The sequence below is a fragment of the Trifolium pratense genome, linkage group LG3 (assembly GCF_020283565.1).
Source record: "Trifolium pratense cultivar HEN17-A07 linkage group LG3, ARS_RC_1.1, whole genome shotgun sequence".
NCBI lineage: Eukaryota > Viridiplantae > Streptophyta > Magnoliopsida > Fabales > Fabaceae > Trifolium > Trifolium pratense.
The window spans coordinates 35,597,961-35,670,049 of NC_060061.1; the positions used below are offsets into that span (position 1 = coordinate 35,597,961).

Here is a 72,089-nt window from a genome sequence, read left to right on the forward strand (position 1 = left end):
CTCAAAAATGAGTAGCTCCATTGTGAATGCTATTAAGGGCACAAGTTTATGGATTATATGCAAAAGAGTTGCAAATTTATTTTCGGTGTTCCATGAGCCAAACATGAGTTCTACTAAATTACTTTTAATTTAACTAATGATATAACCATAAGGTCATAAACTGCAAAATGAAGTTAATTAAATGTCAAGTTTAATTATTATTATTTTTTACATTTTTTACACCCTTCGTCTCCATAGATAGATGCTAGTTAATTTATTAATAGAGTATTAGATAAAGAAAGAGGCTAGTTTATATATATAAAAACTTACTATTTGAGGTCTTAAAGAGTGCTCCAAGAGCACTAGTTAGCATTTGTCTTTATATATATATATATATATACCCAAAGTTTTTTTTTTTTTTTGAGGTACCCATATAGCCAAGAATGAGCTCTACTAAATTGCTTGTTTTTTAAATAAGATAGTTGTTGAAATATGCCTTGAAATCTCAGTTACAATAAGTCAGGAAAAATCTGGTGTGAATCTGTCTGCTGCGCGATGCGCAGGAAAGCTGCGCGAGGCGCAGACTTGTTTTGTTTTCAGGATTTTGGTTTCTGCCTCCTGCGCGAGGCGCAGCGCGTGACCAGAATTTTGCATCTTTGCAAATTTTGTGAAAAAATATATTTTCTTGGAGGACATTCTGACTTGGATTTGTTTTATTTTAAAACAGATTTGTTACTAATTTTTTGGCATATATTTTTCTATAAATAAGGAGTGCTTTATTCATAGAAAAATTGAGAAAGAGAGCAACTTAAGGGAGCAACAATGTAGGGTTTTCAATTAGGATTTGCCGCCGACACAAGGCTAGGGTTTTAGAGAGAAACAAGAGGGGTTGTCTCTTGGTATAACTCTAGGGTTGGGCAAAGGGGATTGATTACACTTTGGGAAACACTTATCAAATTGAGTCTCTTGGCCACGGGAAGAGATTCGGGTTTTGGGTAGAATTAGGATTAATTCTTGTAACTCAATTGAGAATTTCTTTGTAAAGTTACTCTTTAATATAGTGGAACGGAGGGGCTGCTCTCTCCCCCAGACTAGGTCATTATTGGACCGAACTGGGTAAACAAATTATCGTGTTCTTTCTTCTCATTTATCTTGTTTATCGGTTATTATTATTATTGCTTATTCCACTTAATTCATTGGTTGTCGTTCTATTGCTCCACACATCAAGTTCTTTTATTGGTGTGATTTTATAGACGAATTCACAACAATAGGATTACTAAATTTCTTGTTAATAATGGGATAATCGAAGGAACATTAATTGCAAAATGAAGTTAAACGCCAATTTTTCAAAAACAAAAAGTTTGTTACACTCCCCACATCTATAAAATATAAGTAAACAACTTAATGCGAGTTATTAGTTTATTCAGAAGCTAAGTGATAAATCTAGGTGAAGATTGTAGCAATTGTTAATGATGAACAAGGCACACTTCCATCTTTTCTTCATTTTGCTTATTCTCCTTGCTTCTGGTAAGTCTTATATACATTTGGCATTAAAACATATAACAATAATTGGTGCATACAATCATAATTATAAGTGCATAGTTGTAAAATGAAAATAATAATAATAATAACAATAATAATAATAATAATAATAATAATAATAATAATAAAAATAAAGTGATGTACTTATCACTTCCTTCAACCTATATATTTTCAACCTTATATGTTGATCCTTCGTCAACCAATTTTTTTATCTTTGAAACCAAACTATTTCCCAAAGTAGCAAGAATCTTATCACACTGGATGATCAAAGTAAAAAAAAGGGAAAAAGTCAATAAAAAAAAAACATCGATAGAGATTTTGTGAAAATGTGAGAAGTATATCAAGATAGTACATCACATTTTCATCAACAAACAACATATTCATAGACGTAACCTCAGTTTGGTTTGTATTTGTCTGTTACATTACACACATGAACAATTCGAACTTTCAACTTTAGATTTGCTTTTTCAGCTACTATAGCAGACACGTGAGGGTAGATATGAGCTATGGTTTGAAAGAGTAATTTGTTTTAACTAAAAATTAAACTCAATAGAAATGTAATTAAGTCAATAATGTATACACTCTTCGTATTTTTTTGTGTGACTAAATTATAAACTCTTTATTGTTTCTATGAAAACGGTTGACATTTAAATGAGATAAATGTTGAAAGAGAATCCAACTATGTTCATCTTCATTGTCATTAAGGAATGTTATAGTAATATAGAAAAGTGTAACATCTTGTGACATCAATTTTTTGGATAATTGGAGAGGTATAATTCAATAATAATGTAGAAAATTGTAACATCTTGTGACATCAATTTTTGGATAATTGGAGAAGCATAATTCTTTATTATTTATTATGAGATTGATATAATATAAAAAAAAATAGAGATGAGAATGATATAATATAAGGAAGTGATGTGGCATTATTGTGTGATTTAATTGGATGTAAGTGGATGATGTGGATTAGGGTTAAGATGGATAGTAGGAGAACTATCTAGGAATTATATATATAGATAAGTGCATAGTTGTACATAGAAATAATTAATATGTAAATAAGATTTTTCTTTTTTTTTTGACAAAATGTAAATAATATTTTTCTACTAAATGTAAATAATGAAATTTGTTCAATTAAATTGTGTTGGTTAAAATATTTGTTCAATCAATTAATGCAGAGATGGTGGTACAAACCGAGGAATCAGATTGTGATAATTTTGATTGTAATTTCAATTGTATTGCTGTTGGATGGAATTCTGGATCGTGCGAGGGATTTCCCATTAAAAGTTGCTTATGCTTGTCAGTGAGAATTCAATAGCTCCGCTCATTATGAGTGCTTGAGTAGAGAACCTTTTCATTTTTCAAAAGAAATTGAGGTCTCAATTACTATAATTTTGACGTATAAATGTTTGATTATGTCACAATTATTGAAATGGGTGCATAAATTTTTTTGTTTTCACTCCAAAAGTATAGGAATGAAGATCTCAATGTTTTTTTGGGGGATGAAGATTATATTAATGAAAATGAAAATAATGATATTGAAATGAAAAGAATTGTTTCAACGTGAGATACTTGTATTGCTTGCTTTTGTGTGATACACTATTAGTACAATTTATAAGCATAAGCCAACGGTACTATTATATATAAATAAGGGAATATCATAAGTGTGGCTTTATGACTATTATTTGGCTAAGTATAAAACCAACTGTACTAATATATATACCCTTATAATCATTTGTGTGTCATGTTTTATTATGTTTAATCTAAAATTTCTTTAAGTGGCATCAGTTTATGTCTAGTTGCTTAGGCATTTTAGAATGGTTTGAGCCAGCTAGCGGCAATTATAATTATAATGATATTTTTGTTCTGCATTCGTGATGTATTTTCAATTAAAAAAAATAGTGAAATTGCACCATTTTTGTTTTAGATTATATATTTAACTACATTTATTATTCTTTTCACTAAAAGATATTCTAAATTGTTGATTGAAAATGAACTACAATCACATAAAACAAAGTAAATCGAATTAAGGCAGGCTTGGGTGTGTGCCGTGGTATTTTCAGGGATATATAGTTATGTGGTTATTTTTTGTTGTTTTTGTTAAGAATCTTAGTGTTACTTATGCTTTTGAGGTTGAAATTGTTGGGGTGATGTTGGCTATAGATTGCTAATAGGAAAGGGTGGAATTTACTTTGCATTGAGACAAATTCTATTTTGGTTCCTGATGCTTTTAGAAATCCTTGTATGATTTCTTGGATCCATCATAGTCGTTGGTTAAATTATGTTGAGCTCGTAAAGCATATGTTTTTTTTCATTACCTTGCATATTTATAGGAAGGCAATCGGTGCGTTGATACGTATTGTTAGTTTGTTACATTTTATTTTATCTAATCTAATCTATATAAGAAATATAATTGTTCTGGATAAGTCTACATTACCCTTGCTTAAGGTGCTGCCATGTGTCCAAAATGAGGGTAATCGAGTCCAAAAATTTGATGATTGAACAAGAAGTACACTTCTTTTCAAATGAAACTAAGCCATATAAGCCATTTGGAGCATTTGTGAGTGAAAAAGTGTTTTATGTAACCGGATTTTACATTGTAACTAAGCCGTATAAGCCATGGACATTGTATAATCAAAAAGGACGGTTTTGAATTTACAAAGGAAAAGGTCACTTTTGTCATATTCCCAAACAACTCAAATCACAACTTCAGATCTTTATCTCACTTCACACTCCAACACTGACAATTTCACCTCTTTCTCTCTTTTTCTCAACAACTTCACCTCTTTCTCTCTTTTTTTGCTTGGAAAGATTTTGGTTTATGTCCCCCTTCTCTTTTTATTCCGCGCCCTTTTGCTTAAAAAAAAAATACAAGTTTGTTGAGCACCGCAAGCAAACAGGTTATACTATGTTCCACAAACCAATTAGATAGTAGACCAACAGTAATACCAGACCTGGAGCGAGAACAAGCCACTTGCGGACCAACTACACGCCACAATGGGATCTCTCACCAATGCCGGTAACGACTCAATGGCGCGAGAAACAAAACTAGTTATAGTCATAGACCCGAGACAACCGGACAAAGCATCATGAGATGCAACCACGAATGCGATAATGGCAAGAAAACAGCACACCCAACATATAATCAATCCTATAGCAATTCTTGCAATCCAAATACTGTCATAAATGTGCACGCCAGCTGCCATCTATATAGACGCGTCATTATTTAGAGGTCAAGGTACCCGCTTCACAACTTCCGCGCTTTAAAACAAAAACAACGTTGCAAATCTAACAAAAAGATTTTAATGTTTTGCTTAAAAATTAATAAAGTGGGTGTAAATTATTAGCAACTTGGATGTACATATCATTTAATGAAACTTATACTATCCTTCAACTTACATATTTTAAATAATTAATATTATTTATTTTTAGTCCAATTAAAAAAGGAGCACATTTTAGAACCAAAAAAAAAAAAGAGCACATTTCATTATAAAAAAAAAAAAAGAGCACATTTCATTATCAAAAAAAAAAGTGCACATTCCTATTTACACCTATATATTTTTAGGTGAATATATAAATAAACAACCATATATATTTATGGACCAATTAATATTTAGAGAAAGAGTGACACTTCAGCAAGCTATGATTATATGCAAAACGGTGCAAAAGAGTTGCAAATTTATTTTGGGCGGGTGTTCCATGAGCCAAACATGAGTTCTAGTACTAATTACGTTTAACTAGTGCTATAGCCATAAGGACATACTGTAAACTGCAAAATGAAGTTAATTAAATGCTAGTTAATTTATTAATACAGTGTTATATATATATATATATATATATATATATATATATATATATATATGAGTTCCATATAGCAAAGATTTTTTTTTTTTGAGGTACCCATATAGCCAAAAATGAGCTCTACTAAAAAAATAGTGAAATTGCATCATTTTTTAATATATTTAACTAAATTTATTATTCTTTTCACTAAAATATATTCTAAATTGTTGATTGAAAATGAACTACGATCACATAAAATAAAGTAAACCGAATTAAGGCAGACTTGGCTGCGTGCCGTGGTATATTCTGAATACTTCAATATAGTCGTATTCAAATTTATAGGAATATACAATTTGTCTAATTAATTGATATATAGTTCATCATTATCGCCTTCGTGGTTGTTTTCTTGACGTTATATCGCCTTCGTGGTTGTATCTCATAATGCAAGCTTTCCATTGGATACATTCTAGCTTTCCACTAGAAACATTCTAGACTAAATAATTGGACGAAAAATTAGTTTCGAGACCTTTTAGAATGTTTTAATATTTAGAGACCTAACTATTTATTACGTAATTCTTATTATATACTTGGAAGTTAGAGTATTCATGTAGAAGAGTTGCTTATATTTCGGGTATTCCATGAGCCAAACAGCTCAACTAAATTGCTTTATTTACTAATGCCATAACCAAAGAAACACAAACTCCAAAATGAATTTAAACGCCAATTTTTCAAAAAATAAATTAAATGATTTTTTATATCCTCCACATCTATAAATAGATAACTCGATGCGAGTTATTTAATTAAGATTGTAATAGATTTAGCTTCTTAAAAAAAGAAGAAGATTATAATAGATTTAGGTGAAGATTGTTGTAAGTGGTAATTATGAATAAGGCACGTTTTGGATTGTTCTTCATTTTGTTTATTCTCCTTGCTTGTCGTAAGTCTTATATATTTTGCATACTACAATAGTTATTTTTGACATAAAGGCATTACAACATATAATAATCATTGGTGCATACAATCATATTTATTACTATTTTATAAATAGTAATAATAAATTTTATTAATTAAAAGATATGGTCCACTATATTTATTAATTATTTAAATGAATTTGAAAAACATATTATGATACTCTTGTCAAAGATCATGATGATAAACGCGTTGGTCAATTTTTTTTTGGTACGTAGTACAAAGCTTCTTTGAATTGCTTTTCAATGAATTTTACACCTCAATTTTACACGTTGGAAATTTTACTGATTTTGTAGATGGTATACAAACTTTGATTTTGAAGATGATTTAGAAGATGATTATGTATACCATCTTAAAGTCAGCATCATGTTTTTGTGCAAAAAATAAAAGGCCTAATTGTTAACAAATGAAAAATAATTTGGATGCATATAATTTTTTTTATTAAGGATACATATAATTAGTCAGGCGCGTGCATCATCATGATCTTTGGTAAGAGTATCATAATTTGTATTTCAAATTCATTTAAATAATTAATAAACATAGTGGATCATATCTTTTAATCACAAAAGTTGATTATTACTATTTTTGAAATACATTAAGTGGAATACTAGTTAATTAAATGCACCTTAAAATGTGCCCTTAGGACACAAGTTAGTGGAGCCCAAAAACATATATAACAATAATTGGTGCATACAATCATAACTATAAGTGCATAACATAGAAATAATTAATATGTAAATTTTTTTTTTTACTAAATAATGAAATTTGTTCAATTAAGTTGTGTTGGTTAAATTATTTGTTCAATCAATTATTGCAGAGATGATGGTACAAACTGATGGATCGGTCTGTGATCATCAGGATTGTTTTTTCAACTGTGTTGCTGATGGATGGTTTTTTGGATTGTGCAAAGGAATTCCCAAAAGTTGCCACTGCATGGTGGTGAGAATTAAATAGCTCCGCTCATTTGCATATGAGTGTTTAAGTAGAGATCCTCTGCATTTTCCAAAAGAAATAATGGTCTCAATTACTATAAATTTGACGTATAAATGTTCGATTATGTCATAATTATTGAAATGTGTGCATAACTTTTCTTTATTCACTCCAAAAGTATAGTAATGAAGATCTCAATGTTTTTGCAGTTTCACTACACTTTAGCTACTATATACTCCTTGGGTTCAGTTTCTCTGATTCAGGAGTATATACCCCTTATAATCATTTGTGTGTCATGTTTTATTTTATTTTAATCTAAAATTTCTTCAAGTGGCATTAATTTATGTCTAGTTGCTTAGGTGTTTTAAATTGGTTTGAGCTAGCTAGCGCCAATTATTATTATACTTTTGTTCGGCATTTGTGATGTATTTTCAATATAAAAAATTGGTTCCTAGGAGAAAGAGGCCCTAGTAGTCCAGAGTTCGGGACGAGTTCTGGCATCAAGTGATTTCAGTTCTTTCCCAAATGTAGTTGCGGGGGATCGGATCCATCGTAATTTTTGGTTAAATTATGTTGAGCTTGCAAAGCCTATGTTTTTTCCTTACCATGCATATTCATAGGGAATGCAATTAGTGTATTGATGGTATTGCTATTTTTAGATTGCAAATTCAAGACTCTCATTGGTGTGACATTATTCCTAAACAGGGATTGCGATTTGCTGCAGTAAATAAGTTCGCAGTTTTAAATCTTGGCCGTTAATTATTAATTGGAAGAGTGCTCGCGGTTCGATTTGGATCGGTTTTGAGACAAAAAGTCATCCGATCTAAAGTTAAAATTACAAGCGGTTTGGTTCAGTTTTAAATGACTAATTAAAAAAAAACAATTGATCCAATTTTGTGCGGTTTGATTTTGATCAGTTTTTGGATATCCAAATTATTAATTTTTTTATTAAATATTAACATAAAAAAAACACGGTAAAATAATGTATGATGTAAAATATAACATATAATATATTAAAAATTAATATTTTGAAATAACAATTTTCGATTATATTGAAACATATGAAATTGTAACAAAATTAAAATTGAAATAATAACGTATTAAAAAAATTAAAAACCAAAAAAATAATAAATGAAGGCAATATATCATAATAATAAAATGTTAAATAAGTATTAAAATATATGTATACTGTTTTCAAGATCTATATAAAAAAAAATATATGTATATACGGTTTGGTTCAGCTTGGATCGGTTTTGAAAAATCAATCCAAAATCTGATTCGATCCGGCGATTTTCGCAAACGAACATCCAAACACATCAAAAAATATTCAAATTTTTAGGTTTCCAATTTTTTTTTATTCGGTTTGTAGTTTTTATTTAGATTGCCTTGGATTTGAACACCCCTAAGTCGGACGGCTCAAATTGATAAAGTGGTAAAATCATTTAAAATGATCTCATCCATACGTACATGTTAAATCTGACTGTCCAAAATCTAAACTGTGTGAAAACTGTGATATTTATTACAGCAACAAATCTGCTCACCCTAAACATTTTTTGAGAGAGAGAGAGAGAAATATGGTGGGCGGTGGCGATCGGAGCGGATGTGGTTCGAAGGTCGTGAACACTTTGCTTGGTCATAGGAAAAAGAGAAGCACACGTTATATATATATATATATATATATATATATATATATATATATATATATATATATATATATATATATATATATATATATATATATATATATAAATTTAAAACCCACTAAAAACATGGTGTAAATTAGCAATGCGCACATTTTTTAAATACATGTTTCTTGCCTCTACTTACCTTACAACCAAAAACGATGAATTTTCATGCTCGAGTTTATTTTTTAAAAAAAAAACGATGAAACAAGTTTCTTGAAAGAGAAACTGTGCAAATTGGAAAAAACTATTTAAATATAAATAGGTTGTTTATTTAGATTGTACATATTTATAATTATGTGAGTGTAAATTAGCAAATTGGTGTACAATATTTAATAAAAGTTACCTAATTAACCCTCAATTTTCTAGTGTAAAATAACTAAATGTCAATGGTTTTTTTGTCCAAAGTAAAAATGTGCGCATTGTTAATTTACACCTTAATGTTTTTAGTTGGTTGTAAATTAGCAACCCCCGTATATATATATATATATATATATATATATATATATATATATATATATATATATATATATATATATATATATACGGGGGTTGCTAATTTACAACCAACTAAAAACATTAAGGAGGGATCAAATATTGTTCATCTTGATCGATCTCAATAACATATCAAACGATTTTAGATTTTTATAAATTCTAACATAGATAATCTATATGATATAAATTTTCAATCAAACGGTGGATTTTGTAAAATTTGTATTCGTTAAAGCGTTATTGAGCGGTGTAACATTACTCAAATGTTACACCGGTGTAATTTGATCCCTCCCTATATATATATATATATATATATATATATATATATATATATATATATATATATATATATATATATATATATATATATATATATATATATATATTGAGGTAGCAGCCTTTTTACCGCTCCTTTTTTTCAAAAAAAAAGTGTCATTGAGACACATGTTAACATTTTTCTCTGTATCATTCTAATTTTATCGGATGTCATTTTTCTAATAAATTTCTTTAAACTTTACCCTTAATTAATATTTATGTGCAACATTAAATTCTTTTGTATTATTGAATGTAAATTCTAATTTTAGATCCTCTAACATGTGTCTTTTAACATTTTCTAAAAATAGTTGATGTATTTGTTCAAATTTTAAACCAAATATATTAATTAATTGTCAAAAAAAAATCAAATACATTAAGGGTCTGTTTGGTAAAAATAAGCTATAAGCTAGCTGATAGCTGATAAGCTAGCTGATAGCTGAAAAGCTAGCTTATAGCTGATAGTTGAAAAGCTAGCTTATTGAAATTAAAGTGTTTGGTAAAATTAGCTTTTAAAGTGATTATTAAATATAAAATTACATAATTGATAGTGGGTAGTTTATTTTTTAGAGTGGGTAGTTATTAAATTAAAGGGTAAAAATGGAATAAAGTGTAAAAAGCTATAAGTTATAAGCTCAAATGCTACTTGAAATAGCATCTGAAAAAAAACTATAAGCTAGTACAAAAAGCTTGTTACCAAACACCTCTAATTTTTTGAAACAAGCTTATAAGCTCATATAATTAATAAGTTATAAGCTAGCTTATTTGTGTTACCGAACAGAGCCTAATATTATTTTTTTTATCAATTTTTACTTTATAATTTGATTAGATGCACGGAATATATGCGATGGTGTAGAAGAGTTGCATATATTTTGGGTTTTCCATGAGCCAAACATCAACTCTACTTATAAATTGCTGGTAATTAGTGCCATAGCCGAAGGAACATCAACTCCAAAATAAAGTTAAACGCCAATTTTCATATATAAACAAATACCGTACGTTTTTAACACCATTTACCGGCCTCTCTATATAAATAACAAGATGAGAGTTAAATGACAGGGTAATAAATTTAGGTAAAGATATTTTATAGTAAATGATGAACAAGACACACTTTGGGCTTTTCTTCATTTTGTTTATTCTCCTTGCTTCTCGTAAGTCTTATATGCATCATACTTATATTTGGTCTCGTATATGAAAAAATAAATATCATTTAATGATGTATATCTTAAATTACACTTCAATTACTATAAATTTTATTTTTCAATATATTTGTTTAATGAGTTCAAGAAGATTAATTACGTTTAATTCACAATTTATTAGTAACTCACTTGGCCCGGCTTAATGGTAGTTTTTTTTTTTTAACAATGAATTGAGAATCGAACTTTTTTTTTTGTAAATCGGGTATCCTCTGCGCGCAATTGCAGAGATTAATTCTTCGAGCCTTGTGGGACCCAAACGGGTGGCAAATTCTCCCTAAGAGTTTTAACTGTTGCATGCTTAAGTCAGAGATCGAACTCAGGACGTTGGTTAAGCTAGAAGAGACTCGCGTCATCTCATCTAAGTGCTCTTGGGTACTGAGAATCGAACTTATATCTCACCATATTAGACAAAATCTAGTGGCTTGCTTAATGGTGGTGTTGGCTTGCAATCTTGGAGTGTACTCCTCTCAAGATCACAAGTTTGATTCTCTCTTGTGTCAATTTTGATCGGTTAGTCTATATAGAGAAAATAAGAACATTGACTTTAAATGGGACCCTTACAAGTAAGCGGTGAAATTGATCCCCTCAAATTAATCAGTTTTTAGGCCAGATACCGAATTGTCAAAAAGAAATGCACAATTATTCCATATTTGAAAGAGAAAAAAAAATTGGTCAAAGTTATATTTGAATTGTTTATTCCACAGTATTCAATTGTCCAGAATCTAACAATAACCCAACTGTATTTGGATTGATGAAATCCATGACTCTATTGTCCCTCGATCTCATTTTCATGGATTTAATCCATTAATAATATTACATTTGTATTTTTTAAAAATAAAAAAATACCAATAATAGATCACGTACTACAAAATAAAATAAAAAACAAAAAAACAAAAAAACAAAACAATAATAGATCACGTTTGTTTTTTTGGCAATTTTTTAAGAAACAAATAAATCTTATTTCTCTAGAATAGTTAAAAACTTAAAATAATGAGTGGTGTAGAGTATTCACACACGTTAATAAAAAGAAATCTACATTTATGTTCATAAAAAGCAATCAAAATAGCTACTTAAAAATATATTAAATAGGTATGAATATCTAACTGACTACAATGCATGAGTTAATATTGACTCGACTTAATAAGAATTGGTTCAACTCAAAATTTTATCCGAGTTTCATGTAATTTTTTAGGTCGAACTATATATACTCATTTTAAATTCATGAACAACTGAGTTCATCTCATTTGCATGAACTAAACACAAGTCGAATTATATATAAATTAAGTTAAACTCAATTGATTCACAAACCAAGTTCAACAAATTAATATTTTAGTTCAGTTTCGAACTATATGTTTAAGTGGATTTATTCATTATTGATCGTCTCTATTAATATTATATATGATCAAACAATGCAGAGTTGGCGGTACAAATTGAGGGAAGGCGCCATGAGTCAAGGAGTAATCGGTTTAAAGGAGTGTGTTTGAGCAATCACAGTTGCACTTCGGTTTGTCGTGATGAAGGCTTTGAATGCGGCGAATGCAAGAGATTTCGTAAAGGTTGCTTCTGCTACAACCATTGTTAACTTATATTGCAATAATGTGAATGGTCAATATTCCACTGATAAATGACGATATTGTTAAATTGAACATCTTTATCAGGATGTAAACTCAAAAGCTTGCAATTGTGTATGTTAATTTATCAATCGAATTAATTTTATAGATTAATATGGAATTTTATAGACATGTATAATCTGTTGGATAATAACTTTCAATTTAACAATAAATTTTATAATACGGATATACGGTATTTGTATATATACACATTTATTTTATTTGATCTAATGATTAAACTTTGTTGAATATCTAATATGTAAGAGGAAATCATTTAATATTTTGGGTCTTTCATGAGCCAAACATGAGCTCTACTAAATTACTTGTAACTAATGTCACTACTGAAGGAACAATATCACCTCCAAAATGAAGTTAAACATCAAGTTTTCATCAACATAAAAAATATGTTTTTTTACATCCTCAACCTCTTTAAATAGATGACCCGATATGAGTTTGTTTATTAACAGGGTAATAATAAATTTAATTTAGGTGAAAATTGTAGTAAGTGATAATCATGAACAAGTCATGCTTTCAGTTTTTCTTCATTTTGCTTATTCTCCTCGCTTCTCGTAAGTCTTTTGCATAATGCATATACATAATAAGTAATAGAATTTACATAATTTGATAGATGTATCGTAGAAGTTTTTTTTTATTGTCATTTTAAGGTTGTTTATGTATACCTCTTACTATTTATTCTCTCTTGTTCTAAATTATAATTCATTTTACAAACAAAATTGTCTCAAAATTATAAATCACATTATAATACTAATATTGAAACGTTAATGTTTTTTCTTATCATACCAAACCTTTACTATATATTAGTCTCTCTTTGTGTTGTCCAGTTCTTTAAATTTTTCTATAATTTTGTAAAATAAGAATTTAATTTATATGCACCACCGGTGTAAAGTTATTTTGCGCATGCGTCCAATAATATACCGACACATCATGTATGGTAATTAAAAACACATGATGTGTCACATTCATTAAATGATGTGGCAACGCGTTATTAGATGTATGTGTAAAAAAAAATTACACTGACGGTGCACAACAATTTAGTACGTTTTTTAAGTTTTGTAAAATTGTCAAAATGACTTAAAATTTAGAATAAAGGTGGTATTACTCTATGGGTCTGTTTGTTATAGATTTTTTTAAAATAGATTCTCATAGTGTTAAATAATTTTGTGTAAAAAAAAATTACAAAGAAACTTTTTATAAAAGCTTCAAATGAAAATTTGGTTTGAATAGTTATTCTTAAAATGTTGTTTTATGTATTTGATCATTTTATTGAATTTTTTTTTTTTGGATATCAAAATTTTGAAAAATCATTTAATTTTGAAGTTATTTCAAATCGATTTTCATAAAAATCATTTTTTAAATACAACTTTTTGAAAAAATTGTGATTTTGACTGTGTTTTGATCTTCAATAATGTGTGTTTATTTTATATGATGTCAAAATTACTGTTTCAATTTAGAAAAAACGAATATAAAAAAACTTGTAATATTTGAAAAAATGGTTTTAGAAAATCTATTTTCAAAAATACAAAGAAAAAATCCATTTTTTTAAATCTAAAACAAACAGGCCCTATATCTTTTCAATTCTTTTAATTCATTTTTCTCATATCATTAATAAATGATATATAAATTTTTAAAATACTGAATCATAATTTCTTTTTTCTATACAAAAAAATAACCATTTTTTTTATTGAATGGAGGGCTTGCGCCCAAAAGAGAGGATTACAACTACCTAACCTTGGAACAACAATTCCAGAAGCATTAGCGATAACAAAATGAGATATTTGAGACGGACAAGACTCATAAAAAATCATAGTAGAGCCTAACTCACATCCAACACGTGCCAACAAATCAGCACACACATCAGTTTCACGGTAAGTGTGATGAATGCGAACGTCCCAATCATGCTCCAAAAGCCTTCAAATTCTCTTGCATAGACCCCAACCTTAAGCTTGAACCCCTATATCCTTATTAAGCATATTAACCACAACTTTGGCATCCAGTTGCAGCTCGACACGCCTCAAACCTTGCTCCCAAGCCAGCTTTAAACCTTCCATGGCACCCCAAAGTTCAGCTACCTGCACCATCTTTTTTAATTTATGTGCAATTGCTACTATACGTTTAATCTTTCAAAATTAAAAATGAAACGGAGAAAGTATTTAATTAAACTTTTCTATGTTTTATTAATCATGAATTAATTGATGCAGAGATGGTGGTACAAACTGAGGGAAGGAGGTATCAGAGGTCAAAGGGACAGAGATTTTGCATAAGCCACCACCATTGCTCTCATATTTGTCAATCTGAAGGCTTTGAATGCGGTCAATGTGGAAGTTCTCGAAGAGGTTGCTCTTGCAGCAAACGTTGTTAATAGTGAGTAGGGATCCTCTCCATTTCTTAAAGGAAATGGAAAATACAATTACTAGCTTAGTATACTAATATACTATTGTTGTTAATTAATTAATGTAACATTGCAATCATATGTTACTTTAATTTAATTTTGCTTAAGCGCTTGAGGTTAGCTTTGAGCTAGAGTTCAATTAATTATCTAATGTTACTTATTTTGTTATGCTTTCATGATGTATTTGACATCAAAAATTAGTGAAACTGAGTCATTTTCATTTTGTATTATATATACTTCTTCGGTTATTCTCAATCACTACTTCCTCAGTTATTTTTTTTATTAATAGCTATACCAATTGAATTACTTACGAGGATACATCAAACAAAAAAAAAAAAAAAATATATATATATATATATATATATATATATATATATATATATATATATATATATATATATAATACTTCGGGTTGTCTTAAACATAAGAGACATTAGAATTAACAAAAATTAATGCATTGATTCAAAAATCAAATATATCAATTACATAATTGAATTAGGCACTATAATTACATGCATGAATAAGTTTGATTTTTTTTTTTAAACTAAATAAGATTGGGTTGTCAGCGTATATATGGAAGAATACGTCAACGAATAATAGTGTCCTTTAAATCATTTTACAATTGTGGAATATATGCAACATGGCGTTGAACATTTAATTGCAAAATAGTATATTGGTCCTTCACTTTTTTGGGTGTTCCTAATTAATCAGCTAATGGTGACAAGGCTCATAGTCACGGTCAAGATACACAAGGATAATGATAATGAAAAATTAAACGCTATTTAAAATAAGGAAAATAGTAACTAGTAGGTACTACTTAAAGAATGTACCTATTTAAAAATGTCACATAAGTCATAGCTCAACTGATAAAAAATGCCGAAATTATTAGGCTAACCGTCGTGACCCGAGTTCGAACCTGGGATCTCAACATTATGTGAATTTAATTTAAGTGGATTATCACTTCATCTAAGACAAAAAAAAATTAGTGTCGTCTATTTTTAAAAAAAAAATTGAAAATGCTCATTTTAATAAAAAAATTATCTCTTTTGATTTTTCTAACCTGTGTCTCGACCTTAAAATATATAATACTACAATAATAAAGGATTATAGGATCAGAATTTCATGAGATTAATATTATTTAACTTTTTATAGGATTAAAGATTTTAAAAAAAAAAATTACTTAAAATGATAAAAAAAAATTATATAAACCCTACAAAAACTTTAAAAATATGCATTGTCATATGTCGACTCAGTATTCAACATGACACATGAACAAAAACAAACTTCAAATTTAGAGGTTAGATGGCCTAAATAGTATGTAACCATAAATAAGGAAATGGAAAATACATTTAATTTCCTTTTAAATGAATAATATCATACTTAAAATTTGAACGGTTTATTTTCAATTTACCAAATATAAATAAATCGACTATATGAATGAGTCAAATTATCGATTATAGACAAATCTAAGTTCATAATACATGGGAGAATTTCTATTGTCATCTTACCCATTTTCTCGCGTACTCTACAAAATTATCAAAATACATTTATCCGCTCCTTAAGTAGCGAATTCTATCCGCTATTTAAGTAGCTAGCCAACCTTTAAAATCTTTTAAATTTCATGTTAGGAGAGTATTTTCTTTCCTCAAAATTCTCATTTTTATAACATTCACTACTTAAATAGCTAACATTTAAAATCTTGAAATTTTCATGTTATGACATTTTTTTTAAAAATTTCTCATTTTTATAATGTCTGCGACTTAAATAACAGACATTTAAAATCTGAATTCGTTGTACGGTATTTTTTTCCTCAAATTTCTCAATATTATATCGTCTAACAAAAGAGTAAAAATATAAACTCCTAGAACGTGCGAGAAATTGGTAGGATGGAAAAAAAATAAAAAACTCTAATACATGAGGAAGAAGTAATTGAAAAACAATCTATGTAGAATATAGAGTGTGGCATGATGTGAGCATAGAAATGAACGGCCCTTGGCCCATCTCACTCCATAAGGTGGGAAAACCGTGGACAGGGGGAGGTGGGTCACCAACCCATAAGATTCTTTTAATTATTTTATGCTGATTTTCTTCTTTGTGTTTCTAGAAGCAACAAAAAACTAAGGTGGGAAGGTGAGCCTTACCAACCATGTCCATAAAATAAAATTAAAATTTGACAAGTCGGCTCATATATTGTTGCATAAGAACTGTTAGATACGAAAGAAATGTTAGTTGAATTTGAAAATGACATATATTATCAATAATATATATATAGTCATGTGATTACATAAAAGAGGATATTGTTTGACCTACTACCACAATAATATATATCTTCTTATTGCAAACGATTTGGACATTAACTCAAATTACACCTCTCATTTTTATAACACAAGTTTAAATTATACACTGCCTCTAAAACAATTAATTGCATGCATCTCTCCTTTATTTAAATTTTATTTATTTAATTTGTCTAGTAGGTATGTAAAATAATTGAAGAAAAGCACAATTATTTTGGCCTAAATTGGATATTTTCTGAAGGACTTAAATATGTGGTAAATTATCTCTAAGAATTTTATCATTGTTGCATGTCAAAATCAAGATTTTAATTAATTAACCTAGAAGAAATCCGTATTATTTCATTTAAATTTTTTTTTCACCACCAGTTTAATCTAATTCGGAGATCAATTCTGGCATTAAGTTGTTCCAGCCCCTCCCAATCGCAGTTGTGAAGAATCGAACCGTAATTCCCCCTACCAAATTTAGTATCAATCACCACTGAACCAACTAACCATCGTTATTGCTTCTAAATATTCTTAGAGTAAGAAAATAACAATTTAATTGATAGATAAATTTAAGAACCCCCTACTACTCTAAGCCATGGATGGACGTTAGTTAATTACTCACACATCAGCTTGAATAAAGTGGAGTTAGTTGAGACATGCTTCTAGAATCTTTTACTTTATGAATCATCTAGAATCCTTTATATGGAAACAAAATATGTAAAGTAGTGAAATTAACGTTTAGTCAAAAACAAGGGAAACTTAATGAGATGTCAAATAAGTTCTTATTAATTAGAGTGGTGGAGTTCTTATTAATTTAATAAAGTCTTAAGAAAAATACATGATTAATAAAAATAAATTAAAAATATTAAATTATGTGAATGTTGAGGATTGAACATTGTCTATGGAGAATTTGAGGCCTCTTTTTAATCAATTGAGCAAAATAAATTTAAGTAAATATTTTATCGTATTGTAAATTTATAACTAAATTGAATTTTATATGTAAATATTTTATTATATTATAAATTTATAACTAAATTAATTTTTTTAAAGCCTTTTTTTACCCAAAAAATTTGAGATTAAAGCATTTTCTTGGGTTGTTTGGCCCTTGTATCGGCTCTGCAAATAATTTATATTGTTTTATAAAGAGTTTTGTTGTTTATTTAGCTCTATGTGAAACAATTATTGCAGGAAATTGGTGCCATGACGTTAACATCTCATGTGGTAGATTATGTCAAGCAAATAAATATGTGCCATCTTTATAACTAAATTCAAATAAATTTGCACATGTTTACTTAGGGTTGGAATCATGAATAAAAGAAGTGTATATATATATATATAGCATATAATAGAGGTAAGGTAGAGAAGCAATATGAAAGAGAAAAAATAATTTTTTTTAAAAAAAGAAGGATGTAAATAAAAGTAGCTAATGCTACCTACCAAATGGAGCAAGCACTAAATAAGTGAATTGTAACCACTCATGTTTCTCAACAACTTGGTCAAATACTCTCTCTTAATCTTAAGATTATTACTATACTTTTTCTTTCATAATTCTCTCTCAGAAAAACAAGATATCCCCGAGTCAATTGCACCTTCTTTTCCTCTCCTTAATTATCACTCACCACCTTCCATTTATATTCCTTAATTCTACCCTCTTTTCTCTCTCTCACCAAATTACTCTTTTCTTCTCTCTATCTCTTTGAGCCAAGCAAGTATGGGTAGATCTCCTTGTTGTGAGAAAGAGCACACAAACAAAGGTGCTTGGACAAAAGAAGAAGATGAACGTCTCATTAACTATATCAAGCTTCATGGGGAAGGTTGTTGGAGATCTCTTCCAAAAGCTGCTGGTAAGTACATAGTACTATATATATCTTCATTAATTTCCCACAATATACACATTCGCCTAATAAGTCACCTCTTACAAAACCGGCATGTAATAAATCGACATGTAACTTGAGATTTGTCTTCATTAAATAAATATATGTTCGGGCATATATATTTCTTTTAATGTGGAACTCATAACACACTTTTTTATGTTTGAACATCTAAAGTGTGATCTGATATAGCAACGCAGAAACGCAGGTGGTCTAACGAATTATAACTTAGAATTTAAGTTAGACCTAATTTAACTCTTACAAACTAATTTTATAAAATTGAATTAGGCTTCAATTTAAAATTTTATGATGGTGTCAAAACTATTTTTGTGAAATATAGAGATGCCTAATATTTCTCATATATGTAGTCTTGTAATTAATTTTAAATTAATATATTTATACAGGCTTGCTAAGATGTGGCAAGAGTTGCAGACTCAGATGGATAAATTACCTCAGACCTGATCTCAAGAGGGGAAACTTCACTGAACAAGAAGATGATCTTATTATCAACCTCCACACCTTACTTGGAAACAAGTATGTATAAACACAATAGTGAAGAAAATACACAATATATTTAATTTATATGATTAATTCTTTTACTTGCTAAAAGTGTTTTTTACATCAGGAGTGTACAATAAAACTTACTCCGATCACTATTATAAACAAAAATTCACTTTTAGATTTATTGGAAAACTGATGTATCTAACCCATATTATAGATCAGATACATCAGTTTTTTAAATAAATCTAAAAAGTGATTTTCTTTTTATATAATAGTGATCGGGGTAAGTTAGTATATAGTCAATGAGAATAATTAATGAGTGTAATTAATTTTTAAATCTAATATCTAGAGTTTGAATTTTTTTTATCAAACTCATTTAGGGCCTAATTAACTCAACCACTTGAATTTATGATTTTGTAGATGGTCTCTAATAGCTGCGAAATTACCGGGAAGAACAGATAATGAAATCAAGAATTATTGGAACACTCACATCAAACGAAAACTCTACAGCCGTGGAGTCGATCCTCAAACTCATCGACCACTTAAAGACTCAACAGCATCCACCACCACAGTTCCACCTCCTAATACATCAGTTTTACAATCTCAAATCACCACAAGCAATAAGAACACAATCATCAACGATATTAGTAATGGCAGTTTTCAGTTAGTTGGTGGTTATGACAATACAAAGATTAATGTAACCAAATTGGTTTCTGAAGATTCAAATTCAAATAGTAGTAGCGCGGTTAGCTCCGAGGAAACATATCAATATCATCATCAACAACTCAACTTGGACCTTTCGATTGGTCTTCCTTCATCGACGTCACATACTCAAATAAACACAGACAAATTGAAAATAGAACAACTACAAGGTGATGAGCAACAAGAAACAAAGGTTGTTACAACTAGTCATGGTTTGTGTCTTTGTTACAATTTAGGGTTTCAAAGCAACCAAGTGTGTTGTTGCAACAAAACCATAGGTAATAGTATTACTACAACTGTTGCTGATAATAATATGTATAGATTTTATAGACCCATGGATATTTAGAACTTAATTAATTTAGAAGTTAACTAGAGTTAATTAATTAGTAGCTGATCCAGCTCAAAATTAATATTGTAATGTTGCGTCTTTTGTGTTAGTTAATTAACATGAAAATAGTTTAATTTTGACAAATTTTCAGATGAATTTTTGTTTCAGAGAATTTAGTTGGAATCTTCGCACATTGAGTTAAAAAGCAACTATATAAAGAGAATTTAGGATTACACATTTTTTTTTGGAACTTTGAAACATTATTAGTATATGGTTAGCTCATGTTATTAATATGTTGTTCAATATTCATTTTTTCATTTATTATGAGATTTTTAACTCATACGGATAGTGATCCTCTCTAGTGAACTTTTCACTGGAGGGTGTCTAGTGAAAATCTCAATCATTCAATTAATTTACTGTCAAAATATTGACCAAGTTAATTAACTCAAATAGGTGATTTTGATTTAACTAAATTCTTTTGAGGCTAACTCATACTTGCACACAATAATCTCCCCAAGAATGTGACTTCTAACTCACTAGTATGTTCAGATTGCAAGAAGAGGGAAAGAATTAATAAAAAATTAGAAATTAAAATGTGCTTGAAATACGAAGTTTGATTATTTCTCATAGTAAATCCACATTGTATCTTTTGAAAAGTTGCATGGAAGATATGAAAATTGAAAACCGAACGAATCCAAAAATATACAGTATATAATGGACAAAAATTGCAAAAAATTAGTTACTTTTAATTTAAGTGATTATCCTTTGTTGACAATGAGCCACGGATTATTAATTAACTTTAACCAATTACTATTGGATAAAATTTCAAAGAAAATGTTTCATGGAAACTCATTCACCTGAATAACACCTTAAGAGAAAGAAATAGAGAGGATAATATGATAGATATGACGTATTGGTGATGTGATGAAAAAAGATAGATAGACAAAAAATGGTATTGGGAGTTGAGGGTGTCCAAATATTATTTGCTTAAAGTTGAATATTAAGAAACAACTTTTTAAAAACAAATAAGGCAATAACTGCTAAAGTTTTCTGTATACAAGTTTATGTAAACCATAACCAATTCATTTCATCAAAGCATTGTCCAAAGAAAATGGATGGTTCCATGTTCGACTAAAGACGAGTTAGGGTTCAGTATACAGCCAATTCTTGAAACGTGTGACTTTTGTCATTAAATTTTAACAATCTTCTGATAAAAAACCAGTAAACACTCCAAAATATACCTTGCCGCCGTTGCCGTTGCCGAAGCAAATACCAAAACAATAGAACTAAATAACCTCAAGTCCTAAAAATAAAATGCATATGAATTCACCAATTGCAATTTACAGCAAAACAAATTAAGGGCCAGAAGCTCCTGAAGATTCAGCAGCATCCTCTAATCTCAACATTACGGCTACTTCTTCGATCATTTTACCTTTATCAGCAGAACCTTCCACTGCATTGTTCAACCTTTTTAACCATATATCATAATCAACAGGATATGGAGTTCCACAAAGACTATCCACATAATCAGCAAAACCTTTCAATAGAGCAGAAACCTGACCAAGATGTTGTTGAATTGATCGATTCTCCCAACTATTCTCTCTCCATTGTAAAGCAGACTCAATTGAATCTTGTTGACTCATAGTCCCACCAGTAATAAAATAAATGATGTAGACGATGCTTTCGGCATCCGATGAAGGACAGAGCTTCCCATGCTGAAGTGCATGAGCTGATGAGAATTGTAAATTTATAGCAGGGCTGTCTCTATCTTCCAACACGGCACGTCCCCAAGATATCGGAACATACATTGCTTGTTGGAGGTGGTTTCTATTGCTTTGTTTTTCAACGACGTGTATTATGTTTTCCGGACAAATATCACCATGTTGGACATTAGCTATAGCTGCACTTCTTAATGCAGCAAGACAGTCTCGGCATAAGCGCGTTGCTTCCTCAGCAGAAAATGTTCCTTCATTGGAAACTACAGCCGACAATGGCTCCCCTACTGGAGATGTTACTAGTATTGGAGTTCCACACCATGGATGATCACACTTTCCTCCTGGACTTTCTTTGTTGCAACGACCCGAATGTACAATCTTACCAGAGGCAACAATTTCTGGGAGATATTTGCTCAAGATTCCATGATTCCTCAAAATGTTTAGAACTTTCGTTTGACGTTGAACTTGATACCAAAGGCTCATATCCTCCCAAGAAGGCTCAAGTCTAGATGGATGAGCACCGACATATAACGAGAGTAACTCCAAAGGATGATCTAGACTTATGGCGCTATAGAGATAATAGTTACCTCCCACTAGATATTCATGAATTTGGAAACTTTTGTGCCCCTGTTGTGGATCATCCAAGACCAAAATGTCACCATGTTTGAGCCTCAGCCGCGAGGGCCGGCTGTTGGAAAATGATTCATTTTGATCAAGTTCAACAATCTCTCCTGCTTGATGGTTGTCATAATAAGGCACGAGTGCCTTTTCGGTCTCAATTATGCAGCATTCTGTCCGACGCTTCTGAAGGCGGAAGCTATGATCTGAGATCAATGTGGCAACTGATTTTCTTGGCGGTCCATTCCACTGAGCAATGGAGTAGAAAGTTGCCAATAATACCTGCAGAGTTCCTATATCTCCCCAGTTTGCATTTCCCATTTGGTTCCATATCGGTTCCGACGGGGTGATACAGATTTCGGCGTAGGTTTTGATCCATTCAGCTACAGACAGATACGGATTGCTTGAATTTGATAAATCAAGTTTTCCAAGGTCACCGCTGAACTTTATCACCAATCCAGACTTAGAATCTAGAACTAGAAGAAAAACGGAATCACTGTTAACAGAACTAATCTTACTCAAACTTCGAGATACAAGAACATGAAAACCATAAAAGAGGGCTTCACAAATAGTGTTGGCTGATACTCTCAAAGCATCGTCCAATAACACTTTTGGCTTGAATATGGCGAACTCAACCACTTGATCCCATCTAATTTTTGAATCATTCGATGTTTTCGATATTAAACCTAAACCACGCATTTCCCATAATCTGCCCCTTGATATTGCTTTTTCAACACTACTAAACCTTGAACCAGGATGAGAGGGACATGAGACGCATAACGGTAGCGGTCCACTTTTATGCCAAAACGTACGCCAAAGACCAATGATAATGGCATGAAGGAAATCTTCTACTGCTAGATACTGATCTTCTATAAGCTCTTCAGAAACCTCGGAATATGTTGGCATACGGACTAGTTGCTGAAATGGAACTCCCTCTAACGCCATATCTAGCTTGCGCAGCTCATCAATTGTAAAGAGAGAGTTAAAACCATGCATTCCATCTGCTGAATCACTATTTAGATTCTCTAAAACCCAATCCCCAAGATATTGTGTGAATAAGTTCAGATCAACCAGTTTCCTTCCATACTCCTTAAGCCCCTTTAACACTCTTCTCGAAATCGGAACAAACTTGCTCAGCCCTGATGCCCCGGAGACAGTACTAGCAGAAATAACTGGCATATAAGAAAACTATGTTATTATGGTCATAAAAAATAGTTACAACTATTTATTAGCTAACATTTTTCTTTCCACAAACATTTGCTAAGAATCTTCAAACCATACACTTCATAAAGAAGTACTAACTGGCACTTGTACAGTTTGTAAAACATGATCATATTGATATCACTTTTTCATTAAGGAAAATCAACCAACGAATTAAAAATGTGAGAGGAGATAAAGAATGATGTGTAGTCAATAAAATAATTTCCCAATTCAATGGAAAGACTGACAGAGGAAGACATTAGTACAAACCAGAACTAGACTTCCTGAAACTTCCATCCTGACTTTTTCCTGGCGATGAATCCATTCCATTCTGCAGAAAACCTGATTCACATGATTAAAAAGGACAAGCATTAGATAAATCTTTATATATAAATATGTCTTAATCAAGTAAATAACTAAGCATTTCCTAAAAATAATCGAGTCTATATCTCCAAATCCGATTAGCATTTTTTCATGTCCCAAATACAATATAAAGAGAGACTATATTTGCGAACACATACATAATAGTAATCGTACACATGCAGACACATATTGGAATGAGGAAAAGAATATGATATTTTTCATTATTATTCCTCAAGAGTTGAAGGAACAAAAATGATAAAGACTATAGAATAATTATGAATTACTTTTCTTAGAATTGGGCGTGGGGCTTAACTCATCCTTACAAAACCGGCTTGTAAAGTGAGTATTGCCTCTTGCCGGTTTTGTAAGGATGAATTAGGCCCGACTCACATCTGATATGGGACTTCTTAACAACTTTAACTCCGGCAGCAATTGTGCTTTAAGATTGCTGCAATGGGATGCTTAGTATGTGTTAGAGCAATATCTCAAGACAAGGAAATCATGCACAAATCATCATCATAATGTCATGTTTATCTTCTTAGTAATTGTAGCAATTAATTTATTTAATTCCTTGTTCATTGTAATAATTAGTCTTAAGTAGTGCCAATCATGTAATCAACGTAAACCAATGTGAAGGCATGATCTTGGCTCTCCTATTGTATAAATGTATATGTTACATATCAAATAACACATACAAAAATACAATACTTTATATGGTATCAGTTATGCTTATGCCTAAAGCCTAATAGCCCTATTACGATCCAATTTCTTCCACCATGGCAGCCACTACAAACCCATCAAAACAAACTCTTCTTCTTCATGCTTCCATTAACATCAAGCTGTCCCGAACCAGTCATCATGCTTGGAAACGCCAGGCCACCTCTCTACTCTCAGGCATTCAGGTCATTGGCCACGTTGATGGAACTACACCATCTCCATCTCCCACCATTCTCACTAATGGTGTATCAAACCCAAATCCAGAATATGCAAACTGGTTCCAAACTGACCAACTCATCATCAACCTTCTTCTCTCTTCTATGACTGAAGTAGATTGTCTATCTTTTTCCTCCTATGACACTGCTAGAACGTTGTGGGTTGCCATTGAAGCCCAATATGCAAGCACATCTCGATCACATATCATGTCTATCAAAAATCAAATTCAACGTTGCACCAAAGGCGAGAAATCCATCACTGACTATCTCTTTTATGTCAAAAGCCTTGCAGATGAACTAACTGTCATCGATAGGAAAATCCCTGATGATGATCTTACCCTCTATGTCCTCAATGGCCTTGGCTCCGAATATCGTGACATTGCTGCATCCATTCGTACTCGTGAGCGACCCTTCTCCTTTGAAGAACTTCATAGCCACTTGCTTGTTCATGATGAATAAATTCATTGTGAATCTCAAGTTGAAATTCAAGTTCCAACTGCAAATCTAGCCCATAAAAACTTCAAACATGATGGTCTCCTACCAACACCATCATCTGGTCGTGGTCACTCATCTTTCACTCCACGTGGCTCACATTCTGGTTGAGGCTACGGTCGAGGTTACGGTCGAGGCAAATCCAAAGGCTCTAACTTTTGTGGCAATAAACCCCTTCAACGTTGCCAATTTTGCTCAACTATAGGGCACATTGCTCTCTATTGTCCACAGATTCCCAAACCAAGCAACCCTCCAATGGCTCACTATGCTTATGCTAACCCCACCAACTCCAATTGGGTACTAGATACTGGAGCCAGTCACCATGTTGCAAACAATCTCAACAACATGCATATTCACTCTGAATATGATGGCCCTGAAGAAGTTCAGATCGGTGATGGTACAGGTTTAAAAATCTCTCATATTGGCTCAGCCACACTTCCTACACCAAACACAACCTTTAATCTCAAAAATATTCTTTGTGTTCCTAATGCAAAACATAACCTTTATAGTATGAGATAAGCGATACAGGGTAAGATTATGTGAATCAATTTTATCTCCACTTCATAGATATTTGTTCCTCACATTTTAAAACCCTAATGTAGTTGCCTAGATTAAGTAAGCAAATCTACATCCATTATTGAATATACCATGTAGGAGAATTAATTCCAATTTTAATGCAGTCTTCACAACTGTTCCTTTCTAATCCTTCTGTTCTCTTGCCCAATTTAGTCTACATTTTATCATTGTCATCTCAATTTTATTTTAATACTCGGTATCCGGCTAAAAAACCGTCTAATTCGAGGGACACCAATCCACCGTCCACTAGTGGGGGATCCATTTGAAGCCAGGACTGGCCCAACATAGGAAGTGGCACCTGGAGAATTTGAACCTAAGACCTTGAGAGGAGCACACACTCTATGGTCTCGAGCCTTCACCACTACGTCAACCCAGGTGAGTTCATCTAAAAAATATTATTAATTGTTGGTGTGTACAAAACATTAATCACATTGTAATACTAATATATTTATTTATTTTTTTGAAGAAGCTAAATTAGCCCACTCAAATTGGCACCAGAGATAATAGAACATGAGACCTTAAGGAGGAGCACACTCCCAGGTCCCAAGTCAATACCACCGGACCAGCCCAAGTGGGTTTAAGTGCTTAACTCATTCATACCTAAGGTGTGTATTAGGATTTAGGAAGTTAATTTTTTTTCCCAATAAACTCCCTCACACAATGAAATGGATTCACTCCAATACTAGGTTTTCAATGTTGAACTAGGTTTTTACAATTAGTACTATTAGAATGAAAAACAAATTCACAATTCATGCCGAAAGTGATTGATTTTCTAGAGAATAGCACAACACAGATAACATAGCAATGCAAATTAGCATTTGATCAAAAGGGGTAAAGGAAATGAAACTCACCTAATTGCATTGCGACCAGCAAAGAGTTGTTGAAAATCAGTAAAAAAAAAAAAAAAGTGAAAACAATCAATGGCAAGATTCCAAGATCTCAGTGAAGAAACTTGGAAGCTTGCATTCTTCAACCCATACGAGGCAATGGCCTAACGAAGAAGATAACAAGGACCAGCATTGTAGCAAGAAGAAGAAGCAACACCGAAAGTGAAGATGGTAGATCCTACTAGGGCATTAGCGGTGGATAAAAATGCAGAAAGTATCATCTTGTGTTGTGTGTTTCAAAAGCTGAAACAGAAGAAGAACAAACACACTTTGTTTTTCTTCTTCTGTTGTTGTTGTTGTTGTTGTTGTTGTTGTTTCCTGTGATACGAGGTGGGAACAGGAAGCAGTGTCTGTCACAGATTGATTGAGAAGAGAGAAGAGAGATGAGAAAGGTAAAGAAGGAAAGAAAAGAGCGTCATGATTGTGTTGAAGGAAAGCTTTGAAGACAAGTGATAAAAATCCAACCAGGGAATTTATGTACTAGTATAAATTAATGAATGAAAAAATTGTTAACTTAGTTAACAAAACAAAAATAATAAAAATGTCTTTTAATTTGTGTAATTAAATTCATAAATATGCAATAAAAAAAAATTTGATATAAAAACTTTTTTTATAGTTTTTTAACAAATATTCAAAAACATTGTTCATTGTGATTGGCGCTGAACTTGGTATGGAGGACTGCGGTTCGATCCGCCGCAACTGCGATCGGGAGGGGGCTGGAACCACTTAATGTCAAAACTGACCCCTGAACCAAATTAAAGTGGTAGTGAAAAACAAAAATAAATAAATATTCAAAAACATTCCTTCTTTCATCCTAAATCTAAATTTTTGTACCTCTCTATGAAACACAGACTCTGCCACAGAGATCGTGACACGGACATAGACATGACGATACTGTTAATGTAAAAAATATAAGACATCATTACCACTACATATTTATAAAAGATATAAATTAAGAATCAAAATATATCCTTGAAAAAACTAAAATATTCAAATTTTCTTTTCCTTAATTAAATAAAATTAAAATAACTTAATTTATCAATTTTTATTATTTCTTAATTCATTTGTAAAAGTAAAACTATAAAATGACTAAAATTTTAAGTCGAGAGATTAATTAGCATAATCCATTAATTAAAAATAGTCCTAATTAAAAAAGCTGCGGAAAACCCAATGACCATGAGGGTGTGTCTGTCTCAAGTCACAAAGCGATATAGAATAGAATAGGTCTGTCTTTCTTGGAGGTTGGATGGTCCCATAGTCCAATGGCAATTGAAAATGATGTTTCACAATTTCACTATCCTATCTCCGTAGCGCGTCACTTCACTTCCACAGCTCCTAATACCATTCCACATCATTTGCCTCTTCACTCTTCTCTTAACTTACACCGCATTTATTTTATTTTTACAATAAAATAAACTCCATTTATACGTAAGTTAAAATAACAAAAATACTAAGATATTGAGTATGTTAAAATAACAACAATACAACTAAGATATTTAATTTAAGTGGTTAATAATTTATTTAAGATGAATCATTTTAAAGAATTCAAGTTTGATTTATTTTTTATAAAAATAATTAGAGGGTTAGACATAAAAAAAAATAGCAACTTACAAAAGAAGGGCTAGACAGAAAATAAAGCTTCTCTTACAAAGGAAAATTAGAGTCGGCTCCCGATGATAGCTAAAAGTTACATCACATATATTTTTGTGGTACATAGACGAAATGACAAGTCATTAGAAACTCAAAGTAGAGGGACCGGTGATCGAACCTCGGTCATGACGTCTGACACTAGTAATTTCAGCATTTGTGCCGATTGAATTAGGATTTATGGACACAACACATATATTTTTAATTGAACAAATAAATAATATTTTGATATTCCAAATTGGAATCATTTAGTAAGAGGAAGCTAATAACATACTCTCTATTCTTTCATATTATCCTTGTTTAGCCTATTGTAGTTTTTAAGTGAGAGCAACTTTATCATTATTTATTTTAGATTTTTTTTATTTTCATATATTATAGATGGGTGATTTTGTGTTATTTTCGATCTGAAAGAATCTCTCTTTATAAATCAAAACATTGAGGCATCACATATTTTGTTAACATATCACATTATAATGTGATAGATTAACAAAATATGTAACGCTCAACATTTGTCTATACATCATAGGAAAAATATATAACTTTAGTCTCTTAACTGTTGAAATTATTGCCAATTTTGTTTTTGAGATTAATTAGATTTCATAGAAAAATTAGACCACATTAATATACGAACAATGTTCAATGTGTCATAGCCTGCCATAGTATAAGTGTTTTATTTTTACACAATGCCATAGTATAAGTTAGCAGAGAGGCCATTTTCATTGCACATTCACTCACTTTTAGTTTTAATGTTTCTTTTTTAATCAAAGTTCATCTAGATTAATATTATTTTTTTGACAAATCTAGATTAATATTTTTGTTTATACCTTTATGTGTCATATTCAGTGTCGTTTGGGGGAAAAAAATGGTACCCGAATAAGACCAAAAAAAAAAAAATTGGTACCCCAACTTGGTACTGTACAACTTACAAGCATATTGCAGGAAAAATTAATTTTGAATTTAAAATTATTTTAAAATAATTAAATATAAAAATTGACATGCGCGGGGTCAAAAAATTTCTAAAATATGATCAAAAATGTCAATTTTAAACCAAAAATTCTCAGTTTTGTCCTAAAATAACTCCTAAAAATATCAGTTTTGTCATAAACTAATCGTAAAATACCAAAAAAATTATCAGAGTATACGCAAGTGTCTGGACTGGCCGGGCCATAGATCCACCATACACTTTTAAAAAATGGAAATTGCTGATGAATGCTATTAGGACATTAGGACAATGTATAACGAAACGAAAAATGAAATTTTTACATTAAAAAAATGTATTTATTACTATTTTAATTTTGATAAGTACTCCTATTTGAATTTTTTTTAAGACAAATTTTAAAAAGAGTCAAATACAAGAAGCACGTTGAGAAAATCCCCCAAAATCAAAATGCCCACAAAATCTCCTTATATATTGAAATTCAAACACATGAAGAGATTAATCCACCGATCGTCATGATTAAGATGAAATAGATTGGCATGTGTTTAAAGGAGTGTGTTAGAGAGTGTGATGTTAGTACTCCTATTAAGATGAAATAACAATTCTTTTTTGTGAACTTTTATCAATTTACACTTTATATGAGAAATTATTGAATGCATTAACTTCTGTAAATACAATGGGTTTTATTGACTTCATTAATATTCAAAATAACAAATAATACAGGACACACAAATATTCAAAATCAACACTTAATATAAAATATAGGCGGGTAACATTTACTAGTTGTTATCACTTTTTTAACCATATTTTTTTTATATATAAAAGAATAAGTCATTAAAAATTCACAAAAAAAATAAAAAAATCAAAGTTCGAATTCTTATGACGACGTTTGACTAAACAATTTTACTTTCATGTTATCCCTACCCTTTTCCATGAATTTTATAATGAGGATGAGGATCTCTTAGTATGTGTTTGGTTCTCCGGTGGACAGAATTGATTTTGATAGAATTGAGTTTGACAGAATTGATTTTGATAGAATTGAGTTTGATAGAATTGATTTATGTTTGGATATATTCATACAAAAGTGAGTTGAACAAATAATTTGAGTGTAAAAATCAATTCTAGAATGAGAAGCTATAATTTCTAGCTTCAAGTAGAATCCATTCTGGAGGCAGAATCAATTCTAGTTTTGAGGAACCAAACAAGTCAGAATTCATTCTACATATCCAGAATCAATTCTGGCTGCTCCAGAATTGAAACCAAACATACACTTAGTTAGCTTCTTAGTCAATTTTTCACCACACTTGTGAATGGGGGTAGAGGGGGCATGCTCAACTCAAGTGACCCTTTTTTCCTCCAAGTGTAAGACACTGTTTTCGGTGACCCATCCGTGAGATAGAGTGTTATTACATGTGTACTGTTGGTTTATATTAAATTTTCTTATGAAATTAAATTATGGTAAATGAGAATTGGAATGTCTTGATTAGTAGTAACATGGTCCAATTGTACTTATTATATATAGTATTCTCTATTCCAAAATGTAAGTTACTTTGGCCAAATTACACAAATTATGAAATGTAATTATTGTTGTATGAAAAAGAGAAATTATGAGTTAGTTTACAAAATTGTTCTTCATTAATGGTATAAGAAAAATAAATTAAATAATTAAAAGAAGAGAGAGTAATAGATAGTTAAGGGTATAATAGAAAAAATGACATTAAATGTTTTATTAGTAATGTAAAATGACTTATAATTTGGTACAATTTTTTTTCAAAGTGACTTACATTTTGGAACGGATAGAGTATTTATTTTTTTTTATTAAGCAATTTTATATTATATATTTGCTTGCATATGTTAAATTTTAGTGTTTAGATGCATTATTACCTCCCAATACGGATAGGAGTGCTGTTCATTACATGATTGCACATTGGCATTATATTGTCTCACCTTGAAGCAATCTACAATTATTTTATCCAATATTTTTAAGTGGGAATTATAATTTATTTTATTTAAAATCAACAAATTATTTTTACTTCTGATTGGATCAAAGTTCATTCATATAATGGACTGGGTCACCCGAGTCACGAGTGTTACGATGTACTATAACATAGACATGCCCTAAAAAGAAATTAATAAATCAATCATGATCCAAACAAATTGTTCGAGGTTCAATTCTCAACTCTTGCATATGGAAAACATTTAAAAGAAAAATGGGAAATCACTTTGTATGTCAAATAGATTCTCCAATGAAGATTAATCACTACTAAATAGCACTGAAATTTTGTATCTATAACATGATAACAAAAAAAAATCATCTAAAAAACATTTTCATTTTAAGATAATTGATTTTGCCACTCAAAAAAAGTTAGTGGTACAACTTGTTGCTCGTTGGTCTTTCATTCAAGTATAATTACCATACATATATATAATATAATATTTTTTATAAAAAACATTAGTTGGAATATTATTTTCGACCCCATCAGAAAAAAAAATTATTTATCCGCCACTGCGTGTTAAGCTACTTATGTTGCTTAATATCAATTGTATCCTTTATAATGTTATGTTATGTCATCTTCTTCAAAAAATATGTTATATTATGTCGTCTACTATAATGTTATGTTTCTTTAATCTAGGGATGTCAACGGGACAGGAAATGTGCGGAGGAAGCTTCCCCGTTCCCTACCTCGAAGTGCATGCAGAGAATTTTTTGGCTTCATCCCCATTCCAACGGGGGAATATTTGTTCTCATCCCCATAGATCCCCGCAGAGATCCACGAACATCGAATATTAACAAAATTTCTATATTTTTCGGTCAAAATTATGATCGTAGTACGACGTTATTTTTTCCTTTTTTATTTAAAAAAAATATATATATATATTTTGTTTCTTTCTTTTTGAAAAAACAAAAACAACACATAATGCATTCATAACCAAAAAACATTGCAAAATCATTTCGCTACTGAAAGCAAAATATTCCATAATGTATAATATGCATAATCATAAAAAAATTCATAACCAAAATATCTCAAGAGTGTTAGTAATTGGTAAATATAGTTAAGTTAAGTATATATGGACAAATTCGTGGAATTCGCGGGGACGGATTGCCTTCCCCGATCCCCGCACCAAAGTATCCACGAAGGAATTTTTGCATCCATCCTCGTCCCCACAGGGGGAAAATCCTTTTTTTGGGAGCTCCAAACTGGGCAATCCCCGCGGGGATTCGCTCTGATGGATGCAAATTGACATCCCTACTTTAATCAAATAAATAAATTATTCATTCCATATTTACTACTAATTAATATAACTATATCTAATGCACACGTATTTGTCAAAGTTTAAAATAAAATAACTTAGAAGAAATTTAAATTAAGTTCCACAGTTACAAAATAACTCAATACCACTCAAATCCATTGTATGCTTGCGTCCATTTTTGTTTCGGGAGATTATTAACCCACTCTAAAGCCGTCGGACTTTCCTGCGCAATCTTAATAATGAGGTAACATACCGCGTACAAATCATGAAACAATACCACAAGATAGGCATGCAAAAAAATGTTCATGATTGGGCCGCTTACTTTGATGTTGAAATCCAACATTGGGATACTCGCCATCTTCGTGTTCTACAAAGAGTTCCGGTCAACAATGTACCACTAATGCACTCAACCGAGCATTTAAATCAATATAGAAGAGACTACATGTCATATGTGTCTGACGATTATTATTCGAATGACCCACGTCTACATCCTGATGTGCAATCACAATATACCAATATCCCACGCTCATATACTCAATAACAAGAACAACATACAATCTTCACACAGCCATTTACCCAACAACAACAACATATTTATATCCCAGATCCTCTATCATTCACCCAACAACAACAACATACTCATATCTCAGACCCACCATCATTTACCCCACAACAACAACAACATAACTCTACCCCACAACAACAACCCATTTACCCAACATCTTATGTCGATGTCATATAATGAATTCGATTTTGTGACCCCATTTCCACAAACGCAGAATTTCTTCGACTTCGACCACGCCAACTTCGAATCACCGATAACTCAACGTTTCAATGAGAATTTCAGAAATCTTTACCAATCCAGTGAATCTACACAACCCCAACCAACCCAACAACTCCCTCAGGAATTCATGTGGACAGAATTATCGGGCGATTATTTAAACACAACGTGGGCTCAAGGTCAAGGTTCAACGTCGGCTCCGGTGGAACACGCCTCTCCAACAACACAAGTTAGAAATTTTCTTGGAGTGAATGAGAATAATTCATACCAGGACAACGAGGATGAAGAATTATTTGGACTTGGACTTCGTCCTCGTAATCGTCCCCCTTGTGGCACCAGTGGACACATGTAGTTTTAGTGTGTATTATTAGTACTATTTTAATAAAATATATTTCACAATGTATATATTTATTTTGATTTTTTTCATAATAATGTTTAGTGTTATTAATTATTATTATTTAAAAAAAAATTAAAAAAGGTCATTGACGTGATTGCACGAAAAATGATGCAGTCAATGACGTGATTGCGATTTCCGCCATCTCCTGCACATGGCGTGACTGGCATTTCCACCATCCTGTTGTGCATGGCGTGATGCTCAGTTCCGCTATGTACAGGCACCTGAGCAGCGTCACTTTTTGTCCAGAACATTATGAGTCTCTTATCTACTAGTCTCGTTTTATTTTACAATTGAGAGATCCTCTCTTCTTATCCTACATAAAATTAACAATGGGTTCAAATTCACTACAGTCAAATAACTATGCAGTTCCATGATGTAATTAATCACGAGTGTTAATTTAAAATTGAACATTTCAAATTTAAAATATAATTTTAAAATATAACAATATCAACCGACAATAAAAAATAAATCAGATACAACGTTAACACCCTACCTTAAATGTGTGGGAAATGGGAAAGTTCAATTTCCAAATATATTGTGCACACTCTTCTAGTCTTTTTATTCCCTTTGCACTTCGAGACTCATATATACTTGTTACTTAAACTATAATATTAAAGAAGATTAGATCATTTTCAGTGTATTGTTCACTACAGAGTGTGCCGTGTATATTAATTTATAGCCATACAATTATCCTTCAATTAAGTTAACTACACAAAGTAATACAAAATTAATGGTTGCAATTTAACTGCACATATAAATTGCAATGGAGAGGATCTACTCATTTGGAAAACCCCTTTTCACGCACAGGAGACATTAAAACATCTTTCAAAGACCTAAGTTGCGAACATACGGAGAGAAAAATCCAAATATGACAATAGGTGGATGTATAAAAATATAATGGCATAATAATAAGGCCTACTAGTTGATTTCAATTCAATATGCAATGTTTTTGGTAAATTAGTGACATTAAATGGTTCATAGTCATGTCATTCGAATCTTCAAGTAACAAAGTAGTTGAATTTACAGATTCAACCAATCTAGGTAGCCAAATATTGTCTCTTACTTGCTTCATTGTTTGTATATGTGACAAGCTTTCTCCCATGCACGAGATATCAATCTATAGTCACAAAAATCAAAATTTAGTGAGAAATTAAAATTGAATTAGAGAAAATATATACATATAATTAAGCAACATATATAATTCTTGTCTGCACTAGTCTACACACTTTTTTTTTAGATAGACGAAATGACTACAAAGTCATTATAAACTCACACACATAAAAATGGAAGAAATTTGAAAACCGATCATGATATCTAACCTAATAATTTCGATATTTTTTATCGGTTGAGTTAAGACTTATCAACGCTATTATTTTTTTTTACACAAAAAACTCATTGTACTTCATTAATAATAATATCCTCAACACTTTTCTAAAGAAGAGTGGTTACAATACTATCATTGAAATTTAAGAATAAAAGAGAGTTAAAATATTGAATTCATTTTATTTATTTTGACAAACCAAAATATGGATTAGTTGAAAAAGTTTAACACCAAAGCAGGGGTGGAGCCGGGCTTGGGCTCGGCAGGGCCACAGCCCGCCCTAGTTTTTTTTTTAAAAAAATATAGTGATATAATACGTACATATATAATGTTTCATCTTATATTAATTAATGATGCATGTTGGCCTAGTGATTGCTTTAACTTTTAATTTTGTTTTAGCGACCATAACGTTATGGGTTCAACACCCAGCTACTCCAATTATATGTTTTAATTTATTTCCATATATTTTGTTTAACTATATGATAATATTATATGTTGTTTTTTTTAAGGAATATTATATGTTGTTATGTACCACCCAACTATTAAGAGTTTAATTGCTGTGCACCGTCGGTGTAATTTTTTTTTACACATACATCCAATGACGCGTTGCCACATCATTTAATGAATGTGACACATAATGTGTTTTTAATGACCATACATGATGTGTCTGTATATTATTGGACGCATGTGCAAAATATCTTTACACCGACGGTGCATATAAATTAAATTCAACTATTAATATATATACTCCGTCCATCCCAAAATATAAGTAAAAGTCTTTCAAAAAAAACTTAATGTATTTTGTTCAAAATTTGGACAAAATACATTTATTTTTGTTTACTAACGTGAAACAGTGTCATTTTAAGGTATTATTGATAATTTCAAGTCATTCTTAACGCAGAATAGTGTCATTTTAAGGTATTTTAAAGGCAAAATTACAAAACAAGTCTTTTATCTTATTTTTTTGTAACATTTTGGTTCTTTATCTTTTTTTTGTAACACTTTGGTCTTTGATCTTTTATTTGTAACACTTTCGTCCTTTATTTTTTTTATTTGTAACACTTTAGTCCCTTTTTTTTTGTAACAGTTTGGTCCTTTATCTTTTTTTATTTGTAACATTTTGCTCCTTTATTTTTTATAGATAAATAAGATAAGGACCAAAGTGTTACAAAAAAAAAGATAAAGGATCAAATTGTTACAAAAAAAAAGATAAAGGACCAAATTGTTACAAAAAAATAAGATAAAGGACCTGTAGTGTAATTTTGCCTATTTTAAATCATTTAGTTTAATTTTGTTGGGTGATCAAATTTATGCTTATTACAACTTAATTTTTTGGAATACAATATTTTTTTTAATAAAGATTTTTTTTGTATACAATATGATTTGCATATTTAATTTATAATTTTATTTTACGACCCTCCCATTGTTTTGTACTAGCTCCGCCACTGCACCAAAGCCCAACAAGTGAGCTAAAGAGAGCACTCAGGTTCCACTAAGCAAAAGCTCCGGAAAGGAACCCAGATTAAACGACTCAATTTGACATTTGCATTATTCACATATTTTGTTTAGGGTCCGTTTGGTTTGAGGTAGAAAAAGTGAGAGAAAATAAAATTACGCAAACCAATGAATGAATTTGGATTAGGTTCATTCATTAGTTTGCGTAATTTTCTTTCCTCTCAAATTCATTTATTGGTTTGCGTAATTTTCTTTCCTCCCACTTTTTCTCCCTCAAACCAAACGGACCGTTAGTTTGACAATTTTTCTTTATAATTTTTATATAAATAATAAAATATATTGATAAAATTAACAAAAAAATAAAACAACAATTAAGTCATACTCTAGACAAAATCTAGAATTAATTACTACTGCAATTAGTAGTACTAAAATGATGAAGTATGATTTGTCAGCATCTATGCCCCGTGAAATAAACCCTCAAACATCCCATAAATAAATTAACCTGCCAAATGCATGGTGCCAGAGATATCATATCATCATTTATGATTATATTCACATTAATAATAAGAATGCATGACATACGTTTACGAGAGCTAGCTTGTCATTTCAGAAAAATCAAATGCATGCATATGTACGTACCACTTTGCATTTTAATTAAGGGTGCTGTTAACATGTGCATATAGGGCACATGTTAAGGTATCTATAATTGGAAATTTGCATTTAATATTACAAACAAATTTAATGCTTAAAAAATATAATATACATGTTTCGAGAGAATATTTCTATATTTGTATTGTTAACATGTGCCTTAGGTGCATATGTTAACATTTGCCTTTAATTAATGATCTTGGACTAGACATAATCAGCTGAAAGAAATAGATAGAGAGTAGGTTACCTCAGCTTCGTTGGAGAGACCAAGTTTTGTAACCAGATACTTTTTAACCATCAACACCGTCATGTTTTCATCCCTTTTAATTTTTTAAAAATAAATAAATAAAAGAAATTAGTTTAATGTGTATCATCATTAGCAAAAAAAAGATACTGTAATTTCCATCACAAGGTGAGAGATAAAAGAAATTAATTTAAAATATAAAAAAGAAAGATTAATTGCAAAAAGTGCTAATACTACTAGAAGAAGAAACAAAAAGCTTTTTTTGTCTCCTTCAAAGTGTATCATCATTGGCAAAATTGAAAAAAATGTGATATGATGGATCGATCAATGCATGCTAACTTGCACCACTTACTTTACTCTTATGTATTCCTTTGATATTTGAGGCAAAGCTTCACCACTCCTGCCATATACATACATAAATAATAAATATAAATAAATGAAATTAAAAATCATATAAGAGATTTGTCTCTTTAAATGGTCATGTGCTCGATTTTTTTTCTTGTGCAAGAAAAATTTTGATTTGAAAAAGAATTCGTCTTATATACCCTACAAGTTATCGAGTAGAATTAACATCAGTTAAATAACATAAAAATAGCTCACCGGTTGGTAAAGGATCGAAGCGTAAACCACAAACCAGATTGGTTGTGATTATTTCTGGCCAAGTAATGATGAGAATCACTAGGAATTGACATAGCCAAGTCTTCACATGATGATGAAGGATTCATAGGATTCATCATTTGACATGATGATGGCCACAACATTGTGCCATTATCATTATTATGATTATGATGATGGTCATTATAGCAATTCAAGCCTTCTAATCCCTCTTTACCTTTTCTTGATTCTAAACATGATCCCTTATCTTCAAACCCTAACCCTAATCCTATTTGAGGACAAAATAGTGTTTGAGAAGAAGATGATAATAATGATGATGATGAAGAAGAAGAAACTAAAGTTGGGTTTGGTATGTGATTTTGATCTACTATCTTCTTCCATGATAACCCTAATCCTAACTTTAGCCAATCTTCTTCTTTGTTTTTTTCTTCTTCTTCTTGAAGAGCTTTTGATACTTTCTCTTCTTTGAAACAATTGAATTCTTGGGTGCTTTTGAGATAAGTAGTTTGCAATTGGTAGGAACGAGAAGAAGAGGCCATTATATATGTTTATACTATAAGCTATGGCTACACTATTACCTTATCAAGAAACATATGTTTGGTGATTGATAAAGAAGGATGGATTGATAAAGAAGGATGGTTCCTTTTATGGAACGCCATGATTTTCCACTGTTCTTAACCCACGATATAATGGCATTTTCACACCTACACTAGGCTCATACTTTTATTTTCAATTTTTAATTTTTCATACTACGGGTCTATGGGCATGCTAATTAAATTCATGTAAAAAGTATACTATGGTCACTAATTATAGGATTTTTTTTAAAAAAATATTTATCCATAAATAAAAGATCATTTACAAATTTTTAGAGACGGTGGATTAAATTGCCTAGGATCTTTCAAATAGAATTGAAATGTTGACTCTTACTATTTTTAATTAAAAATAAAAATAAATTTTACAGTAATAAAAAAAGAAAAATATTTTATAGTTTATTAAAATTTAATACTGCAAAAACTAATTAAGGGTTCACTATAGACCTTTTTAATTGTAATCCATTGTCATATAAATCCTTGAGTTGAGTGTATGGAAATTATAAACACTTGCATTTATTTATATTAAATATAAATAATTAATGAATTTCTCTAAAAAAAAAAAATAATTCAATTTAATTTTTAGTGAAAACTATTTTTAATATGATTTTATTTATTTTACAACTGAATTTTTTTTTCATGTAAATTATATTATATATATATGGGAGGGATCAAATTACACATGTGTAACATTTGAGTAATGTTACAGCGCTCAATAACGCTTCAACGAATATAAATTTTACAAAATCCACTGTTGGATTGAAATTTTATATCATATAGATCATTCATGTTCAATTCTATAAAAATCTAAAATCATTTGATATGTTATTGAGATTGATCAAGCTTAACGGTATTCAATAAAAACACATAAAGCATTAATTTTGATCGGTCTAAATAACATATCAAACGATTTTAGATTTTTGTAAAATTGAACATGAATGATCTAAATAATATAAACTTTCAATTCAACGGTGGATTTTGTAAAATTTGTATTCGTTGAAGCGTTATTGAGCGGTGTAACATTACTCAAATGTTACACCGGTGTAATTTGATCCCTCCACATATATATATATATATATATATATATATATATATATATATATATATATATATATATATATATATATATATATATATATATATATATATATATTAATTATAATAATTACATATGAATAAAAGGTAGACGGGCAACAAACTGCGTCACTAAACCTTTTTGGATAGCAAAATCCAAATTATTAAATCTCAATTCGTCTAAAACCCATCTCACACGGGTTAATAAAAAAATAATAAAGTCATGTTAATATGTTTCATAAAGTTACATGTTAAGATTCTAAATATAAAAAAAAATGTTAAATATGTTTTTGTTCCTATAATTTCAGAAAATTTTCGTTTTAGTCTCTAAAATTTATTTTCACACTCTTTAATCCCTAAAATTTTTTGAGTCAAAGTTTTTAATCTACGCCGTCCATATGAGTTTAACGGTAACCAAATGTAAATTAAGTTTTAATATGTTGACATTTTCAAAATAATAATCGAGTGTGGCTCTTTTCCGAGGCATATCATCATCATGTGATGTGTGTTGTTGTTTCCTTTCCTTTCTATCTTCTGTTGTTTCTTTTTGTCTAAAGCATCCGAACAGTTTATAGTAAATAACTAGAACTAGGATTTGTACGTGGCGTTGGATTATTTGTTATGTTTCTATTTCTATGGTTACTTCTACACGCAAACAATACTACTGTAGCAGCCACCAGGGAATGATTATGGGCTAGTACTACTAGTAGGTACGTACCTGGCTTAGTTTGGGTAGAATAGAAGAAGGAATGGAAGAAAGCGTGATGATATATAAATAAACTGCTGCTACTACTTTTGTAATTCATGTACTACGAAGCTAGCTAGCTCTACATGCATTGGACATTGAAATAACTGTGCTAACTCATTTTTATCTGAAATTATTAGTACCACTTATTACTTACTACTATTCCTTCAGTTAGCTTTACCCGCAATGGAGGTCTTCAGATTTAATTTGGTCAGTTATTAAAGGGACATTTGCGTCCCAAAATGGGTGTGGTTATGGTGCATAAGCCCAAACTTATGCACCATGCATAAATTTGCTTCTTACACTCACCATATTTATTTCCTACACCAAAAGTCAATCAAAAGTCAGTCCAAGCCCAAAGTCAACCAAAAGTCAACCAAAAGTCATTACTCGCACATCCCCCATATACTACTCAATTACTTGCGCGCCCTCATTTGCTTAGCGCACCCCCCAATTTTTTTTTCCTTTTTTTCCCTAGATTTCTTGTGAGCCCCCCAATTTTTTTTTCCTCCCCTAGATTTTTAGCGCGTCCCCAATTTTTTCCCCTCCTCCAAACTTCTAGCGCACCCCACCCAAATTTCTAGCGCGCCCCCCTTTTCCAATTAAATAATAACTTTTGTTCCTTTGAAGTATATATTATAAAAATCCATTTTTAATTAATTTTCGTCATACACCCCCTCGAAGCCCAACATAATAATGAATGGTTCATGTATATATAAAGCATACTTGTCAAACATACAATTTAATTTTAAGTTTTATCAATCATAATCACAATATAAATAAAATCTCATACATTAATTACATATATATATATATATATATATATATCGATTTTTCTTTACAATAAAAAAATGATCGAATCCATTATCTCATGCATACTATCCAAAATTTTTCCAACTAAACTAACCCTAATTGCTTTATATGATTTTTTGCTTTATTTAGTATGGTTTTGTAAAATGGTTATGTGATGTTTTACTTAATAACAATGGTTTTAGTGTATAACATCTTGGCACTAATGCCCATATGAAACCATTTAACTAAAATAATGATTTCAGTGTATAACGCCATGAAACCATTTAACTAGACTAAAGGTTTCAGTGTATAACATCTTGAAACCAAATAACAAGACTAATGGTTTCAGTGTATAACAGTATGAAACCATTTAACTAAACAAATGGTTTCAGTGTATAACATCTTGAAACCAATTAACAAGACTAATGGTTTCAGTAATAATCAATATTTAAACCATTAAGCCATACTTATGGTTTCAGTAATAATCAATATTTAAAATCATTAAACCATTTAGTGTAAAACCATTTTACAATACAAATGGTTTCAGTGTATAACTATATGAAACAATTTAACCAGCATAATGGTTTTCAGGATTTTTAAAACCATAAAAACACAATATTGATTTCAATAAACACATAAAACCATTTTATAATAAAAATGGTTTCACTTTTTAACTCTCTGAAACCATTTAACCAGCATAATGGTTTCCAGGATTTTTAAAACCATAAAAACACAATATTGATTTCAATAAACACATAAAACCATTTTATAATACAAATGGTTTCACTTTTTAACTCTCTGAAACCATTTAACCAGCATAATGGTTTCCAGAATAATTGTAACGAAAATTCATACTTATGGTTTCACTGTTGTAACGAAAATTTATATTCTCGAGGAAAACATACAACCAGAGAGAGTGACTGGCCTCAAAGGGTCTCAAAATATTCAAATAATTTTGTATAAAATTCTGCGAATTTTTCAAGAAATATTAATATTTTTAATAACATTTCTTCCTCATTTAAATAATTAAAAATAGTTACAGGTGTCCAAAAATTTCCAAAGAGATACCCAAATTTCAAGAAAATTATATATTATTTTTATATAAAACAAAATATAACAAACGGATTTCATAGGACCCACACGCGCCTCCACGCGCCTCAGCTGCGACTGGGCGTAGATGACGCGCACTGTTCATCTCCACCTTCACCCATTTCTGCAATTCGCGGGTCACGCGACCCGGTTTACCGACCCACACGCGAAACCATTAGTCTTGTTAAATGGTTTCAATATGTTAATTCATTAATATTGACTATGAAGGTAAAATAGATTTTTTTAATCCTTAAATTTCAGCAACAAGAGATGTTTCTTGCCATGTTTCCATGGACTCAAGTGCTTATAAAAGCACTTGTTCAAGTAACCACTTATTTGATTAAGCTAAAAATAAAAACATAAAAATTAAGCAAGTAGAGGGGGTGCAGAACGTAAGTCAGGCGGGTGCAGAAAACAAATACAGAAGTCCAGGCCCAAGCCCAGTCCATTTTCAAAAAAAAAAAGTAGAAAGGAAGAAACGATTCCGTGCGGCGCCAGACCATGGCGCGTGATACAGATCTCAGATGTCGGCCTTCTGATCCATCCGATGGCTAGGATTTAACAAATCAAAATAGATCTGAGCCTTTAGATCGTTTTATAATAATCTAACGATCATGACTTAAAATTGGAGGGAGCCAATGACGCGTCGCCACGTCATCGTCTTCAACCTCCACCTTTTCTTCCTCATGAAGAACATAAAGGGAAGCCATGAAAGCTTCAAAATACCTTCATGATCATAACAACAACAACACTAAATCTCAACCGAAAATTACGAGTGGGTATATCATTTTACTCGAAATTTAACGCTGATCATGAATCCATGCTTAGATTTCACAGTGGAGGTATAGATTTTAAAAAACGATTCAATCTTTAAAACCTAAAAAAATTGAAAACACTTATTTGAGCGAAATAAGCAAAATAAACGGTTGGAAAAGCTTGAGGACATGATTTGGAACATGAATCAATTTGAAACTTACTTAGTTTGACTTTTAATTCGAAACTTACTTACTTAGTTTGGGATTTTGAGATGATAACATGTTTCATCAAAATGTCTATGATCGGATGGTTGTGATTAACTTATGCACCATACATAAGATTGACCTTATGCATATTAACTTGTGCCTCCCAAAATATAAGAATTTAACAATCGCCTATTTTTAATATGTACTTTCGCTAATATTTGGTACTTATCGGTAACAAGTGTCCTTCCTTACGAAGGAGTTAAAGAAAAAAAATCCTTTTAAATGAAGATTTAAATTGTATTGAAAGTTACTTTTCTTAGATTTTTAACAACTTAACTGCTTACTTAATTCCTTTCGTCCCTAATTAGGGTCTGTTTGGTAAAAATAAGCTATAAGCTAGCTGATAACTGAAAAACTAGCTTATAGTTGATAGCTGAAAAGCTAGCTTATTGAAATTAAAGTGTTTGGTAAAATTAGCTTTTAAAGTGGTTATTAAATATAAAATTACATAATTGATAGTGGGTAATTTATTTTTTTGAGTGGGTAGTTATTAAATTAAAGGGTAAAAATGGAATAAAGTGTAAAAAGCTATAAGCTCAAATGCTACTTGAAATAGCATCTGAAAAAAAGCTATAAGCTAGTACAAAAAGCTTGTTACCAAACACCTATAATTTTTTGAAACAATAAGCTCATATAATAAGCTATAAGCTAGCTTATTTGTGTTACCAAACACACCCTTATAAGATTTTTCTTAAAAAAAATATAAGGCCATCAACATTTGTAAAAAAAAAATATAAGATCATCAACACATATTTATGTGCATTTATTACTCTTTTTTCAAATATATCTTTATCATACCATCAATTTTTATTTTTTTTTAGCTTTCACCACCAGTTTAATCTAGTTCGGGAGTCCGTTCTAACCTCAAGTAGTTTCAACCCCCTTCTGATTGTAATCAACTAACAATTGAGATCATACCATCAATTTTGTCTTAAAATATAAAAATTCAATAATAAATGCATATAAGACATGTGCTATTATTGTAATAGTTACAACATTTCAGGCAAAATTATTATTCTAACAATTTTTTTTAATATCCGTGATTTTTGTAAACGATTCTTATAATAAAGGACAACAATAACATGCATAAAAGAATTGTCATAATTTTATAACCTCAAATATAAAAACACGCAATTACTCCAATGTTAGTAAATGTATTTTCATTTTACATAAAATAAAAAATTGTGTTTAACTATCTTCAAAAAAAATAATAAATGTAAAAGTTATATTTTTTTACTTATAATAATTAAGATTGAAGACGTAGTATTTACACATTGTTCGTTTTAAGAGAATGTGAAAGGATATGATTGCCCATGAAGAAGTTTCAATTGGAAGGGGACTCTTGGATGCGAACATTCAAGGTTTAAAGTGAGTGAAACACGGGAAATGAGACTCTTGAAATCAGGTAAGATTGAGATGTCAAAAAGTAATATATTTGAAGGCTCAGAGACAAGACAGATAAGAGTGAATGAATCATGTGACGATGCATGATCCACGACAACTTTTAATGGAAACAAATATAGCAAGGCATATGACATTGGAATTCATTTGTAGTTAATGGATTTCAACACTAAATGAGTTCCACTAATGGATTTCATTTGTGTTCACCATATTCTCTATTTATTTATTTTTTTAAATGAAGAGTTACAATTAGAGAGGGAGAAACACCAAAAATAGGCAATGAATTTCACCACAAAATGAGTTTCATCATGATTAAATATTTTAAAAAATAAATTCAAACTTATTTGCATATGCGTTTCTACAAATAAAGCTCCGATACAATTCTTTTGAAAAATGAAGATGATTGTAATTCTACAAAATGAATAGAAATGTGAGTGATAAAATAATAGAAAGAGTGAAATATGGGGTACCTCTTTTTTCTTATGTTAGATGAGATAAAAGAGGAAAGGTATGTTACTTGAAAATTCAAAATAATGAGACATACTCCCTCTGTTCCATATTTATTTATAAGAAAATAAATTAATTTTTCTTGTCTCAAATTATAAGCAAAAGTAATTAACTACAAACACTTGAAAAGCTCAACAAACCAAGAAAAATCGTACTGAAAAGAAGGGAAAAAAAAGTCCCACCACCTCTAAATTGGTGGAAAACTTAACCAATATAAAATAATACTAACATGTAGAGGCAGTTCAAGACCAAATGTCAATTGCACATAATTAACTCTCAATTTTTTTTGTTAGAATGACAACACAAATGATTTTTTCGTCATAATAAAGGCAAAAGATTTAGACCCCTTAAAATATCGGTCTTTGCCAAAAACAATTAACAGTCAATTAAAGAAAATGAAAAAGATTATTAACTTCAGACCAAAGTTGAACAAACAAGGCAATTTAAGATACAACCAAATAGCCTAAGTTAAGTTGAATTCACTCGTTCGACCCAAGACGCAAAGTCTAAACATAATCCATGGACTCCACTCCCCTCAACAACAAAAAAAAAAAAAAACCCATATACTACTAAACCACAACTCCAACATACATATACCTCTCAAGATCACTAAACAAAGAGCCACACCTGCTTCTAAGCCCAACGATAGAAGTCCATCGTCTCGTGCACCTCTACACTTCATTTAAGTTAACCACAACTTCAGGTCAAGATATTAGCGAGACTCAAACTCGAGACCTCTTTAATACATACTCTTCTTTTTACCATCATATCAAATATCTAGAGTTCAACTCTCAATTGAGTTCGTAAATCTAACTACTAACAAATATTAATACCGACAGACTAGACATTTTTGCCGATATTTTGTATTTAAAATTTCACACTAGTATGCATAAATTATTGACGGATGATTTCATCTACGAAAAAATCTGGTCAAAAGAAACTTAATTTTAATTTTGCTAAGTCTATTAATCATTACTCCAAATTGGGCTTTAAATCCTAGTAATTAAGAAAAAAAGGTTTAATAAAAGGAGAACGTTAACTTGTGCCCTTAAGACACATGTTAAGGAAACAAAAATAGAAATTATTAAATACTAATTTGTGCATTTTGACTTTTAAAGCATTAAATTTCTTGTATCATTAAATGTTGAAATTCTATTTTGGTATATCTTAACATGTGCCCTAACCCTTAATAAAAAAACAAAAATCTAGATTGCTACTAACAAAAAAAGAAAAAAGAAAAAAAGAAAAGCAAGAAATGAGAGACTAGAAGGCGAATCATAGTTGCGAAGAGTCGCACACATACAGAGACTAAATCCTCGCAACTGGCGAGGCGTTAAACCCAACCGCTTTCATTCACCAAAATTTCCGATCAGATCTACAAACCCTAATTCTTCACTCTTCAATCGATTAACAGAAAAAACCGATCAATGTCGACTTTTCACGTCGGCGGCAAGGTCGTAGACAGAGTTGATTTGCTTAGGAAGAAACACTGGCCATGGCGCTTAGATATTTGGCCTTTCGCTATTCTATACGGCGCGTGGGCTTCAACTATTGTTCCAAGCCTCGATTTCGTTGATGCTTGTATTGTTTTAGGTGCACTCGCTTCTTTTCACATTCTCGTGTGTCTCTTCACCGCTTGGTCCGTTGATTTCAAATGCTTTGCGTATTATAGCAAGGTGATTTTTCTACATGTGGATTTTCATTGCGTTTGTTGAATTTTAGAACGTTTGTTTATAATTTGGTTGTGTGTAGGTTAAAAATATTGATCAGGCTGATTCGTGCAAGATTACTCCGGCGAAATTTTGCGGTTCTAAAGAAGTTGTGCCGCTCAATTATCGAAAACCAGTAAGTATTTTATGTGTTTTTGATTATTGAGTTGAAATTGAAGTGAGGTTTTTGATTATTTCATGTGTTTTTGTTTATTGAGTTCTTTAATTAGTGTTGTATTGTATTGATGAGATGTGAGAAATGTATTTAGTTGTGAATTTACTAATTGAGAATAGAATTGAAAGGATTAACTCTCAGTTCGCTGGAAGGGTTTATATTTGAACTTACAATCCTGTTTAGAGAGTATTTTGGATCTTATAGTTGCTATAAAGGCAAGTGTATATGGTACACGAGTTTTTGGGATCTTTTTTTGATTCGAATGATTGAAAAAAGATTTGAGATACTAAAGGGTTTAAGGGGAGAAAGCTATTTTGAAATTTCAATGGAGAGATTTATATTGAGTTTATGCATTGAAAAACTTGATAAGGGAACCATAAGATTTTTGCAGCTCATTGTAATGTAAACTGGAAAAAAGTGTTTAAGGTTACAGCTCATTGTGTTTATGGTTGGTAATGTATAGTTACATGCCAGTAATCTGTCTCACCTATTGCTGCCCTGGCTATTGTTTTTGTTTGATTTGGAGCAATTTTTCATTTCCAATTTAGAGTTTTTGAGTAAATCGGGGAACGTTTTTTTCTCTTACTTTTGGCAGTTTGAAATACATGCATTGACTGGTTGCCTGTTGTTTGGGAAGGAAAGCCATATTCATTTTCAAGGACAATTTATTTTTGCTACCTCTTTTATTGGATAAAGCAATCTTTGCTTCTTAGTGTTGCTACGATACATGCAGCTCTATACAGTTATCCAGGCAGATTGGCATATTTGATAATTTTGTGTGTTTGTTTTTTCTTTCTTTATGTTTTTTGGTTTTTTGTTTATGTATAATCTTTGCTTAATTTTATGTTTGAAATTTATCTTTTGATTATATATTCTTATTTGATGATGCACATTGTGCATAATTGTGGTGCCATTTTGTCATAGGGCCGGATACCAAGTTTTCAAAAAAATTGTGGTGCCATTCGTTGATAATTTTAAACTAATTGTATTGTTATCCCATGTAATCTCGCGCTTTGATACTGTTCTCCCACTTTTGCCAGCTGTTTCTTTGCTTACATGTTCTTTCACTGTCTTACTGACTCTGTTTTGTTGAGTTTTTTTCTTCTTGTTTTGTTCTGTATTCAAAGGTTCTTGCTTTGGTTGTCTACCATGGTTAAGTATTTGGCTACTATTTGCTTGTTCAGTCTGCAGGTTCTTCATTAGCAGTGGATCTGGAAGAGGTTTACTTTGATTTTAGAAAACAATGTTTTGTTTATTCAAAGGAGAAGGGGACTTTTTGCAAACTTTCTTACCCTACCAAGGAAACATTTCAATATTATGTCAAGAGTACTGGTCATGGCTCCGAAGCCAAAGTTCTTGCTGCTACTGAGAAATGGGGGCGGAATGTGTGGGTTTCCTTTATCTTTGATCATCATCATCATCATCATCATTAATTCTTTTATATGCATCTATTTCCCTTCAGTACTGAATTTTTTTTGTTGTGAAATTATAATGTGTTTTTGAAATTTTGTGCTTATATAATATTTCTGAATTAGACATATCTTAGATGCAACCACCTACTTTGGTATTTGTGATGATTATTCGTTCCTTCTGTTTTTCTCAAAACAATGTGCTTTCTCATTTGGTCTATCAGGGTTATGCTTTAGTTTTGATCTCTAATGTTTTCCTTGTTTATCTTCTAGATTTGATTATCCTCAACCAACATTTCAGAAATTGATGAAAGAGCACTGCATGGAACCTTTTTTCGTATTTCAGGTAAATCTTTGACGTTCTTTTTCTCTCTTAACTGTGTTTGGTCATCATTCTAACTTTTGATCTGAACTGGGTCTTGCTTATATTATGATCAGGTTTTCTGTGTTGGTCTCTGGTGTTTGGATGAATATTGGTATTATAGTTTGTTTACTCTATTTATGCTGTTTATGTTTGAGTCAACCATGGCAAAAAGTCGGTTGAGGACTCTGACTGAGTTAAGACGTGTTAGAGTGGATAATCAGATCGTAATGGTTCATCGTTGTGGCAAGTATGTTATCTCATCATTAGCAAGCTCATATTTAGGTTTAAAGCAGTGCAATTTAATGTTTTCTTGTATATTGTCTTGATTATAGGTGGGTAAAAATCTCTGGTACAGACCTTTTGCCTGGAGATGTTGTTTCTATAGGCCGCTCTTCTGGTCAGAATGGAGAGGAAAAATCTGTACCTGCAGACATGCTTATTTTGGCTGGAAGTGCAATTGTGAATGAAGCTATTCTCACAGGCGAGTCTACTCCTCAATGGAAGGTGTTTCTCTTTTCTGAACTAATTGCTAAGATACTCAAATATTGTATAAGCAGTAATGAATATGTGATGCTTAAAAATTTTACGGGGCAGGGGGAGGGGTATATATTTTATTGGAACTTTGAGTAGATGAATTTATGTTGATTGCAAGTTTTTCTATCATTTTTTTTTGCCGGGTTGGACATTGTTAACCTTGGTTGTTTGTTGAGTACCTTCTGGCTATTAGTAATGGTTTAACTAATATGATGCAACATTTTTCTTCAAATGTGACACGTGTTTTTTCTGTCTAGAAGCAACTGTATTGTTTTTTCCCCCATCCAGCTTAGCGTCTAGTTTAGACAGATATGATGAAACATTTTGCTGAATATTTGTTTGACCTTTACTCTCTGCTGGTCTCTAATTGTGCCATGCTATTTTTTTTGCCTTCTGTCATTCTTTATTTACTATATGCCTACTGCATTGTGATTCGATCGCCATATGATTTAAATAAAACATACAATTTTATTTCATTTTTTCTTTCCAAAATTTAAATTTTAGTTGCATGTCTATGTTTACTCGTGTTATGTGCATTTAACTATGTCTGATTGTGTGAATTCGCTATCATCCCTGGACCTCTCTTTCTCATGAAAATTAGTAAGTCTGGAATAGGACATCTTCAATCTTTCTTATAGTTGTCTGGCTGGCATATCCGAATACATCTCTGATAAGCCCATGGGTATCCAAGACTTTTATGTCAGAGTTACTCTGGGTGATTCTCATTTAGATCTCGTCATCCTTTTAGATTTCTATCGCGGGTAGAGGTATGGAGGAGAAGTTGTCAGCAAAGCGAGATAAAACCCATGTTTTATTTGGTGGAACTAAAATATTGCAGCACTCTCCAGATAAGGTTATTTCAGGCTGAATATATACACACACACACACACACACACACACACATATTTCCATTTACTGTTGAGCTCGTTTTCATGTTTCTTATCCTTTTTGTTTTTAACAATCTTGCTGGAGTCAGACCTTTCCTCTAAAAACACCTGATGGTGGCTGCTTGGCTGTTGTCCTGCGAACGGGGTTTGAAACAAGTCAAGGAAAGTTGATGCGAACAATCTTATTCTCTACAGAAAGGGTAAATTGATATAGTCTTTATTAATCCCCAAAATATATTTTCGGCCCCTCATTTTGATGAATTCCCCCCCCCCCCCCCTGCTTTTGGGTTTGACTAATCGTAGGTGACTGCTAATAGCTGGGAAAGTGGATTGTTCATTTTATTCTTGGTTGTATTTGCTTTAATTGCGGCAGGTTATGTGCTTATTAAGGTAATGCTTTCATACCGATGAATGGTAAATATGTGGCTTGGTTTTGATAGTGACTTGTAATCTGACTTGGTAAAATTTAAATGATATATGCTACAGGGGCTAGAAGACCCCACAAGGAGCAAGTATAAACTTATACTAAGTTGTTCTCTTATTGTTACTTCTGTGATACCTCCCGAGCTACCAATGGAATTATCAATAGCTGTTAATACTTCTCTGATTGCACTGGCTCGCCGTGGAATTTTTTGCACAGAACCTTTCCGGATACCATTTGCTGGGAAGGTACCTGGAGGTTTACTGTTTTTACTATTGTGCTCTCTTTTCTTTGTAATATATAAATCATTTACTGACATTGGTTTTTATTGAACTTCCTACCTTGCCTATAGGTTGATATATGTTGTTTTGACAAGACTGGGACACTTACATCTGATGATATGGTATGCCCACATAAGACTTGGTATTGATTTATCATCTTAGACCATGTTCTGCAATATAATGCCTTTATTCCCATTTAATAGGAATTTTCTGGAGTTGTTGGCTTGACAGAAACTACAGATTTGGAATCTGACATGAGTAGAGTGCCTATACGAACACTAGAAATCCTGGCTTCTTGCCATGCATTGGTATTTGTTGAGAATAAACTGGTATGACTCTCTTATTTCTGTGACTGTTAATTTGAGTTTTAGTTTTCGGACCTTGTTATGCTGTTGAACATGAATTCAGTAACATGGCAAAGTTCAATATTTTCCCTCAACTTTGTTGCTCCTGAATTCATTGTTGTATAGTTTATAGTTTTTTGTAATGTAGATTTGTGAAAGAAACTTAGTGAGACTGAGTTTAACATTTTAGATCATAGACGTGTGACTCACAAGGTTCTTGATTAATTGATGTAAGGCCTGATAACATTATATCCAAGGGAGAAGAATATCATTATTGGTTTTCAATTGAATCAATGGGCAAGTTCACATGTCTTGTATGCCTCTATTTATTATAATGCGATAGGGAACTGACACTTGGGTTTTAGATATGGAAGTAGGGAAGAGAAGTTTTGAAGGCTTTGAAGTTTAGCTATGGTTTTGATTCAAAAGACTAATGAGATTTATTTATATCAATACCAGAAATAGACTCCTAATCTTAACTAAATAAGGAAACAATCATGGTAGTTACTTACTAGACTCCTAATGCTACTTAAACTTAAATAAGGAAGTAAATCACAAAATATTAAGAAACATAGAAACCAATTCTAAGAGATGATCTAAGATATCTAATTGATTGTTGTTTTAAAAACTGGACGGGAGATCGAATCAGTGAGACCTGCGGGCCATGGTTTAATCAGTTCAACTGGCATGGACCACAGTTGAACTGGATAATAATAAATAGATAACTATAGTGCAAAACTTCATTGCAAATATATACATATTATAATTGATGAATTCATCAAATTCACAAACAAATACATAAAATAAATAAGTTCACAAATTAAAAAGAAGGATGTTTTACATTTTGTGCAACATCTCCATGCTGTTGTTTGTAACTTTGTTTCATATGCGCCACTTTTCCCGCTGTGTATCATCTCATCAATGCCAACAACCTATTTTTCATGCTCCACCTTTGCTATTATTTGTTGATACTATCATATTATAAATCCCTTAATATCCCACAGGTTGGAGATCCTCTTGAGAAGGCTGCACTTAAAGGAATCGATTGGAGTTATAAATCTGATGAGAAGGCCATTCCTAAAAGGTGAATATTTTTCTGCTTAAGTATCTTAATTCCACATGTCTTATCTGTTGATTCAGCTGATGTGAATTTTTTTTGTTGATGATGATTTTTGGTATTTGAGCTCATTTACATTGATTGTTGCTCATCACAGCCAACAAACTGTTTACATTCCAGTGTTCCTGTTGCCAAAACTAGAAAATATAATGAGAAAGCAAAGAATATTTGACTACTGGGGACATGTTATGTTACTATATGTTTGTGTATATATTTGTAGTCAGTCGTGGCTGCTATAGCCCTGTATAGTAGCGTAGTTAGAAGCCCATAGGTGCTACACAGAACTGTATAGTGTTGTAGTTTTGAGTAGTGGCCGTAGTGACACAAGTAAGCAGCAGCCACTACACGGAAGCCCTACTGCAAAAATCCAATTACGCCCTCAATTTGGCCCGAAAATCAGAATACCCTCGTTTTTTCTTCTTCCGAACAGCCAAACACCAACTCTTCTCCTTGGGCCTGAAAGAATTAGGAACTAAGCTGTCCCTATAGAGGCACAACCCATCAAGACAGAGGAGGGGGAGGTTGCAGAACAAATAAAGTCTAGTAGTGATGAGAGTGAACAAGATGATGAGGAATAGCTTGGAGATGGTGATTGCGTTCCATTCAAGGAATCACTTGTATTTATTTTGAATGCTTAGTAGACATATTTTAAGTCTTGGAGGCTGGAGTCTCAAACATATTTGTTTTAAATTGGGTTTTTATATTGGTAACAATGAATTTGATTATTAGTTGTGGATACATCTTTAATTTTGTGTTTTTTATTCTATTTATGAGCTTTTACGTGTATGGTTTAAATTTCTTGTTTTGTTAATGATAAATTTCATGTTTTGTTTCCCTAATTATACCGTAACAACCATACTGGTGCCCACCACATCACCATAGCGTTTTGGGGGGTTGGATGCAATGATATGCTATTCAATATCGACTTCACAACTATCTTGTTTGTAGTTTGAATCATAGTTATCACTATCCTACGTATCTCAATTCAATATAAAAGTGAACCCAATCTATGCGAATCTCATGTGACATGAATTTCATCTTGAATTGTGATTATTATGATGAGTATGATACACTATTCAATATTGACTTCACAACTATCATGTTTGTAGTTTGAATCATAGTTATCACTATCTTACGTATCTCAATTCAATGTAAAACTGAACCCAATCTATATGAATCTCATGTACATGAATTTCATCTTCAATTGCGAATCCTAATTCATTAATGAATCACAACCTGAACTTAGCGTCCACTTTGTTTTTGTAAACCTTGTATAGCTAACTTTTTTCTTTTGTCATTTAGTTTACGACTTGAATATTGAATTATTTGGAGGTTTGTATATGATATGTCAACATATTTTTTGCTATGTATCTTGTTTTGTTTTTACTTAAAAATGTCATTTTTATTGATCATGTATCTTACGATTCATAATAAGATTTGATCCACGATTCAGAAAATTTGTTTACTGATTTAACATTTGAATGCTGATTGGATAACCATGGTTTGAATGCTTTTGTTTATTCCTTTTCCCCCTTGATTATTTTTCCAAATTTGTTTTCTTTTACAGCTCAGCTCTCTCTGTGCCATCTTTGTTTTTTAATGATTTTGTTATCAAATTTCAGGGGAAATGGCCATCCTGTCCAAATTGTTCAGCGGTATCATTTTGCATCTCACTTAAAACGAATGGCAGTTGTTGTTCGTATTCAGGAAGAATTTTTTGCATTTGTGAAGGTTTGTTGCATTCTAATTGTCCTGAATAGAAATGTGCAATTTTTAGAAATAACACTTTGTGATAGCGTTTATTTCTGGGGTTATGAAATGTTCAACAATACAAGTCCACGCTGGGAATGAAAATAAACAGTATAAAATACCCATGTCTGATGTGGGTCAAGAATTCAGGACTAGCATATTTTATGTTGTTAACTTGTTGAAAAGCAACAGAAGAGAAAATCTGAGAAACGCTTAGAAAATGCAGAGAAGGTTCTGAGAACTGGATCTGATTGTTTTTTTCATTGTTATTTAAATTTACAGAGGGGTAATACGTTTATAGTTGTCAGCAAAATGTATAACAAAAATCCATTTATACGAATTTGGCAGTTGCAGTTATACAGTTTCATAGCTGCTGTGAGCTGTACAGCATCCATAGGACCTACACACAACTAAGACACATACTCTACTAGCTTACTCTAAACATAACTTCAAATATAATTTTTTTGTCATTATTGATGTGCTCTTGTAAGTAAGGTGGTTCTGTTATGTTTGAATGTATTGAACACAATCCGAGTTCTTCAAAAGCTTTTTCTATTAAATTCTTGCATGTTTGAAGTTTTTCTGTTGGCTCTTATGCTATGGTTTCCTTAAATTTATGCCGTGTGGCCCAATGTCTATTGTTCTTCTAGAGTAGTACAATGATATCTACCCATTGGCTTATAGTTTAAACATACATCATTATTTTGTTTGAAGAATTCAATTAGAGGTGAGAGGTGTTAATCCCAACTTTATTACCACGTAGATGGCCAAGATTGATGTACTTTAGGTTAATCTTGTCCACACATATAATATTAATTGGTAAGATTAGCTTTGTATTTTACACTCACCTGATATTTTGTTTGTAGAATTCAATTAGAGGTGAGAGGTGTTAATCCCAATTTAGATAATATACATTATGCACTTTTATCACATTCCTCAATATAGGTTGATGCTTTTCTAATTATTTTTTTTAACTTTTTGATAAAAAAAACAAAAGAAAATTTAAGTTCTAAAAAAATAAAATAGTGTTCCCTTGTTGGACTTTAACATTTTATTGTTTCTTCTGTCACATTAGAATTGATTATATTTAAATGTATTGACTCTAGTCTGAATAAAAGGTCAACATGGTGCTGTAAAGCTCCTGCCACATTAGGGTCCAGGTAAAGGTGGGGGATCCATTATGGGTCCATTTTTCCCTCACTAGTTATGCATTTGAAGTTTGAAGCGTGTTACCTAGTTTTCTAATAGAATTATCACCTACACATATTTAGTGTTTTAAGTAGCGGTAACTGATTTACTGTGGTATTTTCCTTTTTGATTCTCTCTTAGCATTTTTCTTTTACCTTATATTTCAGGGTGCCCCAGAAATTATACAAGATAGGCTCATTAATGTACCTCCAGCATATGTTGAGACCTACAAAAGATATACACGTCAAGGGTCTCGTGTTCTTGCTCTGGCTCACAAGTCTCTTCCTGACATGACAGTAAGAACATTAGGGGTTCGGCAATGTGCTTTATGAACTTTTTTCTATGATATATTTCAAATTATGCAAAGGGAAACTGGAAAGATCACAGCGTAATTCCAAAGTGAACAAACTGTTGGTTGGGAACATTTTCAATTTGTTTTTCTGATTTAATTTCTATTGACAATTTTGTGTAGTTTGTTTGACATACTTATTTAATTTACCTGTCGTATCATTTCAATGATCTTGGATCCTAAATTCAAGTGTAATTAAGAGAACCAGATCTTCATTTGTAGAATGCTTGGTTTCCTTCCCCTACCATTTGTGGGATCATAAAATTAATTAAAGTTTCACCCATTTGCTTCTTTTGGACTGTCACTTATCATTTGTTAACTGCTTGAAGGTCAGTGAAGCTAGAAGCTTGGATAGGGATATGGTGGAGAGTGAACTTACTTTTGCTGGTTTTGTGGTAATCGATAATCTTCCTCCTCCTAACATGAAACTTATGTAAATCTATACAATTTCCGTCTTCATTGACTTGATGCTAAAAGTTGTCATTATGTTGATTTTAGGTGTTTAATTGTCCCATAAGATCAGATTCTGCTACTGTTTTAGCTGGATTGAAAGAATCTTCACATGACTTGGTAAGTGTGGCATTTGATTTGACTTCTCTTGTAAAAACAAACAATAGAACCTTTTAGATTGGAAAATAAATTGGAAAACAATTTATCTTACAAGAGCTAGAACTCTTTAGATTGCAAAATAATTTATCTTACAAGAGCTAGAAACACCAGCCTTTGGGTGGTGGGGGCAGTGTGGGGGATTGAACAGAAAACCCTACTTATTTTCTTATGACCTCTGGGTCGTGTTTTTACCAAGTGATAAATTCATAGTAGGAGTTATGCTTTAATTTGAGTGCGTTCAGTATTGTGAGTTTAACATTGTTACTCACTACCAGGAGTTTAACCAAAAAGTGAATCCCTTTATGTCAAAATTACTTTACCATGCATGACAGTGTAATATTATTTAAGAGAATATTTTATAAATGATGTACAAGTCATGTTAATAGAAGATTATAATTATGTCGCATTTGTCGTAATCATTTTTTTGGGGTTATACTTATAGACCGATCTTGCAGTTCAACTAGTGACCCACTGGTTCAATCATTGACCCACTATTTTGATGGTTCGATGACTTGTCCGAGTTTAAAATTACTGAATAAATGAATTACCTTTGAGACAGGGCTTTATGACGTCGTTTGATTCATGAAGCCATTCTTATCTAGTGGGATAAGATTTGGCTATTATATTGTTGCTGTTGTTCAACCACCCCAGTTCAACATATTGCTAAGGTTTTTTCTGCTGTACAGTCCACCATTGTTGATAAAGCTATACTTCTTTGTACAGCTACTTTGTGCTGTCTTCAGAGATTACAGTTGTTAAATTATATTCCCATGGTTGGTTCAGGTTTAAAAAATATATATTTTTGGGCATTATGGATTCCCTTGAATATTTTGTTCATGTTTTCTCTCGTTTTATTCCCATCATAGAGTGGTGGGAATCATAATAGAAACCACATTAAAACCTAACCAACTGTAACTTCCCATTTTCTACCACATATTTCTGTTATTTTATTTAATTTTTTTAAAAAAATCAACTAAATTGGTTTTGAGCAGTCGTAAGAGTATCATGTAATTACCAAACATACTTGTAGATTGTACTTGGGAATAATATTTCTGAGAATAAAATTCCTGGGAGTAATGATTCTATAGTTTGACACAGATGCTCCCTTTAATAGCATTATAGCAAACCATCTTTCCTCAATTTTGGGGGTGGGTGTTGGGAAAGGATAAAGGGTTTTGGGATCCTGTTTAACTAATAAGAACAACTAATTGACCAACATCTTTTTGGGCTAAATTGATAGGTGATGATTACTGGTGACCAAGCTTTGACGGCCTGTCATGTCGCTAGCCAAGTTAATATTATATCAAAACCAACATTAATCCTTAGTCCAGCAAGTAATGGTGAAGGATATAATTGGGTGTCCCCTGATGAGCGTGAGAACATTCCCTACAGGTAATTTTAAATTTTGTTTTATCTGGTTGTGCTATCTTATATATGTGATTGTTCTTTACTATGTCTTATTTACTTTGGTAAGCTGCTGTTGAGTGTACGATGTTAAGATGATCTTCCTACTCCTTAATGCTTCCGACCGAACTCTTTTCTGCTGTTGTTTCTGTTTTTTTTTTCTTTCTTTTTTCGTTTCTTATATTTATAGACTGATCATAGGTATACTTATACTCTGTTTTAGTGGGAAAGAGGTAGAATTTTTGTCAGAGACTCATGATCTATGTGTTGGCGGTGATTGCTTTGAGATGTTGCAACAGACATCAGCTCATCTTCTAGTCATTCCTTATGTGAAGGTTTTGATTGATGCTTAAACTTAAACTAAAGATTAGAACTGGGCATTTTGAACTGCATTTATCAATAACAGTCAAACTCTGGTCTCAGGTTTTTGCTCGAGTTGCTCCTGATCAAAAGGAACTTATCTTGACCACTTTCAAAACAGTGGGACGGGTAACATTGATGTGTGGGGATGGAACCAATGATGTTGGAGCTCTGAAACAGGTATTTAGTGTTTATGAAATCATGTTAATATTCAATAGAACAATATTTTTCCTGAATGTTAGAAAAATAAATACTCCCTTTGGCCCATAATAATTTGTCACATTTGCAAAAAAAAATTGTCCCAAAAAGATTTTCACTTTTGATTTCCAATGTAACTTAAATAGTTTTTTTTCTTCTTCAATTGTACCCTCTAATTAATAAAACTTACACCACTTCCAAGTTATTATTCTCCACTTTGCATTTATTGTAACGAGATGCACCTATAATTGACAAGCGTAGACTAGTAAAATTATCATTCTCTTTCTTTCATTTGTCATATTTTCTTAATTTGTGTGAAGTGGTAAATTGTGACAAATGTTATGGGACAGAGGGAGTAATTTCAATCTGTTTTTAATTTACAATATACAAAATTGTTAAGGAACCTTTCTGGTATCCTTATTTACTTTGGGTCTGTTTGGTAAAAATAAGCTATAAGCTAGCTGATAGCTGATAAGTTAGCTGATAGCTGAAAAGCTAGCTTATAGCTGATAGCTGAAAAGCTAGCTAATTGAAATTAAAGTGTTTGGTAAAATTAGCTTTTGAAGTGGTTAATAAATATAAAATGACATAATTGATAGTGGGTAGTTTATTTTTTAGAGTGGGTAGTTATTAAATTAAAGGGTAAAAATGGAATAAAGTGTAAAAAGCTATAAGCTATAAGCTCAAACGCTACTTGAAATAGCATCCGGAAAAAAGCTATAAGCTAGTAAAAAAAGCTTGTTACCAAACACCTCTAATTTTTTGAAACAAGCTTATAAGCTCATAGAATAAGCTATAAGCTAGCTTATTTGTGTTACCAAACACACCCTTTGTCCAGTGGAAAATATTGTTATAAAATTGTCCTATTGCATTTAGATGATCTGTTGGCAATATTTTTTGTTAATAGCCATGCAATTCTTTAGAGTTTTCATGTTTGTAATGAAAAACATTTGAATCTGATTTTCTAATATGACTGGTATTTAATCTGTGGCTCTGCTGGTATTTAATCTGTTTTATTTTACCATTTTGTATATTGTGTGTTTCTTTTACCTAGAGTATAGGGTGCAGGACTGGAGACTAACTTCTCTGATTTAGGCCCATGTAGGAGTTGCTCTTCTGAATGCAATACCTCCAACTCAAGGTGGAAAGTCCTCTTCAGAAGCATCTGGGGAAGACAGTTCAAAATCTGCTAAGCAAAATAAATCATCTAAGCCTGCGCTGGAAACATCTGGAAAGACGATTATCCCACATGGAGAAGGCACATCAAGAGCCAGAGGTGCTTCACAATTAGACTCTGCCAGCATTCAAAGAGCCAGAGTTGCTATACCATCAGACTCCACCAGCAATTCATCTGGTAACCGTCATCTAACTGCTGCTGAGAATCAAAGACAGAGGCTTCAGAGGATGATGGATGAGCTTAACGAGGAAGGAGATGGCCGAGCACCCATTGTGAAGCTTGGTGATGCCTCGATGGCATCCCCATTCACTGCTAAGCATGCATCTGTTGCTCCCACCACTGACATAATTCGACAAGGCCGAAGTACCCTAGTGACAACCCTCCAGATGTTTAAAATTCTTGGCCTCAACTGCCTTTCTACTGCATATGTGTTGAGTGTTATGTATCTGGATGGTGTCAAGCTAGGTGATGTACAAGCCACAATAAGTGGTGTATTCACTGCTGCATTTTTCCTCTTTATCTCACATGCACGCCCTCTTCCCACTCTCTCAGCTGAACGTCCCCACCCCAACATCTTCTGTGCTTATGTCTTGCTTTCCCTCTTGGGACAATTTACTGTTCACCTGTTTTTTCTGATATCATCTGTCAAAGCAGCTGAAAAATACATGCCAGAGGAATGTATTGAACCAGATGCAGGTTTTCATCCCAACCTGGTTAATACCGTTTCCTACATGGTGAGCATGATGATCCAGGTGGCCACATTTGCTGTAAACTATATGGGCCATCCCTTCAACCAAAGTATTTCTGAAAACAGGCCATTCATGTATGCCCTCGTTGCTGCTGTTGGTTTCTTTACTGTGATAACATCCGATATCTTCAGGGATTTGAATGACTGGTTGAAGTTGGTGCCGTTGCCAGTGGGTTTGAGGAATAATCTATTGATTTGGGCTTTTCAAATGTTTTTTGTATGCTATTCATGGGAGAGAATGTTGAGGTGGGCCTTTCCCGGTAAAGTCCCAGCTTGGAAGAGGCGACAACAGGTTGCTGTATCTACTTTAGAAAAGAAGAAAGAGCTCTAAGTAGTTTAAGAGATGTGATGAAGAAGACTGACAATGGGCGGTGCAGTGATGACATGCGGCCTTCAACTTGTGAACCAATTTGCAGAGATGCATGTGTAATGAATTTTTGTTATAGGGTTTTTTCTTTCTAGTTCTTTTCCCATTGATTGGTGGGGGATTTATCTAATGTTAAATCATTTTTGGGAGAAATGTGAGTTTTAGATCACGTGCCCTACGAATTATAGAATATGTTTTTCTTAGTTTTTATTATTTCAAATATTACAATTCATTCTACTCGACCTCTTATCTTGGCAAAATGAAATCTGTATTATGTTAGGAATTCGTTTCTATAAGAATTAAATATACATTTGGTCTCAAGAAATCTACAAATTATGAGTTTGATTCGTACTCACATCTGGCATCATCTTACCATGATTACAAATGTATGCTAAAACAATCTAACACCAAGTCCATTTGAAGATAGTGTAATCAATTAATTAATGGATAAGCTTTTAGGTTGGAGTATTTTTAAGATTTTATTTATTTATTTATTTACATATTGGACCTCGGAGACGTTATCAATGATTGCCAATACATTCATAGTACACATTTTAGAATTTCCCAATTGAGTTTTTGAGGAGAAAAGTTAATGAGGTCGCTCATGTATTAGTAAATGTGGGTCTGCCTTCTGATAGTTTCCTTTTATTCATTGATGTACTCACTTGTATCCATTTGTTTATTACTAGATATCCGACCCGTGCAACGCACGGGCAAACATTTATTATATATTTTAATTTTTAGTACCATGATAAATAATTAGCCATAATATTAAGATATCAAACATTGACCTAAAAATAATAGAATAATACGAAATAGTACAATAATAATGACATAGGTTAAAGAATTCATGACCGGAGCTCTCTTTGCCGAAATTGCGATTATTTTTTGTATAAGTATATATATAAAAGTAATGGTTAAGAAAATAATATGAAATAATTTTTGACAAAAATAGACTGCCGATTACTATATTAACATAATTTTGACAATGATAAAAAATATATTAAAATGAACATATAATATAATTTTAGGTAGAACATTTATGAAAATAAAAATTATTAGCATTTGTTATTGTATGTCGTTAGAAAAAATAATAAATAATAAAAGAAATATATGCATACAAAATAGTGCATGTATAAGACGTGTGTGGAATGTTCCAATTGGGAATTTATGCACACCATCCATCCATATATAATTGTAACATTGGTGCATATATATAGCAGTGGATGGTAATGCACTGACTATTATTTTCCAAACAACCAAACTAAGCAAATGACGTTAACCACTAAATAAAACTTAATAGTTATAATGTAAGGGTGGGATCATAGTTAGAGTACATCACATGGAAGGAATTCATAAGTTGTTCAAAATACAAACCATTAAAAAACCTTAAACCAAAGGAACATTGACCAATTGTCTTTGAGAAGTCTGAATATAACAAAGCATGATTACGAAATGGCCTAAAACAAATTTTCAACATAGTACTCATTTTAGAATTTCCCAATTGAGTTTTTGAGGAGAAAAGTTAATGAGGTCGCTCATGTATTAGTAAATGTGGGTCTGCCTTCTGATAGTTTCCTTTTATTCATTGATGTACTCACTTGTATCCATTTGTTTATTATTAATAATGAAATGCTCTAAGTTTTCTTTTGTGAAAAAAAGTATCATTTACTTTTTAGTCAAAAATAAAGTATCATTTATTCGATTTATATAACCGTAGTAGGAAGAAGCAATGTTTCCTTTTTAGAATCATTCTCTATGGGATGGATCTGCAAACTTTATACGTTAGCGATAGAAATTGAAAAACTAAAAAATTGGGATAAATGCTTTCAAGGGTAAATCGACTATGAACTAGGAAGCACCAGCACAAGATGAATGCGTGTACACGAGAAATTCAAAATAGTCTGTATTTATATTTAATATAAATAAAGTTTTAAAATTATGTAATTTATTTGGATGAACATTAATATTTCTTTGGCTTAAATGTAGTTTTTATCCCCCTATTTTAATTTTTTTGAAGTTTTGGTCCCCCTATTTCAAAAACCAACTTTTTAGTCCCCCTATTTTAGATTTTTTGTACTTTTGGTTCCCCACTTCATTTTGAGTTAATTTTCATGATGTTGCATATGACACATGAAAACTACAATTACACGTGACATTATTGTTTATTTTATTTCAATAAATCATTTTATTAAAATTTATTTTGATTAATAAAATATTAAATAAATAAATAAATTAAAAGAGATTAATCCCAAAAATCTCTAATTTTCCCAAATTTCTTCATCTACGGTCATCCTCTCATCTCAAATCTAGATTTCTTCCTCATCTCATCTTCAAAATTAGGGAATGCTTTGTTGAGTTGGTCTCCCTTTAGGTCTGAAGTTTTATGCTATGAGGAAAGTTATAGAAAAATAAACTTGGACGATAAATAAGTAATTTTATTGATATTGGGAAACAATGAACGATTTCCTGATTGAAAAACATGGAAAAATTTCTTGTTCACATTAGTGAGATTTTTGGTTACGAGGAGTTAAGTGGAAGAAACGGAGAAAGGTTTTGGTGGGGTTGGTGATGAAGTTGAATAAATTTGGATTTTTTTTTGTTGATAGACGAATAAATTTGGATTTGAAGAAGAGAGGATGAACACAACTATGATGGTGAAGAATTCTAGGAAAATTAGGGATTAATCTCTTTTAATTTATTTATTTAATATTTTATTAATCAAAATAATTATTTTTTTACCGTAATCAAAATAATTTTTAATAATATGATTAATTGAAATAAAATAAATAATAATGTCACGTGTAATTGTAGTGTCCATGTGTCATCTGCCACATCATGAAAATTGACTCAAAATGAAGTGGGGGGACCAAAAGTACAAAAAATCTAAAATAGGGGGACTGAAAAGTTGGTTTTTGAAATAGGGGGACCAAAACTTCAAAATATTCAAAATAAGGGAATCAAAACTGCATTTAAACCAAACCTATTTCTTTTTGATGAAGCTTTAACTTGGGCGCTCATTCAACGCTGCTAACCACAGTTACAAAACACGTGTTGAAAGAAACTCACAATAAGTACATGTTTGAATATCGTCGTTCCCACCATGACAATGTGCAGATATCTAAAACATCACAAGACAATTTCTTACGTTTGTACAGGGAATCGGTGGAAGATAACATTATTCCAAATATGCACTAAATCGAGAAAAATAACACACAATGAAATTAAACCCGTATTTTGATCCCCGACAATATTCCATCTCGATTCTGTTTCACCGTGATTCCAGAAACACTACAAACTAGGGTTTTGATTTAAAGCTACTTCCGCCGTCCTCTCATGGTAGTTACAGACATAAACTGAAACAAATTAGCACTAAGTACATATCTGAAAATCGCGATTTCCACAATATGATAGTGCAATAACATAATTAAAGTACAATACAATAAAATCATAAATACAATCAAAATCATGTTTATAAACACATACGTTTTAATGCAATGTTCATCGTAAAAAAAACTCATATTTATAGCTTCGGCCCTCGCCATGAATACTCACCGTAAAATTGTCTAACCACACCGTGAAACCAAACATACACTAAACTATACATGTATATATTGATCTAGTCGGTGGGAAGAAACGCCGTTTAATAACATGACATACAAACTTATGAAGTCAAAGAAACGAAGCCCAAAATTATGATTAAATGATTTCAGCATTGTGGGGTTTTGGCGGTTAGGGTTTAATTGCGAGAGAGAGAGAGAGAGAAAAAAGAGTAGAAAAAGAAAAAACAAAAGAAAAGTGATTCATTTTCTCTTACGTTATTTAGGAGCAGCAGCAGCAACTACGTCTTTCGTTTCTTTCAACGTTTGGTGTCGTCGCGCACTGTGTTGTCGGCCACACTTTCTCTCTTTTATGTACCAATTGGTAGGGTTTTCCCTTTTCAATTTCTTCTCTTCATTTCATTTATTTCATTTACTCATTCGTTTTTCTCACTTAGGTTTGTTAGGTTTTTTCGTTATGAGGTTAGTACTTCGTAATTGCTTTCTCAATTTGGGATTAGGGTTTTTTAGTTGTCTTGATTTGTTCTCATTGTATGTGAATCAGAGAAGTGCTGTTTTATTTGTTCATAATTTCGTGTTGATTTTACATTCTTAGATTTGCTTTGGTGCTAATGTGTTTTGCTTGGATCAAATGATTTTGGTTTTTTATTTTTCGAATTTGATTATTTGGGTCGTTTTTAGTTGATCTAATTACTGTTTGATTTGATGATGGTTAGTGAAGTGAAATGGGATACTGTGATAAATTGAAGATCTTGGTTGTAGGGTTTTTTTGATTTTGCAATACAACAGTTAGATAAGTTGTTTTGTGAACTCTTGTGTGCCAAGAAATCTAATGTTTTGACCCACATGGGTTTGCCTAGTGGTGAAGGCTCGAGACCTTGGGAGTGTGCTCCTCTTAAGGTCTCTGGTTCGAATCCTCCTGCGCCACTTCTTGTGTTGGGCCAGTCATACAGAGAAAAACTCTGACTTTAAATGACTCCCTGCTAGTGGACAGTTTGATTGGTGTCCCTCGGATTAGTCAATCCTTGGGCCGGATAATGAGTTTTTGTTTAAAAAAGAAATCTAATGTTTTTACTTGGTTGGATTTAATTTTAAAATAGATTTTATGTTGTCGTTTCTTGATGTATGAGCTATTGGGTTTGGGTGTGCTTAAGTTCCCTATTTTTTCAACCTAATGAGCTTTGGTTTTTGAATATTGTTTTTGCTTGTATTGGCATACTAGTGGTGATGACTACTTCTTTAGTATCTTATCGTTCCATGTATATGTTTATTGAAGAGTTTCAGTAGGATGGTAGTATCTTAATGTTCCATGTATATATGTGATTAAATCAACCTTTGTAACCCAATGGATCACCCACTAAGCTTTTAGCTTATTGTTAATTGTTAGTGTGTTTTTAATGAAGCTGACAGTATTCAAGTTCTGTATAGGCTTCTGGATTGTACGAAGATTGACAAAAGCACTTGTGATAGTTTAACTTAGAGCTGCAGGGATGGATAAGTGGGGTGTTAATCATCAACAGGCATTCATTGGTTGGCGTGGGAAAAGAGGAAGAAATTTTTCTGCTGTTACTAATGCGCAAGAGGAATCAGACAACGATGAAGAGAAAGAACAAGAAGTAACTATTAAAAATGAACCTATTTTTTTTCCAGATATTAGGAAAAGGAAGTGCCTCAGCCTTAGTCAGCTTAGAGAGGGGAAAGAGGAGTCGTCTGGGATGCTTGGTCAGCTTAGTGAAGTGAAAGTAGAGTCTTGTGAGAAGTTTATTCCGCTTAGAGAGGTGAAAGAGGAGTATTGTGGCATGGAAAGCAGTAGCAAGAATAAGAGAACGAAGCCTGTTGTTAAGGACAGATGGTCAAGCGAGAGGTAAATAAAATATATATATTTTTCTACTGTCGCCTTATTTATTTCTACGGTTCCTCCATAAATAATTATATATGAGGCAATCATCTAATATGTAGGTACAAGTTGGCTGAGCAAACCATGTGGGAAGTTTTGAAGGCAGAAGGTGCGACTTTTGAAAATCCGATAACCCGACCTGCACTAAGAGCAGCTGCCCGTAAATTCATTGGTGATACTGGACTTTTAGACCACTTACTGAAGCACCTTAGTGGTAAAGTGGCCCCTGGAGGCACTGATCGGTTCCGAAGATGGCACAACACCGAGGGAGTCATGGAGTATTGGTTGGAGAGGGCTGACTTGGATAAGGTCCGCCAGGAGGCTGGAGTGCGTGACTGCTACTGGGTACCACATTCCGCTGATAGGGCAATCCTTGCCCCTTATCAGGATACTGATTCTTCTGGTGAATTGGAACTGCTTAAAAAAGAAATGGCTCAAATGAAGAAGTATTGCTTGGAAACTGAATTTCAAAATAATTTTTTTATGGTTGCTATTATATTTTCCTAATGATTTTATTTGCATAGCAGAGATATGCAGGAGCTCATTGCCAAGAAGGAAAAGAAAATTGAAAGTAACTTGATGGAGGTGAATGTTGAATGCTTTTATAATTTAGTGATTTTGCTGTCTCCTAAAGCACTTTATGATGTTTTATCTTGAGTTTCAATGGCAGGAGACTTGCAAGGAATTTGGGAAGTGGAAAGCTATAACTGATCATCGCCTTACTGAAATCATGGCTTCTGTGAAGAATTTGCAGGTATATGTAGGCAGTGTTGTTACTACTTTGTTGTCCTTCAAGATTTAATGGGATTTATATCATGTTGAATGCTATGCTTTGATTTGTTGACTTATGTCATATCTGGCTTACTGTAGTTCTGTATATTGACAGGGAAATTATGGTGAATTGATGAATTGGAAAACTGAAGTGGAGAAACATCTTATGGATATAACAGAAAAATTGAACGATCTTCAAGCAGCAAGAGAATGCACCACTTTTAGTCCTCCTTCAGACAAATGGAAAGAATGGTTAGCAGGCCCTAACCCAAATAATTTTCAGGAGGATGATGCATTGGCAACTTGGATTGGGAGTTCAGAGCCGCTTAATGTTCCACAAGAGTGTTTGCCTGAATATCCCTGCGCAGGCATGCTAACTCAGCCACTCAATGAAGAACCCACTAACAAGAAGAGGTAATATATGTTCAGTGAAATTCTTTTTAGCGCAACCGCCAAATTGGCATACACCTCCTTCAATGTGGAAAATACCAATGAAAGAAAGTTGATTATATTTATGTTTATCATTTTATTTTTCCTTTGAAATAATAGTGATGCTGAGGAGCTGATGCCCACAATGCAAGAGGATCAAAATAATGTCACCCCAGATTCATCTACAACTGTTAATTCAAAGGCAGACATTGACAACTCATTGATAATGTTTCAGGTGATGCTGATAGTGGATACATGTCACTGATTCTAAATCATATTTTTTGGCATCAATGTATTAATGATTTATTATTTTTCGTGCAGGAGATGTTTATGGATTTATTCAAATGGAAAGAAAAAATGGAGCAGCAGCTGCTGGATGTATCAAACACTGTATATGGCATGCTAGCAATGAAGTAGACATTGCTTTGAGGTATCAGGACTAGGATATGATCATAACCACCTTTACTTGACAACTTTTTCTTTACTCTCAAAGCTGGTAGAGTTTACATATCGTACAGCATTAACAATCTGATACTGGAAATCTTTTCCAACCGCTAAGTTCATGGAAGAGGTTGAAACTTGAACCTTACCTGCTTGTTGAGCTGCAAATTGTTGATATGTTTGACTTCCTTTTACAGTACAGTTTGTTCTAATTTTAGGCAGGTCTACAGCAGGATTGAAATTGGTTGTATTATTGACTTGTTGGTTAAGATTACCAGTTCCTTTTAGTACAGGTCCTTAGGTAGGCTTTACCCGTATTTTACATATTAGCTATGCGATGCGAATTTGTACTTCAAAATTTATTTGGGGGACAAGTTGCTATATTTATATATAGAATTTCTACAATATCACATAGCATCTTGTGGGTGTCTATCAGTGTGAATTACAAAATGTACGTAGTCTCGGACGGTTGTTATTATGCCCTCGCAACGCTCTCTCTTCCCTTTGGTAGAGTTAAACTCTTGCCATTTAGTTTATTGGTTGGGGTGGGGGTTGCGTCACATATGGCATTTGTGGCACATTTCTTATGTGCTTCAAATTTTGTTCCCTTCACTGATTTTCAGTTTTAATATAGGTCTTACTTGGAATAGTTTGTAATCCAGTTCCTGCCTTTGGCACATATACCGATGTTCATGTTTTTCTTCATTGAGCATGCTAATTTGGATCCTCTCTTTCCATCCATTTTCTCCATCTCACCTTCCAAATATGTGTCTGTATCCCTCTCTCTCTCTCTCTCTCTCTCTCTCTCTCTCTCTCTCTCTCTCTCTCTCTCTCTCTCTCTCTCTCATTCTCATCTTATACCATGTTTTCTCATCCTAGATTACTATTTATAAAATGTTGAGATCTAAAAATCTATTTGCAAAGGAAATAGTTATTTTGTGGTCCTCACAAATATTCTCTCTCTCTCTCTCTCTCTCTCTCTCTCTCTCTCTCTCTCTCTCTCCCCCTCTCTATCTCTCTCTCTATTCTCTGTTGTGTCCAACATGCAAATACACCATAACATGCAAAGGCAAAAAACTCAGATTCAGGGTCATTTTTATGTAATAGAACTTAGGTGATTTCTAGGGTGCTACAACTTATAGTAGATGCACCATACTGTGCCATTTTACTAAATTTCAAAAGCTTTTTCAATTTATAAAATTGTAAATAAGTGCTCTCTAGTATATCATTAAGGGCCATGCTAACAATACATCATTTTCAAACCTTAACCATAGGGACATTTTGAGTTCAATTCTTTAGCATAAGTCAATATGATTCACGTGTTTTTTCTTTAACAAGATCATAGGTTCGAATGATATTATTTTTTTATTCTCAAGGAGGCATGGTAGCATAAAACACACAAAAGGTATGGGAGCCACCTAGAGTGCATGCATGGGGATCGAACCCCCACATTGCCAAATTCCGTAGCTACAATGGGCATATCAAATGATTATTTTAGTTAGCTTTTAAGGAAAATCATTTTTAATAGAAGCGAAAGAAAAATATAGTGTCTGTTTATGATTTAAATATTTCAACGATGTTCATTATGCATAGTCGTTTACCTATTATGTTAAAAAATAATTCGACAAATTATTCAATAATTTCAAAATCATGTTTTCTTGCAACATGAAACAAAGTCATTTTAAAATTATCATTATCTTTTATTCATATTTTCTTGCAACACGAGGGCCCTCATACCTAAACAAACATTCGATACCTCACCCACATAATTTTCTAATAAAAATACAACAAAACTACAACTTTTACCTTTTTTTAATAGTTTTTGTATGTTTCGATATTCGTGTTGTGAGTAAAGAGAGTAGGATGTCGTATTTTTGTCAAGCATTCTTGTGTTTATATAACATATCTCTTCTTTGGAATTTGACCTTCTCAAACGCGTACTCTTTCTCACTTTCACGCTTTGTGGATCATTTGCCAAGTGACCTGTCCCACCTCAATCACTGAGTCATTATTTCTAATCATCGGTATATTATCATTGGTCCTTATGGAAAACGTAATTTTTTCTTTTGAAATTGTTGAGTATTTTGTCGAAAAATGAATATATAGACGCGACTATGCACAACAAAACTGAATACTGTACAATGAAAAGAAGAAAAAAAAAAACTAAAAAAATGGAACGCTGACCGTAAAATTTCTTTCACTAATTAAAACTTAATCCAACTTATTTTCTTCACAAATACTATAACATATAGATTTTACAAAAAAATAGAAGATAACATTTCTCTAATGTCAAATGACATTTCGTAGCTAGATGCATTTTTTAGCATAATTTTTTTTTTAAGAAAGCTAAGAATGTGTTATGAGGATGGGGATCTAGATCTACAACACTGAAATCGCATAGAATTAGTCTTCTGCTTCTTTAGTTGTTCTGATTTAGGCATTTGTGCTGGACTTTCAATACATTCCCAATTATCTAACCTGTGTTTTTCAAACAAAATCACAATTCAGTCAATCACAACATGCAACAACAAATTTTATATACTATGTAGTAAAAATTTTCTCGAGGTATATTATTTGAACAACTATTTTTTTTAACAACTATAGGACAACTAATGATATACAATAAGACAATGTAGATATTGACACCAAAATTAAGACAATAAAATATCATTTTAATTTGTTCCGGTGAGTTTAACTCAGTTGGTAGGGATATCACATATATTATGTAGGAGTCGGGGTTCGAACTCCAGACACTCCACTTATTCACTTAGAATTTTTAACTACTACGCTACTAGACAAAAAAATTTAAAATAATTTTGTACAAAGAGTTGTCCTAAAATACTTGTCAAAATATACTCTTATTACATACTTTATTTAATATGTACAGATTTCTTACGTGTCCTACCTAAATGTTTCATTATCAGTTTTGATTTTGCCTTTACATTGACAACTAGAAGTTGTAATTCAGTTCAAGTTTCATCTGTTGATTGAAGTATAAGTTGTAATGGAGTGGTTTGCGATGATATTTTGATCAACAATGTTGTGCGCATCTTACTTTACTTTGATACCTAATTTCAGGTTATGTAAGCAAATGTAAGATTGACATTTCATGTGATGCCTATGCACGCTAATGTTTTATAAAAAAAAAATGTATGATTGACATTTTAACTTTGTATTAACCATGATTTGTGTCTATGTTGTGATTTGTATTGATATGTTACATTACTATTTATGTTAATCATCTTTAAAATAATCATATTACTTCATGAATTAATGAATATCTAATTTGATTTATTTTGGAATGTCGATTTATCAAAGTCTAACTTAAAAGAAAAAACCGTAACGTTCACGGGTCTATTACTATGTTAATGCAATTTAACTTACACGGGAAAAGCAAAAGAACCGGAACTGTCTTTAGAATGGACTGAGTCCCTTGATTCAAGGGACATCATCCCATTCCCATAGTCTTCAATTCCCTCATGTTGACATATCCTTCCCATGTTGTTTATGTGTTTATATTTATCCTCTTTTTCTTCACCCTAAAAACAAAGGAAGCACATATATATGTTAAGAAGAGCATATAGTTTAATAACATTGTTTTATGGTTTTTTTAAAAAAATATTCACATGGGATCTAATTGAGGACATTAAGAGTTTTTAAAATTGTTTAACACTAAATTAATTTAATTAAGATCATTCAATTTCTTTTAATAGCAACG

The 72,089-nt window shown here is 31.8% G+C and overlaps 4 protein-coding genes and 5 long non-coding RNA genes across 10 annotated transcripts; 7 read left to right on the plus strand and 2 right to left on the minus strand.

Annotated features, from left to right (window-relative positions):
* The first annotated feature begins 1,289 nt into the window (after window positions 1-1,289).
* On the plus strand, window positions 1,290-3,444 carry LOC123917927. The gene is made up of 2 exons (XR_006812636.1): window positions 1,290-1,506; window positions 2,697-3,444. It is a non-coding gene; the product is annotated as an uncharacterized LOC123917927 (long non-coding RNA).
* A 2,525-nt stretch (window positions 3,445-5,969) lies between these two features.
* LOC123917922 lies at window positions 5,970-7,537 on the plus strand. Its single transcript, XR_006812631.1, has 2 exons — window positions 5,970-6,235; window positions 7,085-7,537. It is a non-coding gene; the product is annotated as an uncharacterized LOC123917922 (long non-coding RNA).
* Window positions 7,538-10,700: 3,163 nt separating this feature from the next.
* On the plus strand, window positions 10,701-12,675 carry LOC123917923. Its single transcript, XR_006812632.1, has 2 exons — window positions 10,701-10,834; window positions 12,298-12,675. It is a non-coding gene; the product is annotated as an uncharacterized LOC123917923 (long non-coding RNA).
* Window positions 12,676-12,810: 135 nt separating this feature from the next.
* On the plus strand, window positions 12,811-15,132 carry LOC123917926. Its single transcript, XR_006812635.1, has 2 exons — window positions 12,811-13,061; window positions 14,712-15,132. It is a non-coding gene; the product is annotated as an uncharacterized LOC123917926 (long non-coding RNA).
* On the minus strand, window positions 14,523-14,853 carry LOC123917928. The gene is made up of 2 exons (XR_006812637.1): window positions 14,728-14,853; window positions 14,523-14,582 (listed from the first exon to the last, which is right to left on the minus strand). It is a non-coding gene; the product is annotated as an uncharacterized LOC123917928 (long non-coding RNA).
* Window positions 15,133-18,539: 3,407 nt separating the features above from the next.
* LOC123917930 (myb-related protein 308-like) lies at window positions 18,540-20,816 on the plus strand. Its single transcript, XM_045969841.1, has 3 exons — window positions 18,540-19,025; window positions 19,457-19,586; window positions 19,974-20,816. Exons 1-3 carry the CDS (start codon window positions 18,893-18,895, stop codon window positions 20,599-20,601), a joined length of 891 nt encoding a protein of 296 aa, XP_045825797.1. The 5' UTR covers window positions 18,540-18,892; the 3' UTR covers window positions 20,602-20,816.
* Window positions 20,817-21,644: 828 nt separating this feature from the next.
* Window positions 21,645-27,880, minus strand: LOC123917929. Its single transcript, XM_045969840.1, has 3 exons — window positions 27,331-27,880; window positions 24,387-24,458; window positions 21,645-24,088 (listed from the first exon to the last, which is right to left on the minus strand). Exons 1-3 carry the CDS (start codon window positions 27,338-27,340, stop codon window positions 21,939-21,941), a joined length of 2,232 nt encoding a protein of 743 aa, XP_045825796.1. The 5' UTR covers window positions 27,341-27,880; the 3' UTR covers window positions 21,645-21,938.
* A 19,202-nt stretch (window positions 27,881-47,082) lies between these two features.
* LOC123917931 (probable manganese-transporting ATPase PDR2) lies at window positions 47,083-61,510 on the plus strand. The gene is made up of 21 exons (XM_045969842.1): window positions 47,083-47,559; window positions 47,636-47,728; window positions 48,952-49,154; window positions 49,450-49,522; window positions 49,615-49,787; window positions 49,873-50,044; window positions 50,823-50,927; window positions 51,051-51,161; window positions 51,265-51,351; window positions 51,448-51,630; window positions 51,735-51,785; window positions 51,867-51,992; window positions 53,012-53,091; window positions 54,747-54,855; window positions 56,229-56,357; window positions 56,740-56,805; window positions 56,909-56,980; window positions 58,260-58,411; window positions 58,647-58,758; window positions 58,847-58,963; window positions 60,077-61,510. The coding sequence occupies exons 1-21, from the start codon at window positions 47,311-47,313 to the stop codon at window positions 61,235-61,237; spliced, it is 3,624 nt and encodes a 1,207-aa protein (XP_045825798.1). The 5' UTR covers window positions 47,083-47,310; the 3' UTR covers window positions 61,238-61,510.
* Window positions 61,511-64,826: 3,316 nt separating this feature from the next.
* LOC123917932 (protein DYAD) lies at window positions 64,827-68,846 on the plus strand. Of its 2 annotated transcripts, none has more exons than XM_045969844.1 (8): window positions 64,827-65,197; window positions 66,262-66,697; window positions 66,793-67,176; window positions 67,258-67,315; window positions 67,401-67,484; window positions 67,617-67,915; window positions 68,051-68,165; window positions 68,252-68,846. In XM_045969844.1, exons 2-8 carry the CDS (start codon window positions 66,324-66,326, stop codon window positions 68,345-68,347), a joined length of 1,410 nt encoding a protein of 469 aa, XP_045825800.1. In that variant the 5' UTR covers window positions 64,827-65,197; window positions 66,262-66,323; the 3' UTR covers window positions 68,348-68,846. The 2 variants fall into 2 exon arrangements, with proteins under 2 accessions (XP_045825800.1, XP_045825799.1); XM_045969843.1 differs by having other exon boundaries at window positions 64,944-65,197; window positions 66,252-66,697.
* Window positions 68,847-72,089: the final 3,243 nt, after the last annotated feature.

Coding starts and splice junctions, on each gene's coding strand:
- LOC123917930 (XM_045969841.1), top strand. CDS start 18,893: ATGGGTAGATCTCCTTGTTGTGAGAAAGAGCACACAAACAAAGGTGCT. Junction 19,026..19,456: donor ATCTCTTCCAAAAGCTGCTG/GTAAGTACATAG, acceptor ATATTTATACAG/GCTTGCTAAGATGTGGCAAG. Junction 19,587..19,973: donor CACACCTTACTTGGAAACAA/GTATGTATAAAC, acceptor ATGATTTTGTAG/ATGGTCTCTAATAGCTGCGA.
- LOC123917929 (XM_045969840.1), bottom strand. Junction 24,089..24,386: donor TTTCAGGAAGTCTAGTTCTG/GTTTGTACTAAT, acceptor CTTATATGCCAG/TTATTTCTGCTAGTACTGTC.
- LOC123917931 (XM_045969842.1), top strand. CDS start 47,311: ATGTCGACTTTTCACGTCGGCGGCAAGGTCGTAGACAGAGTTGATTTG. Junction 47,560..47,635: donor GCTTTGCGTATTATAGCAAG/GTGATTTTTCTA, acceptor GGTTGTGTGTAG/GTTAAAAATATTGATCAGGC. Junction 51,352..51,447: donor CAGGTTATGTGCTTATTAAG/GTAATGCTTTCA, acceptor TATATGCTACAG/GGGCTAGAAGACCCCACAAG.
- LOC123917932 (XM_045969844.1), top strand. CDS start 66,324: ATGGATAAGTGGGGTGTTAATCATCAACAGGCATTCATTGGTTGGCGT. Junction 67,177..67,257: donor GAAATGGCTCAAATGAAGAA/GTATTGCTTGGA, acceptor TTTGCATAGCAG/AGATATGCAGGAGCTCATTG. Junction 68,166..68,251: donor ACTCATTGATAATGTTTCAG/GTGATGCTGATA, acceptor TTTTTCGTGCAG/GAGATGTTTATGGATTTATT.